Here is a 72,089-nt window from a genome sequence, read left to right as displayed (position 1 = left end):
GATCCTAGATGCACCTATTAATGGAAACGTTCTCTCAAAGTCCCCTCTACCCAGGTCTTTCAACATCCAGATGAGATCCATTCTTATCCATCTGTTTTCCTTTCTGTGGAGGCCTCAGAGGAATCAAACATTCCTCATAAATAAAGTTTTTCCATTCCTAGAACCATTCTTGTAAATCTCCTTTGGGTTCTGCTCAGGGCTAGCATACATTTTCTTAGATAGACATTGGCAAATGTCCTGGAGAGTACGATGAAACGTGGGCTGCTGGAATATGAGATAGCTGCATTACGTTTGTGTCACAGTGCCACCGTACCTTCCACTAGGATGGAGCCATTTTGTCTGTGCTATGTTGACACCAGACTTCTAAATCAAGGCCTCTACTCAGAGTTCTGTTACAGGAGAGCGGAGAAAAGCTGCAAGGGTGAAGACAAAGCCACCTTGAAAACATAATATCATCATAAAACCCCTAGGGATCTCTGATTGAAGGCTACTTAAAGTGATGAAGAATCATCCAAGTAAGCTCCTTCTCTCATTGACAGAAGCATGTGGAGAACCAGGAACGGAGAGTGAAAGGATCAAATGACAATCCAAATAACCAAACCATCCACCTCACACAGCTCAATCCTGCAGATCCCAAAAAGGACCTGAATCATCTGAAAAAACTTAAGACTGAAGGGAATGCAAATCATTGTCAATACCAAGGATCCAGCTAACAAGAAGTGTTGATTCCTTGTTTAAATGTAATATTATTTTTATCCATCTTTTTCCAGTGGTTACACTTCAGAGAATACTTACTTGGTCTAAACCCTCTGGAATATCTTGAGAGGGAGGTGAAAGGTGAATAGAAATGTAACTCTGCTACTTCAAAAGTTGATGCAGAGCTTTAAGATTTCAATGATGACTGCGGAAAAAGCAAATGTTGGAAATCTAAATCAAATGTGTTGGGGTGAGTTCCAATGGTCACCAGCACCTTAAGTTTCTAGATCAGAGCTATCAACACATTGATCTTATGACCCTGATAACTATGTCCATTGATGCATTTCTATTGATCTCATCACACTTGTCCTGCACTCCTCCCTCTTTCTCTACTTGCACCTTTCTCTTTCCTAGTTCTGATAAACAACCTCTATTTACACAAAGACTTTGATCAGCTGAGTTTTCCAGCAGTTTTTAGTCTTTGTTCAAGTCACATTTATTGACACGTGTACAAACACAGTGAGGTACGGGTCCAATAAATAATTCGGGTGTCCAACTCTCTGTCATCAAAAGATTTTAGAATATTTGTGTTAATTGGTTTCTGCCCAAGGTGGTTGGACCTTTAGAGGTGTCAAATCAATTACAATGTGTTTCCACTATGCATCTCAAAGGAACTATTTGTCAACCCAAAAGTATTGAAGTAAACAGTGTCATTGTAAATAACTATTGTAATTGTATTGAATTACCTACACTTGCTTCTGATCTCAAGGGTATAAAAAATGTGATGTAACTTTGGCTTTGTGAGCCTCTACAGAGAGTGACTCCAGAATGACACCTACTTGTTATGCTGAGCGAAGACTTTTGTATCATCAGCTTTAGAATCTTTCTAGTGACTTCAATCACAGTCACAAGGGGAAGTTAATAACCTTTAGATCTTCACAGATGACCAGCCATCATTGAACCTAGATATTTCTCCCTTAATGTCTCCTCCTCTTATAGCCAGTCCAGTCATTTGACAGCCCATGAGTTTCATTATTGTTGGCCGTTCCACCTCAGTTGTAGCTTTAGCAGGAATATGACATTCATTTAGACTCACCTTCTCTCAACTGTGTCACAGATGGTAGAAACACAAATGTTTGCAAAGAGTTGTACAAAAGTCTTCCTAACAGGTGATGTTATCACTTGCCTTATGCAGAGGAAATCCTGACCCAGTAAGGGAGCTGAGGGATGTATGATGTGAGGACAAAGGACTTTTCTAACTGCATTTTGATCATCAAAATCCATTCATCCTGCAGATATTGATTCTCAAAGAACATTCCCACAAAGCCTTCAAAGCAACTTCATTAACCCCTTGTAAATGGAAAGCTTTTGATCAGCTGGCAATCTTTAAAACCCAATTCTGCCACTGTTTCCAAAACTATATTGTTGAAGTATCCCTTTCTTTGAGATGAGACCTTATACCTAGAGATCTCACCCTCTGATTGCCCGACCACATAAAAATAAAAGATCCCCAGTATTACTTTTAAAATGAACAAGGAAGTTAAATCCATCAGCTCTGTTTAATGGTTAATGTTTAATGACTTACATGCCTCATCTACTTCCTCTGACAGCTTATTCCATATATACACACCATGCTGTAGTAATTGCCCCTCAGGACCCTTTTAAATCTCTCCCCTCTCATCTTAAGCCTATGCCATGTAGTTTTTGATTCCCTTTCTCTGAGAAAATGACTGTGTATATTCATCCTACCACAAAGAAATAATATCCCAGCTTGCCCAAACTCATTCTAGAACTCAAGCCCTTTCCAGTTTAATAAAATCTCTCATAAAACAAAGTAACCTCTTTGATTTGGTGCTGGTGAACCACAGCTATGTACAATACTTCTAATTATACCTCTTGAATTACTCTTATTGCAAACTACAGCATGTAATTTCCCTTTAAATGAACTATGTCTAAATCAACTTAATGATCTGCATGTTTCATGATCTTATGAAGGACTTGGTGGACTTAACTCTCAAACAAGCAGGTATGGTACCTCGAAGTGGATGAAGGTTCATTGCATGGCTGCAAGCGAGACGGGGGGGGGGGGGGGTGGAGGGAGGATGTGGTTGCGGGAGGTGTGTGGAGGAGGAATCCAAGCCAGGCTGAAATGCAGAAGATTGATACCTGCTCTATATGCAGTCCTTGGAGAACAAAACTGCAGACCTGACAGCAAGATTGCTGTTTCAGAGGGAAATGAAAGGTTGTTGCATTCTACGTTTGACCGAGACACGGCTTACTCCCAGCTAGCCAGATATGATGACTAGACCTGAAGGCTTCTCGATTCACAGGATGGTCCAAACTGCTAATTCAGAAAAGGCAAAAGATGGAGGAGTGTGTTTCATGATAATCTCTTGGTAGTTGTCCAATATGACAGTTTTGTTGAACTCGTGTTTCCCCAACCTTGAACACCTAACAGTCAAATGCCATCCATTCTATTTACCTCGGGAGTTCTCCTCCATATTTCACATTCTCCTCCCCGGTTTACATACCACCAGTTGACAGATTAGAATCAAGTGCTTGAGATTCTGCATGACGCTGTCTCTAAACAAGAAACGTTCCATCGCAATGCATTTCAAATCATAGTCAGGGGTCATCAACGAGGCTTGTTTAAAGAAAAAGCTGCCCAACTACCATCAGCATATAAGCTGTCGCATCAGAGGCCCCAACACGCTAGACTGCTTACATGCTCCATGCCCAGAGTGCACTTCAGTAAATCTGATAACTTGGCTGTTCTCCTCCAGCTTGAATACAGGCAGAGCTCCGATAAAGAGGTGATTGTGGGAGGCAGAGGAGTGGCTCTGGGATCTTCGAGTCAGTGGTCTGGGCAGTGTTGAAGGACTCACCTGTGGATCTGGATGTTACAGACTTTATTAAACCAGTTGTAGACACGAGTGTCCCCACAAAATTATTCAGCGTCTTCCCCAGTCAGAAGCCCTGAGTGAACGATGATATTTGCAATCTGCTAAGGGCTAGATCAGAGTCATTCAAGTCTGGTGACCAAGAAAGTTACAAGAGGTACAGGTATGATATCTGAAAAACCATCTCACAGACTAAACTTGAATCAGCAAAGGATGCCTGACAGTTGTGACAGGCTTGAATGCCTTCGCCTCTTACTGAGTTAAGTCAAGCAAAGTAGGAGACAACAGGGCTTCGCTTCCAGATGAGCTTTGACTATCAAAACATGGAAGAGCCATCACAAACTCCCACAGCCTCTGATGATCCTGTGATTTCAGTCTCTGTGGACGACATGCCAGCAGCCTTCAGAAAGGTGAACCAATGAAAAGCATATGGCCCAGACAGCATAGCTAGCCATGCACTAAATACCTGTGGTGATCAGTTAGCTGGAGTGTTGACTGATATCTTTAACCCCTCACATTGGCAGTCTGAAGTTTCTACCTGCTTCAAGCAGACTTCACTTATACCAGTGCCCAAGGTAGTAACCTGTTATCATCCACTATCATCCAGTACCACTTACATCCAAAGAGATGAAGTGTTTTGAGAGGTTGGTGATGAAACTTATCAACTCCTGCCTGAGAAGCAACTTGTATCCATTCCAATCTGCCAATCAAAGGACCAGGTCCACAGCAGATGCCATCTCATTGATTCTTCACTTGACCCTAGAACATCAGGACAGCAAAGATGCATACATCAGGATGCTCTTTATCAATTACAGTTTGCCATTCAATATCATCACCCCTTCAATACTAATCAATAAGCATCAAGACCTTGTGCAATTGAATACTCTGTTTCCTCACTTGCAGACCTCAGTCAGTTTGGATTGGCAACAACATCTGCAATCTCCATCAGCACAGGGTGCACCACAAGGCTGTGTGCTTAGTCCTCTGCTCTACTTGCTCTGCATTTATGACTCTGTGGCTAAGCACAGCTCCAATGCCATATTTAAGTTAGCTGATGGCACCACTGTCGTAGACCAAATTCTTGGTGATGACGAATCAGCATAAAGGAGGGAGATTGAAAATCTGACAGAGGTGCCACAACCACAACTTCTTACTCAATGTCAGCAAGACCAAGGAACATTGAGCACATCTACATGAAGCAACATTGATCATCAGGAACCTCCACTAGCTAGGTCATGCTCTCTTCTCACTGCTTCCATCAGGAAGAAGTTACATGACCCTCAAGATTCACACCACCAAGTTCAGGAACAATAACTTCCTCTTAACCATCAAGGTCTTGAAGCAAAGGGGATAACTTCACTTAACATCATTTGGCCCACCTTTCAAATGTTCCTGTAACCTATGGACTTTGCACACTGGTTGAATGCCCGAGTTACTGTGATCATTCATTGATTCTCTTATGGTTATTGGGGTGTATGGGGTGTCCAGGGAGGGGTAGCATTTCTGGCGATGGGGCTTGTCATGTCCACTCCAGGCCAGATCACTCACCTTTGGTCTCTACCGGACACACAGTTCTCACCAGGGGCTGCAGGTAGCTGTTTGTATGTGACAGCAGGCCCACCCTAGTACACTGCTTTGATTAGTGGGTTAAACCTGGTGAGCTATGTTCCCTCTAAGCAGTGCACGTGTGCACGCACACACACGTTTTTCAACCAGAGCACAAAGTAAATTAATGTGCGCACAAAAGATTAGTTACCTAAAATAATGTAGTGATTAATAATTATACTTATTGAAAATAATCTTTTAGCTAAATGTTTCAGTTAACTAGTTAATCGGTTTTTCAAATACCACAATGCACATTACTAATTTACCTCACCTACACCTCTCCTGTTCCGGTTTCTCCAACAGTATCATGGAGGCAGCCATCTTTGGCGGACAGTGTTCATATCATAAACTTCACATTTGCCAATGAACAAGTTAATCCCTAATGTCTAAAATGTCATGATTTTCTAGCTGAAAATACTGTAATAGACAGTTGAGTGATTTCAAATTTTCCATGCAAGAAAAAATTAAATCCAAACTTTGCTCAAATAGTGGCATTTGTCCTTCAAAATGAACAGCTTGCAACCTTGCACAGTTGATGGACATTGGGGGAACCTTTCTTGCGTCTAGTGCGGACTGTGAGCGGGGTTTTAGCCTAATGAATCAACTCAAAAACAAGCTGGAAACTGTTTAGGTGAAAGTCATTTGGATATGTTAACGAGAATCAAAAGCTATCAATTGGATGGAGGTTCTATTAGTCTAGATAGAACTAACAAAGAATGGGTAAATGCCAAAGACAGGAGAGAGAAAAAATAACTCAGTGACTTAAATATGTATGTCATTTTGTTGATATTCTGTGCAGTTTTATGTCAAATATTTTGTAAAGCTACATAAACTGTGCCATATGTGCATTTAGTGCACACATACTTCTGTCACAGGAAGAAAGTTTGCACAACAAACGATTTTTGTGCACTCCGACTACTAAAAATTAGAGGGAACATTGCTTGTGAGGCTAGCCAACAGCCTCATATCCCAGTGTGATAGGGACATGCCTGTCCTAGCATGCAAAGTCAACTCTGACACACTGGGCGGATGAGAAGGCTAGGAAAGCAGTACTGTAATGATCTGTGGAGAGCAAAGGGCATGACAAAGCACCAAATGTATCACGGTCATCCAGTGCAACCAGCAAAGACCCTAGTTTGTGATGCTTCTTCATACAACTAGACCCAGACTTCTGAGGCCGAGAGAATGGGACTGTCCCAGTGCAACGGCTTTTCCACTTTAAAAACTCTCCTGCGCAGGTTTCCCGTCATTGTTGGACACGACAGAAAACCACCTCAATTACAGTTACCATTCTGTTTTGGATTTTTTGAGTATGCCTGCAAGGAAATAAATCTCAGGGCTGTATATGGTGACATATATCTACTTTGATAATACATTTACTTTGAACCAAAACAGGAGGTGGGTGTAGCTTAGGAGATGATAGTGCCTAATGGTGACTCCTTTGCTTGCATCATTGGAAACAGCTCTACTTTCACCTGCAATACCTCTATTTTTTCCTTTCAGGGTTCTTTTGAACACCGTGACCTGGAGTCACACACTGACTGTGGTTCTTTGCAGGAATGGGACCCGCGCTCAGGGCCTTACGACTGGCTGCTATTGGATAAGTTAAGGACGTGGCCTAGAAGACCGGCGTGTCTCTCGGGTTTTGGGATTTCGTGACTGTGGAGGCAGGTGGACTCGAGGTCGGTGCCACCGTGGGAGACGGAAGATCGGAAGCAGCGAGCTGCCGGCTGGCTGTGTGCCCAGAGACCCGAGCTCTTTGGGCACAGAACTCAGAAAAAAAGTGACGCAACAGACTTTTATCATCGTAGATCAGCGACTTGTTTGTTATATCTCCGCTGTTGCTGTGAAACAGGGACGGCATTTTCTTTTTATTAAGGAGAGGGGGGAGGGAGAGAGAGAGATGTCGAATTACAAGGTGAACAAGTAGCCTTTGGGGTACTGCAAGTCTGTGTCTTTATTGATGCTTTGCTGCATGCTTGAGTGCTCAGTGGGAGGGTGTTGATGCTTTTTTGCTGGCAGGGAGGGGGATCGTTGCTTTGCTGCTGCTTACACATGGGGGGATCTGGGGGGACTTTGCGGTTCTATCATCTGTCATTCATTCTTTGGGGCACTCCTCTTTCTTCATGGATGTTTGTGAAGAAAAAGAATTGCAGGATGTATATTATATTCATTTCTCTGAAATTAAGTGTACCTTTGAGCTGTACACAATCATCCAGGTGTAGCCTCACTAATACCATGTACAACCACAACATATATCATCCCAACAACTATACTGTGCCCTGAATGATAAATATCAGCAGCCAAATGCCTTCTCCACCAAGTTCAAGTTCTTGACATTCAACCATACACTTTGTAATGTATAGAGCTATTTCTTTTAGTGCAATGTCCCCCCCGCCCCCGCTTTAGCACTATATATTGATCTGTTGTCTATGCAGGTGTATTGTTTTCTCTCTCTCTGCAATGTGAATACACCAGTGCGTGCTTTTATTTAATCAATATATAGTTGTACAGACACAACAAATTGGCAACAAGTATGCACCTGTATGAACCGACAGTTACGGGAGGAACAGCAAGAGTTAAACTGCACAAGAAGGCCATCACAGATGCTAACAAACGCACGAGTACAGTACCCAGTAACAGTGAAAGATGTCCTAAATTTAAAGTGAAAATAACACGGTGATGGCTTCAGAACGGGAAGTTGACAAATTTGATAGTGCTATTGAAGGCTGTGAGTCGGACATCGAGAGAGTTGAACTGTATTGTGGAGGAACAAAAGAAAGCCTCTACACTTCTTAGCTTAATGGGCCCAGAATGTACAGTCTCTTACACAACTTAGCAAAGCCTGCAAAACCAGCTAGCAAGACATTTGGTGAAATTGCTACAATTTTACAAAATCACTGGAGCTCTCAACTGCTGGTAATAGCTGAGAGATTTAGATTTTACAAAAGGAACCAATGAAACGATGAAAGCATTTCTGAATACATTGCAGAACTGTGCAAACTCTCCCAGTATTGTTACTTCGGAGGTTGACTTTGATATATAAAGGGACAGGTTTGTATGTGGCAGGCATAGGCAAAGTACTCAAAAGAGGCTACTACCCAAAAGAGACACAACCTTAGAATGGGCATTGACCATTCCAATATTGCTAGAGACTGCAGCAAAGGATGCAGCAGAAGTATAGAATAGTATAGAAAGTCAAATAGGGTAGTTTTTAAAATTTAGAGATACAGTGGGAACAGGACCTTCTGTCCCAATGACCTGCACCTCTCAACAACCCTCCTATTTTACCCTACCCTAACCACAGGTCATTTTACAATGACCAACTAACCTGCTAACTGGTGCATCTTTGGACTGTGGGAAGAAACAAGAGCAGGCAGAGGAAACTCATGGGCTCACAGGCAGAATTTACATTTTTCTTTCTACAGAGGACGCCAGAATCGAATTCTGAACTCCGACGTCCCGAGCCGTAATGGTGTCACGTCAAAGATATGGCATGGTCACAAAATAGTATTAACACAAGTCTCTGAGTGGCATGGCCTGAAGACTGACAGGTCAACACGAAGTGTACGTTGCACACCTATTTACAACAGATAATGTTAATGGCACTATTATAATAGAAAATGCAGTAATATAAATATGTGAAACAGCAGCAATAAAAACTGAAAAATGACCAGTAGGATGAGAGAGTGTCAGTGAATTGGTGATTAGGTGGGGGTGGGGGTGTGTTTAGACAGGGTGTATGTGTGTGCTGGGTAGCAGCATGACATTAAGAAGTCTAACAGCCTGAGGAAGAAGCTGTTACCCAGCCTAACAGTTCTGATTCTTATGCTGTGCTACCATCCGCCTGACAGCAGGAGGTCAAAGAGAGACCATCGTGACTAGTTGTGACGTTGCTTTAAAAGAACGATGTAGAACTCCTGGGTCCCTGTGTTTTGCAACACACCTCAGGATCCTATCGTTCACTGTGAACATCATACCCTGGTTTGACTTCTCAAAATGCATCACCTCGCACTTATTATACCAAAACACCATTGAACAACCCTTAGCCAACTTACATAGCTGATCGAGATTCCCCTGTGATTTTTGATAACCTTTTTCATTGTTATCACCCATTTTAAGGTCATCTACAATCTTGCCAACCCCAGCCTTGAACATTTTCATCCATATCATTTACAGTATACAAATGATGAACAACAGTAAGCCCAGCATTGATCTCTATGACACATTTGAAAAGAGAACAACTTTCCACCAGCATCCTTTGTACCCTACTGCCAAACCAATTAAGCATTCAATTAACAACACACACAAAATGCTGGAGGAACTCAGCAGGCAAGGCAGCATCTAAGGAGAAAAAGTACAGTTGATGTTTCAGGCCAAAACGTTATGTGGATTTTCTGGTGTAGTCTGTTTTGTCATATGCTTTTGTGATATCATTCTGGGGGAACACAGTCTCATTTTTTAACTGCATTGCATTTGTGGTTTCTAAATGACAATACACTGAATCTGAAAACGTTTAGCCCTGCCAAGGGTTTTGACCTGAAACGTTGATTGCACTTTTTCCCCCATAGGTGCTGCCTGGCCTGCTGAGTTCCTCCAACATTTAGTGTGCATTGCCCAGATTTCCATCATCTGCAGATTTTCTCCTGTAAGTATTCAATTTCCTGGATCCCATGCAATCAATCTTTCCAAGGCATTGATAGATTGGTAAATTGGCTTATTGGTTTGAGGTAATAACTATGCCATCTGTATGCATTCCACACAGATCATTTCACTACAACAGTGTATTGAGTTAATACTAGGACAAAAAATATAACAAAATGCAGAAGATAGTGCTAGAGTTGCAGAGGCAGTACAGTACCGACAGACAATAAAATACAAGGCCACAATGAGGTAGACTGTGAGGTCAAGAGTACCCAGTCTTAAAACTGGCCTTGAGACTGGTGGTAAATGCTTTCAGGCTTTTCAATCTTCTGCACAGTGAGGAGGGTGGGGAGGTGATCAAGGACAGAATGTCCAGGGTGGGAAGGGTGCTTGATTATGCTGGCCCTGAATATTTATCAAAGCAGCGAGAAGTGTAGCCAGTGTTGTTGGAGGGCAGGCAGGTCATGTACTGAGCTGTGTCTATGATTCTGAGCAGTTTCTTGTGGAGGGGGCAGAGCAGTTGTCTTAGCAATCTGTGATACATCTGGATAAGAAGCTTTCTATGATGCATCAACAAGAATCAATGGGGTGGGGGTCAAAGGGGATCGTACCAAATTTCTTTAGCTCTTGAGGAAGTAGAAGTGCTGGCGTGCTTTCTTTGCCATGACTTCAACACAGCTGGACCAGAACATAATATTGGCAATGTTCACTCTTAGGAACTTAAAGATCTCATCTCCCAAGCTCTGTAGCATTCATCTAAACTGCAGCATCTGCACCACCTTCTTCTTGTAACATTGACCAGTTCTTTTGTTTTACTGACATTGGAAGAAAGGTTGTTTTCATGACACCGCATCACCCCAAGCTCTCTATCTCTTTCCTGTACTCTGACTCATTGTTATTTGAAATTAGCCAGTCATGTGGGATTTAGTCAACTGACTTGTTTTCTACAACACTGACTCAGATTCTACTATTTACTGTGCAGGCCTTATCCTAGTTTAACTGAGCAAAATGCAACACCTCACACTGGTTTGAATTTAATTCCATCTGCCATTCCTTGGGCCACTTCTCTAGTTAATCAAAATCCTGCCCTTATTCTTTTGCACCTGTGGGCAAAATTTGTGCAATAACCCTCCTGGGAAGCATCTTTGAAAGTTGTCTGTTGGCTTTGATTCAAACAACATTAGTGTCATTCAGCACCATATTATCCTATCAAGAGGGGCAACAGCACTACTTTTGGCGTAAAATGGAACAGCAGGCAGGTAACACCGTAGGGATGAGCAGAAGCCTTTTGGGTTGGGACTGGAGGACTGGGTGGCTTCCTGAAGATGTTTCACAGCACAGGTTAGGGAGAAATGAAGCCTGACATCTATGGAGGTACCATAGATGTACAAGTACAAGTAAAGTACAAGAAGTACAAGTAAAATTAAATTGTCAATTTAAATATAAGCTTAAATTCTTGTGGACAAATAAATTAATCTACAATTAACTGAGGTTCACTTTAACTCCACCTGAGCTAGGTGGTTCTGGGAGATTAGCAAGAGGTGCAGGAGCCCCACCTAGTGTTGGGTTGACCAAAAGGCAAGGGTCATGATGAACATGAATGAAAGACTGGTCCACTCAAGTGTAGCTACACTATGTTGCAGAAAAGGAGTGTAGCACAGCGGAAAAGTACAGTGGATGATTGTGGTAGCCAAAAGCAGCAGAGCTGTAGATATAGCACAGATACCAGCTCTTTGTCAACCAAACCAAGTAGGTGAAGGCTGCCTATCAAGTATCCTGCTGTTTTAACAATCTCCAATGAGCCGCTTGTATGATAAAGTACTCTCTCCAGTATCTCTCAGTCTAGTCTGTCATGACCCTTACACTTCATTTGTCTACCTGCACTGCACTTTCTATGCACCTGTAATATTCTATTTTCCTTGTTGTACTGTATCAATGTACTTATGTATGTAACGATCTGTCTGGATGGCATGGAAACAAAAGCCTCTTACTGTATTTTGATATACATTATAATAATGAACCAATTACCAATTTACACTAATCCATTTAATTCTTCTCGGATTTTATTGGCTCTCTCAGATCACAGCAGAGTTGTGGACATGGCTCAGTTGCTGCCTGAAAGGCGTCTGTATGTTCTCCCCATGACTGTGTGAGTTTCCTCCTGGTGCTCTGGTTTCCTCCCATAGTTAAGAGGCATACTGGCTGGTAGGCTAATTGGTCATTGTAGATTGTCCTGTGATTTGGCTAGGGGTAAATCAGGGGTTGCTGCACAGCACGACCCAAAGGGCTGAAAGGCCTAATCTGCGCTGTATCGCAATAAATAAATCAGAAGAGCAGCCTAATAATCAAAGGCCCCCATCTACTCTGGACGTTCTCCCTTCTCCACCCTCCCATCAGGCAGAAGATGCAAAAGATTGAAAACATGATGCACCAGACTGAAGAACAGCTTTTATCCCACTGCTGTAGGGCTAATGAACAGTCCCCTGGTATGATGATGGACTATTGACGTCACAGACAACCTCATTATGGTCTTGCACATTATTGTCTGCCTGCACTGCACTTTTTTCCTATAACGATAACACTTCATTCTGCACCCTATTATTGTTTCCCCCTACTTCAATGTACTGACGTGATAAAATGAGCTGGTTGGATGGGATGCAGAACATCCCATTCTGACCAAACAAACACAGAATAAAGCCATTCTCCCTGTGCTACCTCTTTGATAGAACTGGCCATCAAGTCACCTGCCTATTTACTCTGATAGGTGAAAACTATGCCTTCGATATAAATAGCCTTGCTGTATGGGCTTGTGGATCCAAGCACTTCTCCAAACAGTCTTCTTCTAATGTATTCACTTTTTGGGATGCAAGGCCAACTGTGATGACTGCTGTTGTTCCTTTCTTCCACTTGTGGCACTTCAAGACATTTCTTTAGCACTTGTCTGTTTATTTTTTTAAAATGAGACGAGTTGCTAGCTCAATGCTCAACCCAACACGGATGGACAGCATGCAAGGACCCAGCCAGATTTGAACCCGGGACCACTTGCCCCAAAGTCAGGGATGGATGCCACTACACCACCAGCTGGCTACGTGATGATTAAGGACCAACAACACATTTTCGTGCGGGGTGGGCATCTCATGAGAACATGCATGGGATGGTGTACCTTTACATCTTCTGTCCTCGCCTTTCTTAGCAATAGAGTTCATGGGTTTGTCAGGGGCTGTTGATGTGCCGTTGGTCAGTAAATGCAGCACATTTTATGGTCATTGTGCATAGGAGGTGGAGGGAGTGAATGTGGAAGGTGGGGATGGGGTGTTAGTTACACTTGCTGCTTTGTCCTGGTTGATGTTGAGTTTCTTTAGTACTGCTTGTCTGTCATGATTTTGTTGCAGACAATGCCTATAAAAAAAGTATTCAACCCCCCCCCCCCTTCATCTTGAAAGTCTTCATCTTTTATTCTTTTACAACATCAATTCACAGTGGAGTTAATGTCTTCTTTTGATACTGATTGACAGAAAAGGCTCTTTCGTGTCAAAGTGAAAACAAATTTCTATAAATTGGTCTAAATTTATTATGATTATTGAACACAAAAAATTGACTGTATAATTACTCACCCCCTTCGATTCAGTGTTTAGTGGATGCACGTTTGGCAGCAATTACAGCCTTGAGTCTGTGTGAATAGGTCTCTATCATCTTTGCACAGCTAGACACTGCAATTTTCCCCATTCTTCTTTACAAAACTGTTCAAGCTCTGTCAGATTGTACAGGGATTGTGAGTGAACAGCCCTTTTCAAGTCCAGCCACAAATTCTCAATTGGATGGAGGTCTGGACTCTGACTTGGTCACTCCAGGACAAAACTGTGCTTTATGCTTGGGGTCATTGTCTTGCTGGAAAACAAATCTTCTCCTAAATTGCAGTTCTCTTGCAGACTGCATCAGGTTTTCCTCCAGGATTTCCCTGTATTTTGCTGTATTCATTTTCCTTCACAAGCCTTCCAGGGTCTGCTGTATTCCCACAGTCTGATGCAGTCACCACCACATTTCACAGTAGGGATGGTGATTTTTTGATGATGTCCAGGTGTTTGGCTTACACCAAACATATAGTTTAATCTTGTAGCCAAGAAGCTCAATTTTGTTTTCGTCAGCCCATTGTTCCATCTTCCAGCTGACTTCAGTCTCCCACATGCTTTCTCTTCTGGCAAACTCTAGCCAAAATCCCCCCCCCGCCCCCCCCCCCCCCAATAGTGGCTTTCTCTTTGCCACTCTCCATAAAGCTGTGACTTGTGAAGCACCAGGGCAACAGTTGCTGTATGCTCAGTCCCTCCCATCTCAGCCACTGAAGCTTGTAACTCCTCCAGAGTTGTCATAGGTCTCTTGGTGGCCTCTCTCACTAGTCCCCTTCTTTCACAGTTTTTGAATTGGCCTGCTCTAGGCAGATTTACAGCTGTGCCATAGTCTTTCCATTTCTCGATGATTGACTTAACTGTACTCCAAGGGATATTCAGTGACTTGGAAATTTTCTTGTATCCATCTCCTAACTTGTGCTTTTCAATAACCTTTTTGCAGAGTTGCTTGGAGTGTTCTTTTGTCTTCATGGTGTAGTTTTTGCCAGGATACTGACTCACCAGCAGTCGGACCACCCAGATACAGGTGTATTGTTACTGCAATCAATTCAAACACCAACTGCACACAGGTGATTCTATTTAACTAATTATGTGACTCTGAAACTAATTGGCTGCACCAGTAATGATTTGGTGTGTCACATTAAGGGGGGGGGGGTGAATACTTATGCAATTATTTTGTGTTTTATATTTGTAATTAACTTAGATCACTGCAGAGATTCACTTTAACACAACAGAGTCTTTTTCTTTTGATCAATGTCAAAAAAGCCAGGTTAAATCCACTATGATTCAATGCTGCAAAACAATAAAACATGAAAACCTGCAAGGGGGTGAATACTTTTTATAGGCTTTCTATGTTATATGTTGGAATATCCAGCCTTTGATTTGCTCTTGTTCCTGCGGTATTTACATGGATGGTCCAAGTGAGTTTCTCACCTGTGATGGTAACCAGAACAGTGAGGGTGAGGGATTTAAGTCATGGTAGTGCCACTGAATGTTAAGGAAAGGAGGATGGGCTCCCTCTAGTGAAAAGGTTCATTGTTTGTTAGGTACAGTAACAATGTTTACACACAGACACACACAGTTTCTTACACAGTATTCTCATTCACATGCAACTTTGCACACACTCAGTATACACGCGTTATCACAAATAGACATTTACACATGCACGCACATTCCCACACAATAAACCACCCCTACACACACTCACTTTCTCACACACAGACATATTCTCACTCACATATACACTCTGCCTCCCAAACACACACATGCACAAACAAACTCATATTCTCACACACCTTACCTTACCTGGTCTGATCTATACAGCGTGCGGCTCAAAATCCAAGACGTGACCCCAACAACGGTCAGCAGGTCAATGTGCTTTTGTGTGTTCAAGTATGAGAATCTGTGAGTTTGAGTGTGCGTGAGAGAGAAAGTGCGTGTAGGTGGATGTGAGTGAATGTGTATGTGTGTGAGAATGTGTGACTATATTTGTGTGTGGGTATGTGTGTCGTGCATGCTTGTGTTTACGTGTAGGTTAGACTTCAATGCAGTGCTGCCCACCTGCAGGCTTTAAGAGGTGCCCCCATGTCATAGTTTAAAAGTCCATAAAGCATGCCATGCTTTTTAAAAGCTTTGATACCTACGGGGATATCAACTTTTATATGTTATGTTCTGTACTTCAAATTCAAGCTACTTCATGCTGATTTAGAGGACAGCTCTCTGCCGGCCTCCATGGCCGTCAACGTCAGTTTATTTCAATGATACACTGCTTAATAGTCCACACAATTTGCATTGATGTTTACCCCGAGCTGAATGATCTCCTCCCACTCATTCTCCTTAAATCGTAGAAGCACTTAATCCTAAAAGCACAGACACTGCACCGTAGGGTGATTGAAACTCTGAGAGAGACTCGAGAGTCAGGCAACTAAACTGGGCTTAGTGTCATGTTTTCTTACCTTATTACAATTCTATAGTTAAAACATTGCTCCAGATCTATTCATGCACCCATCATTCTATATATAAACCCACTGAACCACTAGATTAGTTTCCAGACTCTATTGCTCCAGATATCCTTTATTCAATATATAAATCCCTTGAATGCCTCAATTAGGTTTTAGTCTGTATTACTCCCAGGTAACTACTATTCTATAGATAAATTGCTGAAACCTTTCAATGAGGTTCTCGTCTATATCACTCTCACGTAACCATTATTCTATGGAGATAATCTCCGAACACACCCCCTGTTAGATTTCCAGTGATTGTAGAGAAAAAAAGAATTTTTCTTCATACCCCATTTTAAAAATTCTGCCAATACCTTAAATCCACCCAGAGATTTTTTTTACCCTTCAGCCAACCAACTTTTATGTTTCCTAGTTGGTGTTCTCACTTTCTAAACTGCCCTCAGTTCACAGGCTGAGAGGTTCCTGATCAGTAAGGGGGTAGAGCATTATGGGAAGAAGATGAGAGAATGGTGTTGAAAAATGATCATTCATGAATGAATAGAGGAACAGACTCAAAGGGCTGAATAGCCTCATTCTGCAGCTCTCTCTGATAGTGTCATGGTCTCATCCACTCACCCTCCTAGTTCCCCAGCTCTGTTGTCCTTGAAAATAAATACTGATCATCAAGACAATTCCAAAGATTCACAACCCTATAACAGAGGCAATTATTCCTCATTTCAGTAAAAAATGTTGATGCATATCCTAATACTGTAATGCTAACACTTGCCAGGTAGCTGAAGTGTCCAATCTGTCCAATCTTCTAAAACATACATCACTGAAATGTCTTGGGCTGAATATTGAATACAGTCTGTTAAAGGATCTTAAATCCTTAACTGAGGGGAGCTGTGTTAACTACTCTTTCCATGGTTTGAAATTTATATGAAAAGGCGAGATAAATTCTGTGAACTAAAGCTAGATGCTGTTAAGATAAAGGAAGATCCTATCCTAATGCAGGCAAATGGGATTAGTGTGGATGTGGTAGTTGGAAGGGCCATTTTGACTTGAGTAACAGGTAGACACAGTGGTGAGGCAGTTTTTGCAAAACTGGCCTTCATCTGTCAGGGCAGTAAGTATATGAGCTGAGGTTTTAGTGCAGTTTTACAAGACACTGGAGTATTGTGTTCGGTTCACCGTGCTGTAGAAAAGATGTTATTAAATTGGAAAGAGATTTATGAAGATGTTGCCAGGACTTGTGGGACTAAGTTATAGGGAGAGATTGGACAGGCTAGAAATGTATTCCTTGAAGTGCAGGAGATTGAGACATATTATAGAGGTGTCTAAGATCATGAGGGGCATAGATAGAGGGGTATGCACAGAACCTTTTATCCAGGGTTGCAGAATTAATAACTAGACCATAAGATATAGGAGCAGAATTAGGCCATTTGGCCTGTCGAGTCTGCTCCACGGTTTCATTGTGGCTAATCCAAATTTCCTCTCAGCCCCAATCTCTCGCCTTCTCTCCATATCCCTTCAATCTCTGACCAGTCAAGAATTTATCAGCCTCATCTTTAAATATACATAAAGACTTGGCCTCCACAGCTGCATGTGGGAAAGAATTCCACAGATTCACCACTCTCTGGTGAAAAAATCCCTTTTCATCTCTGTCTAAAAAGATGCCCCTCTATTCCAAGGCTGTGTCCTCTGGTTGTCTCCCACCCTAGACAACATCCTCTTTACATGGGCTCTATCAAGGCCTTTCACCGTTCAATATGTTTCAATGAGGTTACCCCTCATTCTTCTGAACCCTAGTGAATACAGGCCCAGAACCATTAAACATTCTTCATATGACAAGTCATTCAATCCTGGAATCATTTTCGTGAACATCCTTCGAACCCTCTCCAGTTTCAACACATCCTTCCTAAAATAAGCAGCCCAAAACTGTTCACAACACTCCAAGTGAGGCTTCACTGGCACTTATAAAGTCTCAACATTACATCCTTGTTTTTATATTCTAATCCTCTTGAAATGAATACTAACATCACATTTGCCTTCCTCACCACAGACTCAACCTGCAAATTAACCTTTAGGGAATCCAAGTCCCTTGGTACCTTAGTTTTTTTTTGCATTTTGTCTCTATTTAGAAAATAGTCAACCCCTTCATTTCTTCTAACAAAGTACATGACCATACTCTGTATTCCATCTGCCATTTTTTTGTCCAATCTCCAAATCTGTCTAAATCCTTCTGTAGTTTCTATACTTCTTCAAAACTACCTGCCCCTCCCCCATCTTCATATGATTTGCAAACTTTGCAACAAAGCTATCAATTTCATCACCCAAATCATTAACATACAGTATAGCATAAAAAGAATCAGACCCACCACAGACCCCTGTGGAACACCACTAGTCACCGGCAGCCAACCAGAAAAGGCTCCATTTATTCCCACTCTTAGCCTCTTGCCAATCAGCCACTGCTTTTCTCATGCTAGAATCTTTCTTGTAATATCACGGGCTACTAGCTTGTTAAGCACCCCATGTGTGACACCTTGTCAAAGGCCTTCTGAAAATCCAAGTACACAACATCAACCAATACTCATTTGTCTATCTTGCTTGTTATTTCTTCAAAGAATTCCAAAACTTTTGTCAGGCAAGGTTTTCTCTTGAGGAAAACATGCTGACTACAGCCTATTTTATCATGCGCCTCCAAGTACCATCAGATCTCATCCTTAACAAATGACTCTAACACCTTCCAACCACTAAGATCAGACTAACTGGCCTACAATTTCCTTTCTTCTGCCTCTCGCCCTTCTTGACGAGTGGAATGATGATTACAATTTTCCAGCCTTCTGGAACCATTCCAAAATCTAGTGATTCTTGAAAGATCATTACTAATGCCTCCATGATCTCTTCAGCCACATCATTCACAACCCTGGGGTGTACACTATCTGGTCCAGGTAACTTATCTACCTTCAAGCCTTTCAGTTTCCAAAGAACCTTCTCTCTAGTTATGGTAACTTCACACACTTCATGCCCCCTGACATCTGGAACTTCCACCATACTGCTGGTGTCTCCCACAGTGAAGACTGATACAAAATACTTATTCATTTCACCTGCCTTTTCCTTCTCCTCCACAACTACCTATCCAGCATCATTTTCCAGTGGTCCAATATCCACTCACACTTCTCTTTTACACTTTATGTATCTGAAGAATCTTTTGGTATCCTCCTTAATATTATTGGCTAGCTTACTTTTGTCTTCCATCTTTATCTTCTTGTTGACTTTTTTAGTTGCCATCTGTTGGTTTTTAAAAGCTTCCCAATCCTCTAACTTCCAACTGATTTCTGCACTATTATATGCCCTCTCTTTGGCTTTCATGTTGGCTTTGACTTCTTGTTAGTTGCTGTTGTGTCATCTTGTCTTTAGAATACTTCTTTCTCTTTGCATGTATATATCCTGTGCCTTCTGAATTGCTTCCAGAAATTCCAGCCATTGCTGCTGTGCCATCATCCCTGCCAGTGTTCTTTTCCAATCAATTTTGGCCAACTCCTCTCTTATGCCTGTATAATTCCCATCACTCCACTATAATACTGATATACCTGACTTTAGTTTCTCTTTCTCAAATGTCAGGGCAAACTCAATCATATTATGATCACTTGCCCCGAGGGTTCTTTTACCTTGAGGTCTCTAATCAATTCCAGTTTATTGTACAACACCCAGTCCAGAATAACTGATCTCCTAGTGGGCTCAACCACAAGTTGCTCTAAAATGCCATCTTGAAGCATACTAGAAATTCCCCCTCTTGGAATCCAGCACCAACCTAATTTTCCCACATATTGAAGTGCTCCATGACACTTGTAACATTGCCCTTTTGGCATGCATTTTCTATCTCCCACTGTAATCTGTAGGCCACATCCTTACTACTATTTGGTGGTCTGTTTACAACTCCCATCAGGGTCCTTTCACCCTTGCAGTTCTTTAGCTCAGTCCACAATGATTCAACACCTCCTGACCATGTGTCATCTTTTTAATGATTTGACTTCATTTTTTACCAACAGAGCAACATCACCCCTCTGCCTTCCTGTCTGTCCTTTCGATACAATTTTCATCCTTGGACAATAAGCTCCCGGCTATAATCCTCCAGCCATGATTCAGTGATGCCTACAACATCACACATGCAAATTTGCAATGGTGCTACAAATTCATCTGCCTTATTCTGAATACTCTGCGCATTAATAGAAACTTGAAGGGCACTTTTTTTTTTACACAAAGGATGGTTTCTATATGGGATGAATTACTGAGAAAAGAATACTACAGTACAGAAAGAGGCCCTTTGGCCCTCTTGTCCATGCTGAACTGATCTTCTGTCTAGTCCTATCTACCTGCATCTGAAATATATCCCCCCCCATACCCTTCCCATTCAGGTACCTATCCAAACATCTCTTAAAAGTTATAACTGCATTCGCATGTGTCAGTTCTGCTGGCAGCTCATTACACCGTCCCCTCGATGAAGAACTTTCCCCTCAGATTCCTGAAAGACTGAACAGAAAGTTAGACCCACCGCAAAAATCACTAATTAGTATGGGTTTGAATCACAATGTGATGGTTAATCTCCGTTCTCCTCTTACCATTTGACGTCCCTCATCAATCAGAGTTGTGTTGCACTCTGAAGCACCAATCAGTCTGCTTTTACAAGTTCAAAATATAATTTTCTGGCTCACAAACTTGCTGTTTTTTTGATTGCCCTACTTCTCTTGGAGGTAGTGGCTGCCGTATTTTGCACATAGTTCAGTTCAAGTTTAATTGGCATTCAACCATACATGACTGCAGCCAAATGAAACAGGGTTACACGGGGTCAAGGCGCAGAACACAGTCCCAACGGTCATACAAGCACAAGGCACGCTTCGCACATGTGAGATACCAGTGACATAGAGACACACAAAAATTAGATAGTGCAAGACCTTAAGTCCATGAGTGTTGCAGCGATCAGCAGTCAAACACAATACAGCTTGTTTTTTGCAGAACGAACACTTGGGTTCAGCACTGACTGCTGCACCATACTGCTGCCAGTGCGACACGCAAACTCCGATGCCTCTCTCCTGGGTGGCGTCCACTTGTGTACCACAACACATACACAAGCACATTTACAGCCACACAACATCCCTCCCGTCCCACTCCCCAAACCCCCTAAGCCATTCTCACAATCACACACACACACCCACACCCCTAAAGACGCAGCAAATTTGAACTTTGCAGCTGTATACCAAACCAGTTTTCATTTCTGCGTTGCGGGGTCTTCATTTTCCACATGGATTACTGGGAATTTGTAAAAATATATAAATATATTCAGGATCTGTCTGCCTGCACTGCACTTTCTCTGTAACGGTAACACCATACTCTGCATTCAGTTAATGCCCACACCTTTCACTAACTCAACATACATAAGTTTTGGAATGACTCTCCATCAGGTTTCATTCTGCCTCAGTACATTTGACAATAATGGACTATTTAGCAATTAAATGCAATATATCTGCCTCCCCTTTAATACCCCCAATAATCAATCCTCCACCGCATTCAGGGGTAGAGAATTGTGGATATTCTCTGCAAGAATTTCCCATACACCCAACATTTAGCCCTTTCCATTTAATCTGCCATTCCATTAAATTATGCAAGTCAAAAATCTATAGATGTTACAAATTCAAAATTAAATAAAATATCGCAGAATATTGGAAATGTAACAAGTCAGGCAGCATCTGGAAACATAGATCAATAGGATTGGATATTGGACTCAATGTCAAAATTCAGTAACTTTGGTACCTTAGTTTTCTATGTTGGTAATGCACACAACTGTCTATCATCCTTCTGTGATACAGAGACATGACAACAGGTCATTGATCTGAAACACTAACTCTGTCTCCCTCTCTGTAGTCTGTGCTCTTATTTCACTTTTCAGCAAGTTCCTCTTTCACTTGCATTTTATTCCTCCTCCTCTTTGCCCATTACATTGCTACTTCTCCCATCTACACTTGGATAACTATCACCTTTCTTGTATCTTGGTGAGGCGAGTCTTCAGGTTTGTTCCTTCTGTCACTCCTACTACTTGTTGTCTTGTAATAAATACGCCCATGAAAGTAATAGCGTATAGATTCTTCTTTAACTGTCTCCATGTAGACTGTGCTTAAACTCTGAATTATATAACACCTTTACAGTGCTGTAATAGTGTCTTCAATCAGTACTGCTATTCGCTCCCTCCTTTCACTGTAAACCCTTCCTAAATACATGACAAGCGGGGATATTGAATCCCCTTGCTTTGATCTCTTTGTCCGATCGAATTGCTCACCTGTGCTGGTCCCTCAGTACAGCTTTCCAGCTGCTGCTCTTTCCCCAAATCCTTTAATGATTTTCCTCTTCAAATATTTATCTAATTTAATCTTAAATGTGGCAATTTATTCAGCTTCAATAGTTACAGTAATATATTCCATATTTTAATCATTTGAAGTGCTCTCTCTGCCTTCAAGATTTTTGCGGTGATTTTTATGTCAATAGCCCACGACCAGAGTAAAGTTAAACATAGCAACTAACAGACGGCTGTGATCTTCTGTAATGGTACAGTCAGCGATCATGCAGAAACATGAAGCTTAGTGTAATTTCTGAAATCATTTCCCCTTGCTCATTGAATCTAACAAAGCCTAGAAATTCTTTCAGTTTCCATGCATTAATGACAAGCTAATGTCAGAAATAATTTTCCAGCCAGTTCAAATGATGTCAGAGTTTATTAATTTTGTTGTTTCTTTTGTGCAGTCCCTGTTGAATGAGTAAATGTGGATTACATTTCAAAAGGCCGTTCGTTGCCTCTATAGAAAACAAAGTAGCAATACTGAGAATAAAATTATTGAAGGCATCTTTCCAGTGGCTTTAGAGGGCAGCTTGAAAAATAGCTCTTCGTTTTAAGGAGGGAGGTCCACTAGCAGGAGCCAATTTTTGGAAGAACTTTGAATATCAGTAACAATTTATTGATATGAAGCTTTGGTTAGGCTGCAGCTGGAGTATAGTACACAGTTCTGGTCATCCCATTACTAGCGAAGTGTGGAGGCTTTGAAGAGACCCACCAGTATGTTGCCTGGATTAGAGAGTGTGAGCTGCATGGAGAGACTGGACAATTTTAGATTGTTAAAGATGAAACTTCGAAGGCTGAAGGGAGACCTGATAGAGGCTGTTAAAACTATGAGAGGTGTAGATAGGGCAGATAGAGTCTCTATCACAGGGTGGAACTATAAAATACTAGAGGGCATAGGTTTAAGAGAGAGGGAAAGTTTAAAGGGCAACTTTTTTTTTTACACACAAATAGGAGGCTGCTGTGGGAGGTGGTGGAAGCAGGTACAGTACTAATGTTTAAGAGGCATTTAGACAGATACATAAACATGCTGGAAATGGGGGGATATGCACCACATGCAAGCAGAAGGGATTAATTCACTTTGACATCGTAGTCGCGCAGACATGGCTGAAAGGCCTGTTCCTATGTTCTTCTCTTTTATTTTCTATGTTCATTCAGTTAGGGAAATCCTACTACCAGGAGTCATTTACTAATCAGAGAAGCTGTTTAGTGGAGGGATTCCTTATTAGAAAACAAGGACATGGTAATAGGAACAGGAGTAGGCCACTTGGCCCCTCAGCCTACCTGATAGTGTGATCATGGCTGATTTACCATTGCCCTAAACTCATCCTCTAGCCCGGGACCCCAGAACCACCAATTCTAAGAACTTACAAAAATGTATCTATCTCGACTTTAAAAACTTCTAAAGATTCAGTCCTCACAATTCTCTGGGGCTGAAAAATTCCAAGATTTGTTATGTTCTGTGAGAAGAAATGTCTGCATACTTCAGTTTTAAGTGATTTTTTTTTGGAAAGTTGAATCTATCTTGCAACCTTATCTTAAAATTATGTCTCTTTGTTTAAGACTCACCCAAGTGAAAACATCTTAACATTTACCTTATCTAGACCCCCTAAGGATTAATAAAATTATCTCTCCTTCCTGGAAAGTCACATGAGGCCTAATTTATTTAACCTCTCTTGGTAGGGTAAATCTCTAATCTCAGGATTAGGCTGCCAAATCCCTTAGACTAGCATCCTTGCTGCGATATCCTTTCTTAAGTAAAGGAACCATATCTATGTCATGTTCCTATTGTGGCCTTACCAACACCAACACCATTGTAACAAAATTACTGTCACTCTAAACTCTACCTCCCTTACAGGGAATTTCAGGAAGTAATTTATGGAGAGAAATAGTCGATATTTTGGGTCAAGACTCTTCATTTGAACTCGATCTCAAGCATCGTCAGGCCATTTCCCTCCATAGATGCTGCTTGACCTGCTGATTTCTTCCATTGCTTTTTGTGTTGATTCAGGTTCCAACATATTCAGTCTCTTGAGTCTCCAACACTCAGGAGACTTGGTAATTAACAACCCCTACCCCTTCTTATTTTCATGTTATTTTGTTCTTTTGATAGGTTTCTCCACTAACTATGATGATGTGATTCATTTTAATACGTGACCCCTGGTGATAATATTCCCCTTATTGAATGGTTCCTGATAATCAATGTTCTTGGAGCGGATTACAAACTTTTTGTGATTCATGCACTAGAACATCTAGAGCATTTTGTGCTTCACTCCCTTGCAGTCTCTTTCCACTTAGGTAATAATCTGCCTTGGCTCCTCGTATCAGAGTACATGACCTCACACTTTCTCACATTAAACTGCATTTGTCAAACTACCCTGCTCCATCAGGCACATCCTGCCACTCTGTGGCTCATGAAGCCTGTGTAGGAATGAGAGACTCTTCTAACCTTTCAATGTGCTTAGAGGAGGATTGAGCTGATTCATCTCCGTTGAGTGTGAAAGACGGGCACGCAGACTTAGGAACAGCTTCTTCTGCGCTGCTAACTGACTCCTCTTCTCAGCAGTTCTGCTATGTTCTCAGACTCTTACGTATATCTTTCTCAGCTATTACATTATTCTCCTTGTATTACTTTAGATTGCACTATAGTCTTGGGTAGTGAAGACAGTTTTTGGTACGCTGGCCTTCATCAGTCAGGCATTGAGAATAGAAGATGGGAGATTATGTTGGCATTGTAATTTTGAATTACGTCCTCAATTTGGCCATCAAAAAGGGAAGATGGAAAGGTGGTGGAAAGAGAGCAGAAAAGACTCAAGTGACTGAGTTTTACTGAGGTGGTTATACCCAAGGTAGAGGCTTCAGATAGATGAATGACCACCAGAAGCAAGTAGTCAGTTCAGGGCTTCTGTGGCCATGAAAGAGATGCTGTGTTGCTTCCCTGGTGCCAGCTTTGAGGATGTTTCAGAGTGACTGCACATCACACTCGAGGAGGAAGACGAGCAGCTATAGCACCTGGCGCACATTGGCACCAATGGCTTAGGTAGAAGAGGTGCTGCACCGTGAGTCCAGGGAGTTAGGAGAGAAACTGAAAAGCAAGACCTCAAAGTTAGAAACATCTGGGCTACTTCCAGTGCCAAGTGCTGCACTGGGACAGAATATAAAGAACAGATTAATAAGTGGCTGTGGAACTCATACAAGGGGCAGAGATTCAGGTTCATGGATCATTGGAACCTCTTCCAGGGGCAGAGTGATTTACACAAGAGGGATGCTTTGCACCTTAACTAGAGGGGAACCAATATTGTTTGAGAGGTTCACGAGGGCTACTCAGCAGATTTTAAACTAGTTTAGTAGGGAAATCGGAACCAAAACACCAGGTCAGAAAGATGAAAGATTGTTCTCATAATCAATAAGAACTGGCATGTGTAAGGTCATAGTGACAAAGGGACAGACAACTTGAAGTGTGAGTATTACGGGCAAGAGGGTGTAGAGCGTGAATTAATCCATGGAACTATAATGTTGTGACCATAACAGAGCTTTGGTTGAGAGACAGATAGCAATGGATGCTTAATGTTCCAGAGTTGCAATGTTTCAGAAAAGATGGAGAATGAGGTAAAAGAGGAGGGAGAATTGCAGCATTAATCAGGGACAGTATCAGAGCTGCACTGAGGGGACATAGTGGAGGGCTCATTCACTGAGTCTATATGCACAAGAAAGATGCAAACATTCTGACCGGATTTTAATACAAGTGCCTCTACAATGTGGAGGATGGCTGAATAGGAAATGTGTGAAAACAACAATGTTATTGTAGTGGGTGACTTCATTTACCCAAAACAGACAGGGACCTTTGTAGTGCAAGAGGTTTACAGAGGGCAGAGTTTGTTAGATCCATCCTAGAAAGCTTCTTAAATCAATAGGTATAGTACTGTGCAAAAATCTTGAACATATATACTGTAGCTAGGGTGCCTGAGAGTTTTGCACAACACTGTGCTCATCAACATGGAGCAGAGAGCGAGTTTGTAAATCTGGATGTTGGGACTGGTGAGGGTGCAGCACTGCAGGAGGGGTGTGTGGAAGGAGGCAAAGAATGAGTGTCAGAGTGGGGGGTGGGGTTGCAGACACACCCAGCCGTGAGTCACCAGGCAATGTAATTTGATTCTAAACAATTGGTTTATCGATCATTACAGAACGTCTCCCTGGAGTTTCCTGCTCTCTTCCCCTTTTATCAATCATGAGATCCCTCCCCCTGCCCCCTTTCCACTCTCAGTCCACCAACAGAGACCCATATCAGGTTTATCATCACTCACATACGTCATGAAATTTGTTTTTCTCCACAGCAGCAGCACGGTGCAATACATAAAAATGTTATAGAACAATGTAAAAGTTGTAGGCATGCTAGTTATACCTATAAGGAGGAAGATCAGGGATGGCAAGGCAAGAGAACCTTAGATAGCAAGAACACTAGTGAATTTAATCAAAAAGAAAAAGTAAACGTGTGCAAGGTTTCAGGAGCTAAAAATGAAATAGAGCTCTAAAGAATCACAAAGAAGCCAGGAAAGAAGAGAATTAGGAAAGTCAGGAGGTGCCACGAAAATTCCTTGGCAAGTAGGATTAAAAAGAATCCCAAGAAATTCTAGAGATATATCAAGAGCAAGAGGATAACTAGGGAACAGGCAGGACCACTCAAAACATCTTTATCTTCTTTAGCCACAGATGAGGTCTCAAAGGACTGGTGTGATACCTTTTGTTTTTCAAGAAGGGAATTACAGATAATCCTGGAAACTCTAGAACCGTTCATATGAAGTCATTGGTAGAGAAGTTACTGGAGTGGATTCCTTATGGTAGGGTCTATTAACTTTTTGAAAAACTTTGCCTAATTAGGTACATTCAGCATTGCTTTGTGCAATGCAAGTTGTGCCTTACTAACATGATTAAGCCTTTCAAGAAGGCAACAAAGGTGATTGGTGTACTGATGAATGGATTTTAATAATGGATTTGACAAGGTGCTCCATGGAAGGTTCATCTGGAAGATTAAGAAGTATGCTGAATTGGACATTTAGATTCAGAATTGGCTTCACCTGAGAGAACAGTGGCTGATGGATTTGAGGTCTATGACTAGTAGTGTTCAATAGGGATCTGTACTGGCATCTCTACTATTTGTGATATATTTAAATGAGCTGGATGAAAACAGAAAACACGAGGAAATCTGCAGATGCTGGAAATTCAAACAACAACACACACAATATGCTGGTGGAACACAGCAGGCCAGGCAGCATCTATAAGGAGAAGCACTATCGATGTTTCGGGCTGAGACCCTTCATCAGGACTAACCGAAAGGGAAGATAGTAAGAGACTTGAAAGTACTGGGGGGAGGGGGAAATGCAAAATGATAGGAGAAGACCGGAGGGGGTGGGATGAAGCCAAGAGCTGGAAAGTTGATTGGTGAAAGTGATACAGAGCTGGAGAAAGGAAAGGATCCTGGGATGGGAGGCCACGGGAGAAACAAAGTGGGGGGGGGGGGGAAGCACCAGAGGGAGATGGAGAACAGGCAAACAACTAAATATGTCAGGGATGGAGTAAAAAGGGGAGGAGGGGCATTAACAGAAGTTAGAGAAGTCAATGTTCATGCCATCAGGTTAGAGGCTACCCAGCCGGTATATAAAGTGTTGTTCCTCCAACCTGAGTTTGGATTCATTTTGACAGTAGAGGAGGCCGTGGATAGACATATCAGAATGGGAATGGGACGTGGAATTAAAACGTGTGGCCACTGGGAGATCCTGGTTTTTCTGGCGGACCGAGCATAGGTGTTCAGCGAAACGGTCTCCCAGTCTGCGTCGGGTGTCACCAATATATAAAAGGCCACACAGGGAGGATCAAATTCTAAATTTGTGTATATTTACAAAATGCAATTAAGTTGGTCAGTAAAACTATTGAAAATCTTTTCTTTGTACTTCTGTCAGTTAAATAAGGGTTCACGTGAATTAACATATCACAGATTTTTGTTTTTATTGCATTTTGGAAAATATCCCAACTTTTCTGGAAATGGAGTTTGTATATGCATAGAGCCAAAAGAGATTGGGGGGGGTGTGGATGTGGGGAGACCTTCTCAATGGATTTTTTGCATCTGTATTTACTCAGAGATGGACACAGAGCAGAGTCTATAGACTGGAGGCAAAAGACCAGTGAGGTCACGGGCTGTAAATGGATTAGAGAAAAGGAGGTGCTTTCCATCTTTAAGCACATTTGGGTGGATAATTCTTCAGGGCCTAACAAGATGTTTTCTCAGACCTTGTGGTGGCTAGTACAGAATTTGCAGGGGCCCTAGCAGAGGTATTTGTAATGTCGTTAGCCATGGGTGTGATGCAGTAGGATTGGAAGGTAGCTAATCTTGTTCCATGTGGTGAATCTGTAGAATTCTTTGCCACAAGCAGCTGTAGAGGCCAAGTATTTATGCATGTTTAGTACAGAGAATGACAGATTCTAGATGTGTCAGGGCATGAAGGGATACAGTTAGAAGGAAGGAGATGGGGTTGAGAGGAAAATTTGATCAGCCATTATGAACTGGGGAACAGACACGATGGGCCAAATGACTAATTCTGCTCCTATATTTTATGGTCTTATGGTCATGGTTTTAGAAAAACTCTAAGAATAGTGAGCCTGACACCAGTAATGGATAGGCTATGGAAAGGTGCTCTAAGGGATCGGATATCCAAGTATTTCACTAAACAGGGCCTGATTAGACATAGTCACCATGGACTTGGGCATGGTAGGTTGTGATCAACCAATCCTATAGAGCTTTTCAATGAGGTTACCAGGAAAACTGATGAAGTAAAGGGCGTGGATGTAGTCTGCATGGACTTTAGCAAGGCCTTTGACAAGATCCCGTATGGGAGATTGATCAAGAATGTTCAGTCACTTGGAATTCAGGATGAAGCATTAATTTGGATTCAACAGTGGCTTCATGGAAGAAGACAGAAAGTGGCAGTAAGTGGTTGCTTCTCGAACTGGAAGCCTGTAACTACTGGTGCACTGCAGGGATTGGTGTTGGGTCCATTGTAGTTTGTCATCTATACCAATGGCCTGGATGATAACATGGTTAACAGGATTAGCAGATTTGCAGATGACACCAAGCTTGGAGATGTAGTGGACAGTGAGGAAGATTATCCAAGCTTGCAATGGGTTCTGGGCCTACTGGAAACATGGGCTTTAAAAAACAAAGGCAGATGGAATTTATTGCAGACAAGTGTGAGGTGTTGCACTTTTGGAAAACAAATCAGGGTAGGACTGACACAGTGAATGGTAGGGGACTGAGAAGTGCAGTAGAACAGAGGGATCTGGGAAAGCATATCCATAATTCCTTGGAAATGACATCACAGGTAGGGTCGTAAAGAGACCTCCTGGCACTTTGGCCTTCATAAATCAAATTACTGAGTACAGGATTTGGGATTTATATTGGAGTTGTATAAAATGTTGGGGCGGCCTAATCTGGAGTATTGTGTGTAGCTCTGGTCACCTAGCTATATGAATAAGATTGAAGGAGTACAGAGAAAGTTTACAAGGATGTTGCCAGGTCTTGAACTCAAGTTATAGTAAAAGGTTGAATAGGTTAGGACTTTATTCCCTGGAATGCAGGAAAAGGAAATTTGACAGAGATATACAAAACTATGAGAGGAATAGATAGGGTAAATGCAAGAGGCCATAGGTTAAAGGTGAAAGTTGATATGTTTAAGGGGAACATGAGTGACAACTTCTTCAATCAGAGGGTGGTGAGAGTGTGGAATAAGCTGATAGAGGAAGTGGTGGTTATGGGTTCAATTTCAATATTTAAGAGAAGTTTAGATAAATCCATGTAGCAAACTGCTAGCAAGTAAAATTTACAATATTTAAGACATTTGAACAAGGACACAAATAGGAAAGAGGGACTTGGCCTAAAACTTGGTCGAGTTGGGTCAAAGGGCCATTTCTGTACATTATAATTGTATGACTCTATAATGAACATGAGAAAGTCTGCAGATGCTGGGAATCCAAAGCAATGCACACAAAATGCTGGAAGAACTCTACTGGTCAGGCAGCATCTATGGAAAAAAGTAAACAGTTGACATTTCAGGCTGAGACCCTTCATTAGGACTGAGAAGGAAGGGGGAAGAAGCCAGAATTTAAAACAAAAAAGGTGGGGGGGGAGGGAAAGGGGCTAACTGGAAGAGGATAGGTGAAGCCAGATGGGTGGGAAAGGTCAAGCGCTGTAAAGAAAGAAGCTGATTAGGAGAGGAGACTGGACAATAGGAGAAAGGGAAGGAGGAAATAATGCAGGGGGAAGTAATAGGCATGTGAGAGGAAGTGAATGAGGGATAGAGGTGGGGGTGGGAAAAGGAAGTGAAAAGTCTGACTGGAGGATAGCAGAAGGGGAGAAATGAAAGTCACCCCTCTTATTGTTATTATATACTTACAAGAGCAGTATCTTTTGTTAAAATGGAATAAAACAGCTGTGCAGTTTAAAAATCCATTTTAAGGACACTGCCCAACCACTCCTGCTCAGCCCTGACAATGTTTTACTGCTAAGAACTGAGACTACGCCACTATACACTTTACTTAAAACAAAATGAAGACAAAGTAAATCTGATCTGTACTAAATCTTCTGGCAAAAATCAAGGAAGAACTGACATGCCTGGGGACCATCACTGCAACCAAACAGATATGATAAGAATTGATGGCTTTGCAATAGAAATCGATAAGAGCTTGCTTCTCAGTTTGAGAATGTGGCAAGGAGCCCCACTGTGAGGCAGGTGTTGAAAAGAAAAGCACAAGGGGTCAGCTTACAGCATTACTTGATAATTTAAAAGAAGACTTCAATATTCAAAAAGGTCAAAGTAAGTTTATTATCAAAGTACATGCTGTACATAGCATCATATACAACCCCGAGATTCATTTTCTTGTGGGAATTCACAGTAAATATATGAAACAATAGACAGATGAATGGGACAGACGGACAACTGATGTGTGAAAATAACATTGTGCAAATACAAAAAAGAAAAAACGTAATAATAATAATAATTGCAATAATAAATAAAAAGCAATAAACATTGAGAACCTGAGATGAAGAGTCCTTAAAAGTGAGTCCATAGGTTGTGGGTACATCTCAGAGCAGGAGTGAGTGAAATTAATGCCCCTGGTTCAGCAGCCTGATGTTTGAGGGGTAATAACTGTTCCTGAACCTGTACCCTCTTCCTAATGGCAGCAGTGAGAAGAGAGTATATCCTGGGTGGTGGAAGTCCTTGATGATGGATGCAGCTTTCCTGTGACATCATTCATGTGCACGTGCTCAGTGGTTGGAAACTGATGGATTGGGCTGAATCCACTACATTTTGTCAGCTTTTCTATTCAAGGGCATTGGTGTCTCTGTAACAAGCTCTGATGCAACTAGTCAATACAATCTCCACCACACATCTGTAGAAGTCTTTCAAAGTTTTAGATGACATGCCGAGTCTTCACAAACTTCAAAGAAAGTAAAGGCCTTGCCATGCTTTCTTCATAATGGCACAATGTGCTCGGCCCAGGACTGACACTCCGAAATGATAACACAGAGGAATTTAATGTTGCTGACACTCTGATGAGGATTGGCTAATGGACCACTGGTTTCAACCTCCTGAAGTTAATAATCAGCTCATTGGTCTTGCTGATATTGAGTGAGAGGTTGTTATTGTGGCACCACTCAGCCAAACTTTCAATCTCCTTTCTATATGTTGATTTATCACCGACTTTGATTTAGCCAATGACAGTGGTGTCATCAGCAAATTTCAATATTGCATTGGAGTTGTGCTCAGCCTCACATTCATAAGTATAAAGTGAGTTCAGCAGAGGGCTAAGCACACAGCCTTGTGGTCCAACTTTGCTGATGTTGATAACGGCAGAGATGTTGTTGCCAATCTGAACTGACTGGGATCTGCAAGTGATGAAATCAAGGATTCAGTTTCACAAGGCCTATATTGAGGCCTAGGTCTTGAAGCCTATTGATCAGTCTTATGGGGACTGATGGTATTGAATGAGAGCTGTAGTTAATAAGAAGAATTCTGATATTGGCACCTTCACTGCCCAGATATTCCAGGGTTGAGTGAAAAGCCAATGAAAGGGCATCTACTGTGACTTACTGTGAGTGCATCCAAGTTGCTTGTCAGGCAGGGGATGACGCATTTAATCACCAACCTCTCAAAGCACTTTATCACAGTGGATACAAGTGCAACTGGATAATAGTCATTGAGGCAGGTTACCATCTTCTTCTTCTTAGGAAATGGTATAATTTAAGCCTGCTTGAAGTAGCTGGGTACCTCAGACAGCTAAAGTGAGGTTAAAGGCGGCAGTGAACACTGCAGCCAATTAATCAGTGTGGGCTGGAGTCTGCCTGCTGGGGATTAGCATCAGAATTCCTGGGACAGTCAGCTGGGGACTCCACATCCTTCTCACTGCCTCTTATATAACTATCACATAGCTTCAGACAGGCACAATATATTAGATGATGGTTGAAATAGTTTTAATGCAGAACCTGCAGAGTGCTTACAGTGTAAATAGTCATTAAGCCTTAATATCACAAACACCATCAAAATGCTAATACTGGACAAGTTCAAGGACCAGAATACAGATCAAGTTATTTAATATTATGTAATATTATTTAAGCAATACAGTACTTACGCGAATGCTGTTACACAGGCTACATACAATGACTGTAATAAACGGGACACCAAAACTCTATAATGCAGGGTATTCACAAGAGCTATAATTTTGATATTGCCTAACGAGAATCATATAACACATGCCACCTGATTCAATGACAGCTTCTATACCACTGTGATCAGACTGGTTTACAATACAGAAGAACTCTTGATATCTTCTCGTAGTCCATTATCTGTCCACCGGCACTGTACTTTCTCTGTAACTGTAACTATATTCTGTTTTTGCTTTTCCCTTTGTACCAGCTTAGTGTACTTGTATATGAAATAATCTCACTGGCATGCAAAACAAAAAAACATTCACTAGACCTAGGTCGTTGTTGAAAATATAAACCAATTACCCCAGGATTTTATACACAGTGAACGGAAGGAATTTATTACAGGGCGCGCTCGGGGACTATAATGCAGGGCCATTTGAAGGATCTACATTTACAGTGCACTTATGGACCATTACATGTGTACTCAAGGAACATAATACAGGGCACACCTAAGGGTGGCTGTACCCAACTACTAAAATAAAGTGTACATCCATGGGTGGCGAGGTGAAAATATGTCTTTACCAAAAGAGGTGCAAGGTGCTTCTTCCCTCTGCTGGACTACAGGACACCCCCCCCCCCCCCCGGGCAAAGTGTAGCACCCACTTAGCCTCCCTAGCCACCCCAATCAGGTTTGCGTGAAGCCGCGGGAGCAGGTAGCCGATGAGCAGCTGGAGCTTATCACAACTCCTGATTAAGTGGCCACTGATGTCAGGCAGACAACCTCTGGATAGTAAGCACAACGTGTACTATAGATGCTGTGGTCAAAGCAACACATACAACACGCTGGAGGAACTCAGCAGGTTGGGCAGTATCCGTGGAAACGAACAGTCAACGTTTCGGGCTGAGACCCTTCATCAGGACTGAAGAATACTCTGTATAGTATTGATTAAGGCTGGGGTAACCCATCTTGTAAAGACATTGCCCAGAAGAAAGCAATAACAAACTAAAATGTGCTAAGAATAATCATGGTTAAAGACCTTGATCACCAATGTGCATTACCACGAGGTCTAAAGATTTATGCAGAACATGTCCAAAGGTTAAATTGATATAAACACGAGCTTTGTAATACAGGGCACCATCAGCAATGTTTACAACACATGATGAGACCAATATCTCCGTTAGATAATCAAGTCTTCTTAAAGTTAGAGAGTCATTGTCATGCATATGGACAGCACTGAAAAAATATCCCTTGGCAATGCTGAACAGAATAGTTAGATACTTTATTGAGCCCAAAGGAAGTTACAGTGTCACAGCAGCATAACGAGTGGACAGATATACGAATATCAGAAGAGAAGGAAGAAAAAAAAATTACCTTAAACTGTCTAACAGGAGGGGGTCATCACTTCCCTGGCTATACACAGCCCATGCTGGTGTTCTACTCAAGTCTGTCATCCAGGTGCTCCCCCAGGAGTTTGCAGGTCCTCACAATCAATAGTAACGGGGATCAGTGCAGGCTCAGTCTTCCTAAAGTCCATCACCATCTCCTTTGTCTTACTGCTGTTGAGCTGCAAATGATTCAGCTTGCACCATTTGACAAGGTCCTCCACTAGGGCCCTGCCTTCATCTTCCAGTACTCCCTTTATAGGCCCAACTGTTGCTGAGTTATCAGAAAATTTCTGCAGTGTTGTATGTAAAGTCCAAGGTATACAGGAAGCGAGCCAATGCAGTCCTCTGTGGGAGTGCAGTGCTGCTTATAGCTAAGTCTAACACACAGTTCTGAAGCCATACAAACTGCGTTCTGCCAGTCAGGTAGTCCATTATCCAGGATACAATGGAAGTGCCAATCTGCATTGAACGGAGCTTTTCCCCCAGCAATGAGGGCTGTATGGTATTGAAGGCATTTGATGAATAAAAAGACATGATCCTCACAGTGGTGCCCTGCTTATCCAAATTGGAGTAGGATTTGTTCAGCAGGTAGATGACAGCATTATCCATTCCAGTGTGCTCCTGCTAAGCAAACTGCAGGAGATCGAGGGCTGATCTGACCAGAGCTGGAGTTAGCCAGGATCCCATTTCCCAGCACTTGCCCATATCTCTCCAAACTCATATCATTCATATACCCGCCCACATAATTCGAAGGTTCATTCTTAAATGCATCTAATGTATCTGTCTCACTGGCTTTCTTTGGCAGCTGGTTTTATACATCTCACCTGCTGTGAGAAAAATGTTGCACCTCCGGTTATTATTTTCACTTCTAAGCTTAAAACTATGTGCTCTAATTTCCAATTCCCCAGTCCAGGATAAAAAGTTGCTCACTTTTTCTATGCCCCTCCTGATCTTGTATATATCAATGAGATCAGCTTCAGTCTCCTACACCTCAAGGAGTAAAGATGCAGCCTGTGTGACCTCTTCCTACAACTCAGTCCCTCAGCTTCCAGCATCATCCTGTGATCTATGGTGCACACAAGGCTCAGAGTGAGGTGCTGAATCAAATCCTATTCTGCAGTAAACCTGGCTAACAAGAATAAGGAGAGACTATTTAATCCTAAAATGTATGTAATGTAAAAATCTATTTTATACCTAATTGCCTTACCATCAGTGCTCTCTCAACAGTACAATCTACCCAGGTGTGAAAAGTGGATTGAGAATTAAATTGGTGAAATTAATGTTGCTGCTTATGATGTAATGAAAACTGATCATCAATATCATAGTATGTACATTGTTTCTGTCATTTAATAAATGGATGATCTGCATTTCTGTAGCCCCCATCACTTTTCCATTTTATAGTCGGTGAAGCCCTTTTGCAGACGCCACTGGGGTGTTGTGCAGAAAGTCTCAAACATCAGCGAAGACCAAATGTTGACCTAGAATATAGATCTCATAACTCTAGGTTGTTGAATACTGCATGATTAAATTTCAGGAGAAAATTGTCAAGGGAAATCGAGAGAGCACCACAGTTTCTGAGACACTCTAATGCAGAGGGAAGCCATGGTACCCTTCCTGTGACTTCTGCTGGTGAGTCAGACAATGAATTCAGAAGCAGCCACACTGAGTGAGGCCTCATTCATTATTGCTGAAAGTGGAACTGTTTGAGCAGTTCCCAGGACAGGGATTCAAATACTGGCAGCCCAGTCTCAAGTAGCTCTACTTTAAGTAAGATACTTGCCTTGACAGCTACCCCAATCGTACTGTGGTGAAGGGTCAAAGTTGAAGTCCCACGTGCACAAGTACACGTATGCACAGGTGCAATGAAAAGCTTACTTGCAGCACCATCACGGGCCCGTAGCATCATATATGCAGAATTCACAAGGAAAAATATAAATTAATGTAAATTATGCACATTTTAAACATGAAAGAACACCATTTGAATAAAATTAAAAATACCATTTTAGAGTTAAGTGATGACAGTGATCAGAGTGCTGATAAACCATAGTGAGTAGGATTATGGAAATCCATTCAGGAACTCAATGGGCCCTGTGTAAGAGTTCATTTGAGAGCATTCCAACATTTCAGGAGGAAGCAAGAGTGATGTTAGCAAATTGTAACGGAATTTATTGTATTTTAGGCCTCCTTTAGTCTCGATAGACCATGGATTTGCGCCTTAGAAAGTTTTTTTTAAAAAATGGAAAACCAGCTGTTGCCCAAGCTGCAAGTCTCCCCTCTCCACGCCACCGATGTTGTCCAAGGGAAGGGCATTAGGACCCACACAGCTTGGCACTGGTGCCGTTGCAGAGCAATGTGTGGTTAAGTGCCTTGCTCAAGGACACACACGCAGCCTCAGCCAAGGCTCGAACTAGCGACCTTCAGAACACTAGACGAATGCCTTAACTGCTTGGCCACGCGCCCACACAAGAATGTATTGAACAGATGAATGTGGCAAAAGTCATATCCTCTTTGTATCTACTGTATATACTATGAAAATAGTATAATTCTGGGAGGACATAAATTCCTTTACCTTACTCCCCTCACAATTAGCTCCAAATGTGTAATCCCATAAAATCCCCTTTTCGTCTTTGTAACCCAGCTGAAGCAGACTGTCAAATTCTCAGATGTGAAATTGTGTTTGACATGCCTGGACTGCAATTTGGAATTATGACTCTGTATTGTTTTACATTAAGCAACTGATAAAGATGTTCGCCAGAAAAAGAAGAAACCAGGTTCTTCAGGCCAAGTGTTTGTGGGTGGGGGGGGGGGGGGTAAGAGGTGGAAGGAAGGGGTGAGACTGGTGGTGGGAACTTTAATCTAAGATTTAAGGGGAAGTTACAACTCCCATCCCTCCCCCAGTTAGGCAGAGATACAAATATAAGAAAACAGATGCCATAAAGATCAAGGACATCTTCTATCCTGCTGTTTTAAGACTGATCATTGTGCTCCAATACAGACTATTCACCTTGCTGAGGTACAGTTGCAACCAGGAGGCATAACGGGCAACTTAACAAAACAGACCAGAGTATGATCATACTATATATTAAAAGTTGATATTGTATGTAACAGAACCAGATAAGGCTGCTCAGAAAAAAATATGATTGCAAACAATATGATATCTGCTATTTAGAGCTGCAGATTCTTTACAGAGTTCAACAAGTCAAGTTTATTGTCATTTAACTAAATACACACATGCATTCTGCCAAACGAGACATTTCTCCAGACCAGGGAGTGCATATAACACACAATAATGTAGGCATGCAAGAATTAAATCTACAGATGGATTATGCATAGATAAACATAAAGTGCATAAATTTAATATTGTAGGCTACGAGTTACCCGGTGACACTTGCTATGTGATGCAGCAGGGAGTTCAGAAGCACAATGATCCGAAGGATGAAGCTGTTTTCCATCCTGACTGTTCCTCTCATCTTGCATTGGAGCTTCCTACTTGATGGTGGAATATCAAGGAGGATGTTGGATCGATGGAAGGAATCCCTGATATTGCTAAGGGTCTAACTTTGTCCAGCAGAATATTGATAATGTTAAGGATCCAGCGCCCCTGATAAATGTGCCCCATGATCCTCTCAGCCATTTTCATAGTCCTTGCTAGGGACCTCCAGTTTGACACTCTGCAGCTCCCATATCAAACGGAGATGCAGCTTGTCAGGATGTTCTCAAAAGTGCTCCTGTAAAATTTCATTCAAGACGGGCATCAATGCCTTCGAATTTTCCAATTTTCAGTAACCCTCCCTGCAGTGGGCTGTTTCCCTTTCTCACCTCCCTTCCAATCCTCCTACAGTCCTGTTTTTGTTTTCTCTCAGCATCCCCCAAGACCCTTTTCACCCATCTTTATACCCCTCTTGGTACCATCCTCAATGTTCACCCATGGGTTTCACCCCTCTCTCGCTCACCCCCTCCCCCCATTACGCTCCTGCTGTTTTCCCTCCAGCAGCTTCAATCTTCACACCCGTCTCCTCCTATTTTGTTCCATTTACTTTTTGAACATTTTTCACTCTTCCCCTGCTTCTACCTGTTGTTCATCTGCCACTGCCTTCTAAGTGCAGCCTTGCTCATCTCCCCTACCTGGAACTATTTCCTTGTCATTTTACACCCCTCCTCACTCCACTAGTCACCTCTGGTTCCTATCACACCCCTTTCCTTCTCCACTCTCAGTCCTGATGGAGGTTTCCACTGCACAGAATGGCTGGCTCTCCTGAGCACAGTGTCTTGCTCTCTCAACACCATCACCCCTTCTATTCTCACCCAAGAGCACTCGTCAGCTATTTACCGGAGCTGCCTTAATTTAATGACTAGTTACACTGGCATCTTCCACTGCCTGACAACTTGTAAGGAACTGCTCAATAGATACCATCATGGCTCCCTTACAACATAGGAAGAGGCCATTCAGCTCACTAAGTCCACAGCCACTCTACCTCTCTCACATCCCTGAAGTTAACTATCTTTCAGGAAGCAGAGAGAGAATCTCAATCAGTGCAAATGAGCTGAATGAAATGAAAGTACATTGAAACTCACACAGCCACTGACAGCAAATGAAGGAGGAAAAAAGTGTTGGATCATCTTTAAACATTACATGGCGAAATCAAATGCTCAAGTGTTAGCCTCTGAACAGTGAAACAGCACATCGTTCTGGGTGCCAAGATCATAATATCTTTGTTTCCTTATGTACTTGTGCCTTCAGCAGGATGCCATCTGTCTTAATTCAGCCAGGCAGAGAAACTAGCAAGCTGAGCTTTTGTCCCTCTTGTTCTTTTCTTCTTGACTGTTTGTTGCTTAGAGACACCTTACAGGTGCTGTTGCTATGGGAACAATCAGTGGTCAGCCTGGCAAACTTCTGCACCTTACAGCCCCTCCTCACACCCTTCAAAAGGAGTCACTGGGACAAGATAAATCTTACATTCCTATCATCTTCCACCAGGTTTCCTCAAATGTCTGTGTCTTCTTAATTATGGTTGTGCTTCTTCCATTTTGGTCACCTTATAATATGAGGAATTTCTGATCTTCGTCTCAGGACACTAGTGATGGAAACCAAGCTCATGGATAGCTTCTATCCAGATATTATCCAGATAGCAAATGCTAGTACCAGAACTGATGAAAACTGTTGTACCTGACCTTATAAACACAAGAAATTCTGCAATTGCTGGAAATCTTGAGCAACACACACTAAGTGTTGGAGGAATTCAACAGGACTGGGTAGCCATACAGGAATTCCACATTTGTGGTGGATAGAGAGAAGGTGCTCAATGAAGTGGACCTCAAACAGGTCTCACCAATGTAGAGCATGCCTTATTGGGAGGACTGTATACTTTAAATGACCCTGATAGATTCGGAGTGAAGTATCATTTCACCTGAAGGACAATTTGGTGATGAGGGATGAAGTGTAAGGGTAGGTGTAGCACTTGTCCCACTTCCAGAGACAAGTTCAGAGATTCTGCAGATGCAGGAAATCTTGACCAATACACATGAAGTGCCAGAGGAACTCAATACACCAGGTAGCACCTATGGAGGGAAATGAATAGTCAACGTTTCGGGCCGAGACCCTTCATCGGGACTTGAAAGAAAGAGGACAAAAGTCAAAATAAAAAAGGTAGGTGGAGGAGCCCAAGCTAGCTGTTGATAGGTGAACTCTGGTGGGAGAAGGTAGGTGGGAATGAAAGGGAATGTGAGAAACTAGGAGCTGATCATTGGAAGAAGCAAAGGGGTGAAGAATTAGAAATCTTCTTAGCGGCCTACCAGCAATTGACATGAGTGTCTTTGTCAGGTGAATAGTTATAATTGCTGCATAATGCATACACGACTCATTTACATGGATAAACAGTGCCTATAAAAAGTATTCACAACCCCCTGGAAGTTTTCATGTTTTACAACATTGAATCACAATGGATTTAATTTGGCTTTTTTGACTCTGATCAACAGAAAAGACTCTTTCATGTCAAAGTGAAAACAAGCCTCTACAAATTAATCTACAAATGTTGTAAATTTAGTACAATTATTAAACACAAAATAATTGATTGCATAATTACTCACCCCGTTCAAGGCAATATTTATTGGAAGCACCTTTGGCAGCAATTACAGCTTTGAGTAGATAGGTCTCTATCAGCTTTGCACATCTGGACACTGCAATGTTTCCCCATTCTTCTTTACAAAACTGCTCAAGATCTAGCAGATTGCATGGAGATTATGAGTGAACAGCCCTTTCCAAGTCCAGCCATAAATTCCCAATTGGACTGAGGTCTTGACTTTGACCTGGCCACTCAGGACATTAACTTTGTTGTTTTTAAGCCATTCTTGTGTAGCTTTGGCTTTATGCTTCGGGTCATTCTGTTGCTGGAAAATAAATCTTCTCCCAAGTTGCAGTTCTCTTGCAGACTGCAGCAGGTTTTCCTCCATGATCTCCCTGTATTTTGCAGCATTTGTTCTCTACCTCTACCTTCACAAGTTTTCCAGGACCTGCACCAGTGAAGCATCTCCACAGCATGATGCAGCCACCACCATGCTTCACGGTAGGGTTGGTGTGTTTTTGATGACGTGCAGCATTGGGCATTTAATCTGATGGCCAAAAAGCTCAATTTTGGTTTCATCAGACCATAAAACCTTCTTCCAGCTGACTTCAGAGTCTCCCATATGCTTTCTGACAAACTTTAGTCAAGATTTCATGCAAAGTTTTTTTATCCCCAAACACTGGCTTTTCCTTTGCCACTCTCCCATAAAGCTGTGACTGGTGAAGCACCCAGGCAGCAGTTGTATGTGTAGTCTCTCCCATCTCAACCACTGAAGCCTGCAACTCCTCCAGAATCATCATAGGTCTCTTACCTAGCCTCCCTCACTAATCCCCTTCTTGTACAATCACTCAGCTTTTGATCTGGCCCACTCTGGGCAGATTTACATCTGTGCCATATTCTTTCAAGTTCTTGATGATTGACTTGACTGTAATCCAAGGAACAGTCAGTGACTTGGAAATGATCTTGTATCCATCTCCTGACTTGTGCTTTTCAATAACCTTTCTGCTGAGTTTCTTGAAGAGTTATTTTGTCTTCATGGTGTAGTTTTTGCCAGGATACGGACTCACCAGCAGTCGAACCTTCCAGCTACAGGTGTATACAATCAATCAAAACACCAGGACTGCACACAGGTGATCTCCATTCAACTACTGAATCAAAACCAATTGGCTGCACCAGTGATGATTTGGTGTGTCACATTAAAGGGGATGAGTACTTATGCAATCAATTATTTTGTGTTTTATATTTGTAATTAATTTAGATCACTTTGTAGAGATTCACTTTGACACAAAAGTCTTTTTCTGTTGATCTGTGTCAAAAAAGCCAAATTAAATCCACTGTGACTAAGTGTTGTAAAACAATAAAACATGAAAACTTCTGAGGGGGTTGAACACTTTATATCCGCACTGTACATATACCACAGTGTTCACTCCTTCAATGGATAGCTGTCTCTTGCAATAACTATCTTTCTGAATCCATCATTTGAGCAAAACCACTGTAAAGTTCCTGTGGGATGGGAGAGTACTTGTTAACTGAGGCTTAGAGGTTACTTGTTAAGTTTAAATCCATAAATTAAACTGACTCTAGCTGCTGATAATCACACGTTCTGATGTATTGACTTGGGATATTTATGTTAATGAGGTGCTTGTGCCTAGAATAGCCCTTTCTGAAATCTTCGGGCTCACAGTGTCATGGCAGGTCAAACCAGTGAATAAGAACAGCAACTACAATAGGGTTGAGTTAGTAGGTTGTTTGTTAATTCAACTAGCTATGGCTTGGGAGATCCCCGTTCTGATAACTACACCAGAAGAAATGGCAAAGTTACCATAATTCCCAGGATTTAGGATACCCTACAAGAGGGATGTGAGAGGAACATTTATTACCATGAGGATTAAGGCATGGAACTTGCTTTTTGTTAGGGTGTTGGAAGCAGAGACATTCATGCTTTCAATAGGAGACTGGACAGGCATTTGAGAGGGAGTAGCTTTGAAGATACTGAGGAAATGAGCAATGCAATTGGACTCATAGATTTCTCTATTGGCACGCGGCAATATCTCTCTCTCCCTCGATGCTGTCAGAGGATGATGCCGAGCAAGGCTTGATCAACATGGATTGTAGGTATGGACTCAAATTCAGGATTATAATATGTTCTTATTTCTAGTTCTAGTCCTGGTTGCTCTTTTTTGTTACTATTTTAGGCGATTTTGAATCTAGAAAGCCTACAGAGGGGGGAGGAGGGGGTTGATGTTTCTCTTTGAATGGGTTGGTTCCATAGTTTCTATAGTCAGAGAAATGTATACAATATACATTCTGAAATGCTTTCTCTTCACAACCATCCACGGAAACAGAGGCATGCCCCAAAGAATGAATGACTGTTAGATGTTAAAGCCCCAAAGTCCCCTCCAGCTCACCCCCCCCCCCCCGCACGTAAGCGGCAGCATTTCTTCCTACACCCACTAGCAAAAAAAAAGCATCGGCACCCACCACTGAGCACTCAAGCATGAGCAAGGCAACAGCAAAGGCAAGGACTTGCGGTACAGTACTATCTCACCCGGTATTCCATATACCACAGGCCCTCTCTCTCCCTAATAAAGAGAAAGAGATGGCTCCGTTTCACAGTGAGAGGGGAGACATAACAAACAACTCTCTGGGATCTGAGGGAATATATCCACTCTAATTTGCTTCAAGCATATTCTCAGGACCTGCAATCTGGATATGGTACCTCTCTACTCTTTTGCATGAGTTGTCTAGATTTTTTAAACTTTCTAATCTCTCTAGCATATTTATCCTCCTCCAGTTCATATGCAAACCATCTCTTTTGTATAGGTCCCACATTCCCTGGAAGGGAGTCAAATGATATGAAAATCAGAAGCCTACCCTCCTGCACCATTTCCACAGCCCTGTGTTAAACTGCATTTTTTTTATTTGTAATCTCACTAGCATGTAGCATAGATAGCAAGATAATCACCCCCAAGGTCCTGTCCTTTAATTTAGCACTTAACTCACTTTTCAGGACCTTGAGCTTGTGGGAGCCTACTACATGAGCCCTGGAAGGACCACTTTTGAAATGTCCTTAACCACAGATGAGATGCCCGAGGACTAGAGGATAGGGAATGTTGTTACATTGTTCAAGAAAAGTTATGAGAATAACCCAAGGAATTATAAGCTGGTATAGGGAGGATAAATACATGCAGATCTTTTCCCCCTGAGGTTGATTGAGACTAGAACGAGACACATAGGTTTATGGTGAAAAATAAGATATTTATGGGGAACTTGCGGGGGGGGGGGCTCTTCTTCACTCAGTGGGAGGTGCAAGTGTGAAATGAACAGTCATCAGAAGTGGTGGATGTGGCTTCCATTGAAACACTTAAGAGAATAACGAATAGGTACTTGGATTAGAGGGGTATGGAGAACGATGGTCCTGGTGTTGGTTGATGGGACTAGGCAGAGAAATAGGTCAGCACAGACTAGATGGGCTGAAAGGCCTGTTTATATGCTGTATTACTCTATGACTCTTTGAACTACCTGACTCACTGAGTTCCTCCATCAGTTTTGTTTCTTCAGTCGAGATTCAAGCAAAACAATCTGCTGGGCTAGGCTAGTTTCAGCAAGGCTCATCTTGTGACCATCACCTCTTTTTGACCATGTCAGACATGTCCTCCCTGTAGCTTTGCCAGTGTACTCACTGTTTTTATTCGCAGAACTAAAAACTCAACCCATATCTGTGCCACTGACCCAATCTGTCAGAATGGTCAATGCCAGGAGATGGCTTTCAACTATTGAAACATCCTAGCTGGAAGCTCCTCAACAATCCACCTCCCACATTATTTTACAGCCCCCATTTGTAGTTCCGGCAGAAGCTTTATGCTCTGAATAGCCCATTAGCAGAAAGAAAGCTATTGAGAGCTTCCGTGCTAGATGATTCAAGAAATGAACATCTGTAACCCTGCAGCAAAACCAAACGATAAAAAGCTACTTATCTGCACATTTACTTCACGCTAAGGGTAACACTAAATTGTTTCTGTACTGCCTCAGTGGATTCTTGCAATATACATTATTCTTCGTGCTAATGTATTTTTGAAATTTGGTCTCTACTGGACAAGCTTTTGGCTCTTTCTCTTTACGGAGCCCTACAGTCTAAACCCTGCACAGAACCAAAAGGATGGCTTCAATGGACAGAATGCAGAGCAGACTCACCAAAATTTTAGTACTTTCCGTCCGTCTGCTGTACCAGCTACAATCTCCCAGTGGACAGCCATTTTAATTCACTTCCTATCCCTATGCTTACATATCTATCCATGGCTTCTTTCATGGCCAATTTGAGGAGAAATGCTGGCTAGAGGAACAGCACCTCAATTCCAGCCTCAGTAATCTCCAACTGACAGAATGAACATCGTGTTCCGGTTAGCAAACCCCTCTGGTCATTTATTTTCCTTGACCACACTGGCCCCCATTATTGTATCCTTTCCCCCTTCACATGCCTCTCCAACTGTCCATCATTCATACATTCTTCCCACTGGTTCCCCTCCTCACCCCTTTCCCTTTATTCCATGGTCCGCTGTCCTCTCCTCTCCAGTTAGATTCCACCTTCTCCACTCCTTTGTTACTTTCTATTGTCTGTCCCAGCTTTTGACATCATTTCTAACCTCCACCCTTTATCTCCCACCCTTTGTCCTCCCTCCCTATCACCCTTCCCTCACATGGATGCACACATCCATCCTCCTCCCTTTCTTCCATCTTTCTACACTGGCCATATCCCTCCTTTCATTCCAGTTTGATGAGGGACTCGACCCAAGATGTCAACTGCTCATTTCCCTCCACTGATGCTGCCTGATCTTCTGAGTTTGTACTGCGCTTGGTGTGTTTTGCCAAAATATTGCCTGGAATGGAGCAGCTCATTTATAAAGAGAGTGACTGGACAGGTTTTCCCTACAGTGAAGGATGCTGTGGAGCCAACCTGACTGAGTTATATAGAATTATGACAACTAGGATAGTTAGTCAGAATCTTTTTCCCTTGGTGGAGGTGTTGAATACAAGTGATAAACTTTTAAGCTGAGTGGCAGAAGGAGATTTGAAGGGGGTTTTTGTTTCACAAGTCTGAAGAAGATAGCACCAGTGATCAACATGACCAAAGGTGACATCCTTCAGACAATTCACAAAACTACCTCTTTTGCTTATTCTTGCAAAACTGATTCTGCTACTATTGGAACGTGTGATTTAAATTTTGATGGCATACTTTCAGACTGATTGAGTGATCTGGCACTTTGCCCTCTCTAGGGGACTTTGGTGTGGTGTGGGATGGAGTGTGTGGCCTGGAGGCCAAGAAGCCTGGAGACGGGACATGAGCCCATGATTAACTCCATTTCTTGCCAATCGTGCTGATTAATGCATCGGGCTGGATTGAAATCAGTGAGGACGAGAGTGGAAGGTGAGCAGGTGTTTAGCACCATCTGCCTGTGTTTGACTGGTCTCTCTCTCTCTCTCCCTTTCTCACTCACTGCTCCTAGAGGAAGCTGCCTGCATTCCCCTGGTCTCTCTCTTCCCCTCTCGCTCACGGCTGCTGGAGGATGGTGCTGGACTTCTGGGACTTGGGCAACGTTTAACCAATGTGATTTGTGTATTGGACTCTGCAGTTCATGTTACATGTGTTTCTGGTTTCTGGCAACTCTTTTTTTTGGTGCTATTTTGTGTGAGTTTGATCGGATGGACTGGCTCCGCAGCCTGAAGACAACGAAGAACGTACAATTAAACTGAACTAAACTGAACATTTCAAACCTTGTGATTTGATGCTTCATATTCCATATTTTTTACTCATTTTTGCTATTTGTGTGATTTGCTCTTTAATTTGCACATTGGGTGTTTGATGTTTTCTTTGAACAGGTTCTTTCTTTCTGTTTCTTTTTTAGCTGTACGTGGGAAGAAGTATCTCAGGGTTGTATGCTGTGTACACACTTTGATAATAAATGTTCTTTATACTTTGTACTTTGTACATCCTGGCTAAAGAGATGGTGAATACAAATACTCTGTCGCCTGCTGACATACCAGAAAACCAGGTATGATTTGTGGAGGGCTATTTCAAGGGCGAAGAGACAATTTCAAATGAGGTTGGAGTCGATACTGGACGTACAACAACTCTGGCAGGGTTTGCAAAACATTACTTCCTACAAAGCGAAACCCAATAGCATGAATGGCAGTGATGCTTCACTACCAGATGAAATCAATGCCTTCTTTGCCCACTTTGAAAGGGAGAATATAACTACAGCTGTGAAGATCCCTGCTGCACCCAGTGACCCTTTAATCTCTTTGTCAGAGGCCAATGTCGGGTTGTCTTTAAAGAGGGTGAGCCCTCACAAAGTGGAAGGCCCAATGAAGTACCTGGTAAGGCTCTGAAAACCTGTGCCAACCAACTGGCAGGGGTATTCAAAGACATTTTCAACCTCTCACTGCTACGTAAGTTCCCGCTTGCTTCAAAGAGGCAACAATTATACCAGTACCTAAGAAGAATAATGTGAGCTGCCTTAATAACTCACCCAGTGGCACTCACAGTACAGTGATGAAAATATTTCAGAGGTTGTCATGACTAGACTGAATTCTTGCCTCAGTAAGGATCTGGACCCACTGCAATTTGCTTACCACTACAATAGGTCAACAGCAGACACTATCTCAATGGTTCTTGTCATGGCCTTAGACCATCTGGACAATACAAACACCAACGTCAGGATACTCTTCATTGACCATAGCTCAGGGTTTAACACCATCATCCCATGGTCCTAATCGATAAACTACAGAACCTGGACCTCTGTACATCCCTCTGCAATTGGATCCTTGACTTCCTATCAAGAAGTCCACAATCTGTGCAGATTGGTGATAACATCTCCACCTCACTGATGATTAATACTGGTGCACCTCAGGGGTGTGTGTTTAGCCCACTGCTCTGCTCTTTCTATATCCATGACTGTGTGGCTAGGTATAGCTCAAATACCATCTATGCTGGTGATACAACCATTGTTGGTAGAATCTCAGATGGAGACAAGAGGGTGTAAAAGAGAGAGATATACCAACTAGTGGAGTAGTGTCACAGCAACAACTTTGCACTCAACATCAGTAAGACGAAAGAACTGATTGTGGTCTTCGGAAGGGTAAGACGGAGGAACACAAACCAATCCTCATAGAGGGATCAGAAGTAGAGAGAGTGAACAGTTTCAAGTTCCTGGGTGTCAAGATCTCTGAGGACCCAACCTGGTCCCAACATATTGATGCAGCTATAAAGAAGGCAAGACAGTGACTATAGTTCATGAGGAGTTTGAAGAGATTTGGTATGTCAACAAATACATTCAAAACCTTCTGTAGGTGTACTGTGGAGAGCATTAGTTTGGTATGGGGGGTGGGGGATTACTCTACAGGAACAAAAGAAGCTGTAGAAGGTTGTAAATTTAGTCGGCTCCATCTTGGGTACTCTCCTACAAAGTACTCAGGACATCTTTAGGAAGCGGTGTCTCCCCAGAAAGGCAGCGTCCATTATTAAGGACCTCCAGCACCCAGGGCATGCCCTTTTCTCAATGTTACCATCAGGCAGGAGGTAGAGAAGCCTGAAGGCACACACTCAGCGATTCAAGGACAGCTTCTTACCTTCTGCCATCCGATTCTTAAATGGACTTTGAACCTGTGAACACTGCCTCACTTTCTTAATATATATTATTTCTGTTCTTGCACAATTTTAATTGTGGCTAAAGAAGGCTGAAAGAAGGCTAATAGGCTAAAGACACATGATTTAATTTCATTTTCATTGGTTCAATTGGCAGAAGAATTTGTCTTGGCCCCCTCTTGTACTATCTCCACACATTCCCTGCCACCAAATCAATGAAACAGCTTCTGCCCCACAGTCGCTTGAGTGGACCTGTTATATGCTAAAGTGTCAACTCTTGATCATTGTGGCCCTTGTACATTACTTGTCCACCTGCATTGCACTTCCTCTGTAAGTGCAACACAATATTAGACAGCATAGTTAGCACAACACTTTACAGTAAAGGAAGTACAAGGTTCAATTCTCACTAGTGCTTTCAGGAGTCTCCCCGTGACAACACGCATTTCCCCCAGGTGCTCTGGTTTCCTCCCACATCCCAAAGACATGCGGGTTGGTAGATTAATTGGTCATTGTAAATTGTCCCATTAGGATTAAACTGGGGGATTGCTGGGTGGTGTGGGTCAAAGGGCCAAAGGACCTCTTCCACGCTGTATCACAACAAATAAATAAATAAGCATGTTCTGCATTCTGATTTTCCTTTTACAACTTCAGTACTTTTACCAGGTCAATGTATGATCCATCAGGATGGCTTGCAAACAAAAGTTTTTCACAGTATCTCAGTACATGTGGTGATAATAAACCAATCTAATTTAATACCAAATGTGTGGAGGTGAGAGGGCAGCAATTGATAATCGCCTTGCAACCAGACACAAATCTTACACGTCATTTCAGTTGAAGTACATTCAAGTTGCTTCATTGTCAATGTAATACAATTTAGAGCTCTTCCTTCTCTGAACTTTCCATCCATCCTTCTGTAAAACTGCCCCTTTGACTAAACCTTCCGACATTTTTTTCTGAGCATCTGCCTCTGTCGCTATTTGCCAATGTTGATGTCGTTGTGCCTTTTTGACAAATGTTTTACTAAATGAATAGCTCCACATGACCGAGGGCTCACTTTGGGTCACACACAGAATCCTGAGAAGGCAGCTGGAGAGTGAAGCCATTCAGCCCACTTTGTCAATGCTGGCTCATTAGCTACAAGCCGATGAGGGATGTCACCTTCTTGAGCCGTTGCCTCTTCTAGATGTTCTCAGTGATGGGGAAACCTTTTCCCATGATGGAGCTGGCTTTCTCTAGTCTCTTGTATTCCTGTGCCTTGAACTTTCCGTACCAGGTTATTATGTGACCAGTCATAATGCTTTCCACAGTAGATCCTTAGAGATACACCAGAGTCTTTGGTGACCTGCTGAACCTCCATAATTTTCTAAGAAAATGAAGATGCTGATATGCCTACTTTACTGCAAGATTGTGAAGGCATTGGAGAGGCTCCAGAAAAGATCTGAGAAAATCATTCTTGGGATGAGTGACTACATTACAAGGATGGATCAAAAAGATTGTTTTCTACAGTGATGGCTGAGGCGAGATCTGAAAGTAATATAGAAACTGGTGAAGGTCTACACAGGGTAGATAATATCAGATTGTTCCCATTGATAAATGTGTTTGGACAGGAGCTCAGAGATATAAACTAAGGAGAAAAAGAATTCATTGCCTTCCTTCCCCATAGCCTTGCAATATTTTTTGCCATATAGTTATCCAATTCTTTCTTTGAAGGCCACAAAAGACCATGCCTCCAACTTGCAGTACTTTCCAGATTTTAAAACAAATAGTGCGTAAAAACAAAAGTCCTCATGTCGCAATTAAAACATTTTCTCCTCAGAGACAATGATTGGGGTGAGAAAGTTAAGTGACTATGTTGACCACTTTCTCTCTACATCCTGTGCTCTTGCACCCCTTTCTCAACAGACCCTTTGCTCCATAATATCTCCCATTCTCCCTAACAAACTGTGTCAACTCAACATTAAACTTCATTTACCTCGTGTCTGCCTAGTCCATCATTTAGTTTATAATCTTTGGCAACTTATCACCATCCTCTTCCCAGTTCAACAATCTATCAAGTTTTGTCTTTAAAATTTAGAAATTGCAAGTAGATCACTAAGAAAAGTCATCAAAGTAGAGGTCTTATCACTGATCCTCAGGGAACATCACTATTACTGTATAATTGGAATCTGGTTTATCATTGTCACATGTATCAAAATCCAAACAAAAACTACCATCCAGGTAGATCATTCCAAAATGTAAGTTTTTCAGGGTAGTACAAAAAAAAAAGGTACTGACAGATTGCAGAATAGAGAGTTACCGTGAAAGTGCAGACAGACAATTAAAGTGTAAGGACTATGATGAGGTAGAGAATGATTAAGATCTCACCTTTAAAATACTTCCTTGGTAACCAGTGGTGTTCCAGAGGGATCGGTTCTGGGACGATTTGTAATTTTTATAAATGACCTGGATGAGGAAGTGGAATATTGGATTAGTAAGTTTGCTGATGACACAAAGGTTGGAGGGGGGATGATGTGGATAGTCTGAAGGGTTGTCAGAAGTTACAGTGGGACATCGATAGGGTGCAGAACTGGGCTGAGAAGCAGCGGATGGATTTCAACCCAGATGAGTGTGATGTGGTTCATTTTAGTAAGTTCAATTTGAAGATAGAATATAAATGGTAAGACTCTTGGCAGTGTGGAGGATCTGAGAGATCTTGGGGTCCATGTCGGTAGGACACTCAAAGCTGCTGCGCAGGTTGACAGTGTTGTTAAAAAGGCGTATGGTGTGTTGGAATTCATCAACCGTGGGAGTGAGTTCAAGAGCCGAGAGGTAATGTTGAACTGAATTGAATGATCGTTATTGTCATTATGCATAGGTACAATGAAACTCTGTTTGGCTTCCTCTCAGGCAATTAAATAAAGCGGTAGATAAAAACAAGACAGTAATAGAAAAACGGTATTAAATAGATAAGCAGCAGAAAATAAGTTGCAGCAGCACCAGAATATCACAGTAATGCACAAAGTGCCGTTAGTGCAAGTATTTGAGTCCTTGCGTGTGCTCACAGTTTCAGTCATTGTTCTGTGGGAGTGGTGTGATGGAGGCCACAGCTCTGGGGTAGAAGCTGTTCTTCAGGCTTTTTGTTCTGGCTTTTAGTGTCCTGAACCTTTTGCTGGATGGCGCGGGTCAAACAGGGAGTGGCCGGGGAGTGTGGTGTCTCTGGTTATGAGTCTGCTGGAATAGATGGTGTCCAGTCCTGGGAACTCCATCCTGACAATTTGCTGGGCCGCCTTCATCACGCGATGCAGGTCTTGTTGCTCAGCGGCTGTGCAGCTGGCATACCACACCGTGACGCTGCTGGGCAGGATGGTTTCAATTGTGCTTCTGTAGAAGTTGAGCAGCAGCTTTTGTGGTAGTTTGGCCTGTTTCAGCTTTCTGGGGAGGAAGAAGAGTCTTCGTTGTACCTTTCTTATGTAACACTTGCCCAACAGGGAAGTCTAGGGGAAGTCTATATGTCTAGGGGAAAAAAGTCTAGCCTCTCGTCAGCCCCACCTCCGGTACACGCAGGTGCTGTGGGAATCACGTTTATGCCGCGTCGCACACACAATATCAAACTCACACCAGATACCGTTATGGAATATACTTTAAAGATTTTACTAAAACTAAATGAGTACTAACAATACAGTATATATGAAGGAAAAGAAAATAAAGTAAAAGGTGCCAAAATTATCAGAGTTCAGTCAGCTTAGTGCACATCGTTGGAGCTCAAGCATCGAACCATTCGACCCTCGTCACTTTCCTCCGACCTCCACGTCCTTGCACCTGGGACCACCCGGGTGGTCAACTGAGCAGTGCAGTACACGTCCACCTTCCTCGGCATCTTCTTCCCGACTCACTGAAAAGACTGCAAAAGCCCCCCCGTTCCAGACCCACAAGACAAAATAACATTCCCCCATTGGTTAACAAATGAATACAATCCTGTTATCAGCAATTGCAAAGCTAAACAACTGCGAGAGAAAACACTTATAACAAAGAAGCATTCCTTCTCATAACAAAACGAAGAAGCCATTTTGATTAACATACGCAGTACATTGTACACTTACAAGCAGCGAGATGTTGGTGGTCCATGTCAGCTGCTTTGACAACATAACTCCAAGGAACTTCAGGTTTTCTACACTTTCCACTAATATGGAGGGGGGTGTGTACTCTGTCCTTTGATCTCCTGAAGTCAATGATCATCTCTTTTGTTTTAGAAGTATTAAGGATCAGGTCGTTGTCCTTACACCACTCCGTCAGATGATCCACCTCGAGCCTATAGGCTGTTTCATCCTCGTCCGAGATCGGGCCAACCTCTGTGGTATCGTCCACAAACTTAATTATGGAGTTGTAGGTGTAGATGGGTGTGCAGTCATGTGTGAAGAGTCTGTAGAACATAGGGCTCAGCACACAGCCCTGTGGGGTGCCTGTGTTTAAGATGAGGGTGGTGGAGGTGCGCTTACCAACTCTGACTTGCTGTGGTCGGTCTGTGAGAAAGTCCATGACCCACGAGCACAGGGAGGAACCAAGGCCAAGAGCTATATAAGACTTTGGTCAGACCCCACTTGGAGTACTGTGTTCAGTTCTGGTCACCTCACAATAGGAAGAATGTGGATACTATACAGAGAGTGCAGAGGAGATTTACAAATATGTTGCCTGCATTGGAGGGTGTACCTTATGAGAATAGGTTGAGTGTAATTGGCCTTTTCTCCTTGGAGCGACAGAGGCTGGGAGGTGACCTGTTAGAGGTATACAAGATGATGAGGGGCATTGATCGTGCAGATAGCCCAATGCTTTTTCCCAGGGCTGAAATGGCTAATATGAGGGGGCAAAGTTTTAAGGTGCTTGGAAATAGGTATTGAAGGGATGTCAGGGGTAAGTTTTTCACACAGAGAGTGATGGGTGGGTGGTATGCACTGCCAGTGGCAATGGAGCAAAATGGATACAATGGGGTCTTTTAAGAGCCTCTTTGGTAGGTACACAAAGCTTAGAAAAATAGAGGGCTATGCACTAGGGAAATTCTGGGCAGTCTCTAGAGTAGGTTACATGGTCGGCACAACATTGTGGGGTGAAGGGCCTGTAATGTGTTGTAAATTGCTATGTTCTATACAAGAGGTGCATTCAAGAGGCTGATAACAGCAGAATATAAGTCTCCTTGAGCCCGGTGCCTCAAGCTTTGATATCTTCTGCCTGAAGGAAAGGGCGGAGGAGAAGAGGGGATAACCGGAGCCTTTGATTATGTTGGCAACTTTACCGAGGCAGACAGCCATGTAGACTTTTCAGTGCCTCGCTAAGATAGACCATGGAGGGGTGACTGCTTTTGTAATGAACAGAGTCAGGTCCAAAGCTCTCTGCAATTTCTTGCAGTCTTGTGGCAGAGCAGTTTCTATACCAAGTGTGGTGTGTCTGGATGGGAGGCTTCCTATGGAACACCAATAAACGTTGGTGAGTGTGAACAGGAACCTTGCTACAATGGCTACACACAGCAAACAAAGATATAGTATAGAAACAGAGAAACATAGAAAACCTACATCACATTACAGGCCCGTTGGCCCACAAAGTGGTGCCGCACGTGCCCCAACCTTACTAGGCTTACCCATAGCCCTCTATTTTTAGTATGTTAATCATTGTGGAGAGCACTGGGGACATCCTGAGGTTTTACGGTAAACAGAAAGAACTGAATAACTTCTGTCCGAATTTTGAATTTTCCCCACTCCAATGAAATACCTTTCACCTTCTCTTGCACTAATCCCTGCAAGTGTGAAACAATTATAGAAGGCACCAAAATATGCAGCGTTGTGTCAACAGCCAGAAGAGATCGCTCCGGGAGCAGCTGTCGGTTGATAATTCATTTAAATGGTGCTGATGAGGCGTGCTTCCTGCTCCTGCCTAACACGGTGCAGCATCACAATGCTTGGTACTGGGTTAGCACACAGAGGGCTGAGGAATCGGACCAAGGACAAATTGAAATCCTACCATAGTATAGTAATAGAATAATATCTATTTACCTAACACCAAAGAATGAGGCCATTCAGCCTTTGAGACTCTGCCTGTTCTCGAGTAATCAATCAATCCTACTCTCCCAATTATTTTCCTGTAGCCTACTCTCTCTTACAAGAAGAGTTTATTGTTTTTTCTGCAGCGGTACAGCGCAAGACTTAATATTGCTATAGGTTTCAAAATAATCAAATAGTACAAAAAATGAATTATGAGGTAGTGTTAATGGGTTCACGGACTGCACAGAAATCTGATTGCAGAGCGGAAGAAACTGCTCCTCAAACATTCAGTTTGTTGTACCTCCTCCCTGATGGTGGTAATCAAAGAAGGCATATCCTGGATGGTGAGGGTTATTACTAATTGATGCCCCTTCTCGAGGCACCACCTCTTGAAGATGTCCTCAATCGAGGGAGGATTGTGCGCATGAAGGAATTAGCTGAGTCTGCAACCCTCTGCAGCCTGTAACAATCCCTTCATACCTGGCTGTGTTACAATCAGTCTGAATGGTTTCTATTGTACTGTATATCTGTATGTAACTCTTGCTTCAGCTGGTGACTTAATATAGGACGTGAGAAGAAACCTAGCTTGTCACAGAGACAAGGTACATGTTTTGTCCAATGGAAAGCTGTAGCTGGGGGAATATAAAGTCTTCAGTCAACACCTCAGATAATCTGGAAAGAAACTAGTTCACTCCTCATACACAAAGAAAATGATAAGCAATTAACTGCAATTTCATTGTCTATTATCAGCTACTTTAACATTTTGAATATACACTCAGTAGCCATTTTATTAGGTACACCTGTACACTATTGCAAATATCTAATACATAAAGGCATGCAGACACGGTCAAGAGCCTCAGTTGTTGTTCAGATCAAACATCAGAATGGGGAAGAAAAGTGATTGAAGTGACTTTGACTGTGGGATGATTGTTGGTGCCAGATGGGGTGGTTTGAGTATCTCAGAAGCTGCTGATCTCCTGGGATTTTCATGCACAACAGTCCCCAGAGCTTATGGAGACTGGTGTGAGATGCAAAAACTATGCAGTGAGCAGCAGTTATGTGGGTAATGTTAATGAGAGAGGTCAGAGGAGAAATGGCCAGATTCATTCAAGCCAAGAGGAGGGTGACAGTAACTCAAGTAAACTTCGCATTACAACAGTGGTGTGCAGAAAAATATCTCTGAATGCACATGTTGAACCTTGAAGTGGATGGGTTACAGCGGCAGACGGCCATGAACATACACTCAGTGGCCACTCTATTGGGCACAGAAGATACCTAATAAAATGGCCACCGAGTGTAATCAAGTAATTTTGCAAAATTACATATTTACAATGGTAGCATAGCCTAACTAACAGAACCCCTTTGAATATTCAGTACTTGTGGTTTGTGCAACATCTTCTGAGCACAGCCTGCAGACACCCAAAATATATCTCTTTTGTTACAGTGTTGAGTGTGGCTCTCTGAATATACAACTAGCTAAAATATTAAGCAGCAAAGCCAACCTGTCCTGGGCCACACATTAAGAGGCAGGAGTACGCGTTTAGCAATGCATTAATACAGGAGATGAACACTTAGACCATTTAATTTGAGCATACATTTATTGCCTTCCCCTGTGTAGTTTCAAAGGCACAGATTCAGAATGTCTCACGTCCAATTACTGGTTTCAATAGCCTTAATGTATCAGTTGAAGTTAAATTCTGAGTAGGTTTTATCCTCTTTTAATTAATAGCTGGTGTCTAAAATTTCATAACTCTGGAATAATCCTGAACAGAGCATATTCTGTTGATCCAGAGCCCAGGATCAAACCCAGGTCACTGAGGTAATGAGGCAGCTGCACAACCACAATCAATGTTTAATTTTTAAAAAACAAGTGTCCCTAATGGCAACAGCAATGCTGCTAGGCGGCAAAGCAAAAAAATCAACGGTCGAAGCCCGTCACAACTATAAATGACTGCAGGCATATTTTTGGAGAAATACAGATTGTATGATGATTTTAAAGAACTATACAAGAATATTAACTAGAGCAAATCTCTTCCTTTCCATGGACAGTGCAGAGGGATCAAAACTAAAATGAATGCAAAAGGTAGAGAGAGATACAACAGGAAAAGATTCCATTTATTTATCTTGTTAGTTAGTTACTTGTTTAATATCTATCTATTTATTTGTTTGTTTATTTATTGAGATACAAGGCTGCCCTTCGAGCCATGGCACCCGTCTTAAACTGAACCTAATCACGGGACAATTTACAATGACCAATTAACCTACATGGAAGGAAACCCACGCAGTCACAGGGAGAAGTATCATCTCCTTACAGGCAGAGGTGGGAATTGAACCTGGGTTGCTGGTACTGTAAACCACTGTGTTAACCACTGTGCAGCCCATTACAGGGAGAGTTTTCTTAATGTGGATCTCACCACTGTGTGGGTTGGGTGGAATGAAGAGAATCAGTGGCTTCGAAAGGGAAATGGATTGTTACTCCAGGAACAAAATGATTTCTAAAGTCATTGAGAAAGAATGGCAAATGGGGTCTGGCTTTGGATTTTCTTTATTGATTTGTTTTCGGCTTTTGAGTGCCACTTTTTGCCCTTTTCTCATGACTCTTGAGAAGGTGGCGTGCAGTCCTCCTGATGAACGTATTCTCACAGGGCAAGGGGCAACAGAATTTACACCTGACGATGATGAAGGAAGTGCAAAATAGTTTTAAGTGAGGACAGTGTGTGACTTGGGAGGGGAACCTGTAGGTTGTGGGTTTAGGAGGTGCTTTTGTTCTACCTGGGTGAGTAACTGAAGTGTATGTTATAGGTGGTACATATTGCAGCCAGACAGACCAGGAGCTGCACTCATTCAGACAAACAGGGAGTATACCATCACACTTCTGGCTTGTGCCTTATAGATAGGGGACAGCTTTGAAGTGTCATTAAGTGAGTCACACACCACAGGATACTCAGCCTTCAACTTGCTCTCGTAGAGATGATATTTATGAGATTGGTCCCTGTAAGTGTCTGGTAAATGATGATGCACAATCTGTTGATGGTGACATTCTTGATGATGTTAATGCTACTGCAAAACAAGAGTTGGTGGCTAGAGTTCTCTCTTGTTGAAGATGATCATTGCCCAGAACATTTGTCATCCATGCTTGAATGTTGTCCAAATCCACTGGCAGACAGGCATGAGCTGCTTCATTTGCTGAGGGACTGAACAGCAGACATTTCCACTTCTTACCATATGTTAGAAGGGAAGTCATTTATGAGGCAGATAATGATATTTGGACTAAGGCAAGGCCGTGAGGAGCTCCTTTAGCAATCCCAGCAAGATCCTCATAAAGGGCAGCAAGATAGCATAGCGGTTAGCTTTACAGTACATGCAAACTGGGTTCAATTCCTGCAGCTGTCTGTAAGGGGTTTGCATGTTCTCCCTATGACCAAACAGGTTTCCTACAGGTGCTCCGATTTCATTCCATGGTCTAAAGTTGTAGCGGTTGGTAGGTTAATTGATCATTGTAAATTGTCCAGTGATTAGGCCGGGATTAAATTGGGCGATTACTGGGTAGCACGGCTCAAAGGGCTGGAAGGGCCTATTCAATACTGTATCTCGATAAATAAACAAGTTAATTAAAATTTGTTTCCACTGCCACTCCTGGCAGCCTGTTCCAGGTACCCACCACGCTAATTGTAAAATACTTGCCCCACTTATCTCCTTTAAATGTCCCCTCTCACCTTAAAAAGCAGATCCTAAGGTATTTGACATCTCTTCACAGGGGAAAAGATTCAGTCTACCCTATCTATTCCTCTCCTGATTCTAAAATCTCTGACATTCCAGAGTGTGTCCAACCTCTCCGTATAGCTCACGCCCTCTAATCGAGGTAGCGTCCCGTTGAAACTCTCCTACGCTCTTTCCAAAGGCTCCAAATCCTTTCTGCAGTGAGATGACCAAACCTGCACCCTATACTCCAGATGTGGCCTAACCAGATTTGTATATAGCTTTTAACATTGACTGTTAAAACACTTAAGCATGGGCCAACAGGTGACAAATAATATTTATGCAATATTTACAAAGGACCTGCCTTTTAAATTCAATGGTATAAATACTGAGAAAGCCCCCAAAACATTCACTCCCTCTTCTCACCTGTGCACCTTAGCTGCAGTATGTTTCATCTACACTATTCAATGCAGTTTCTCAACACTGACGGCACCTCCCAAGCCCATATTAGAGAACAGATCATTTTGAAAAATTAGACTATCACTTGAAAATGTCTTGGCATAACAGTCTATGCCCCGGAGCTGATAAATGGAGTTAGTATAGATAGGTAGCAAAGCCAAATTGGGGCCTGCCTCCTTATGAATGTCTGTATGACCCTGTGACACTGATTTCTCCTGCAAGAGGAAGGACATTCTTGCTGAGAAAGGATATTCTTGCTATTGAGGGAGTGCAGCGTAGGTTCACAAGGTTAATTCCCAGAATGGCGGGACTGTCATATGTTGAAAGGTTGGAGTGACTGGGCTTGTATACACTGGAATTTAGAAGGATGAGAGGGGATCTGATTGAGACATATAAGATTATTAAGGGATTGGACACACTGGAGGCAGGAAGCATGTTCCCACTGATGGGTGAGTCCAGAACTAGAGGCCACAGTTTAAGAATAAGGGGTAGGCCATTTAGAACAGAGATGCGGAAAAACTTTTTCACCCAGAGAGTGGTGTATATGTGGAATGCTCTGCCCCAGAAAGCAGTGGAGGCCAAGTCTCTGGATGCATTCAAGAGAGAGTTGGATAGAGCTCTTATAGATGGCGGGGTCAAGGGATATGGGGAGAGGGCAGAAACGGGGTACTGATTGTGTATGATCAGCCATGATCACAGTGAATGGCAGTGCTGGCTAGAAGGGCCGAATGGCCTACTCCTGCACCTACTGTCTATTGTCTACTGTCTATTAAGTTGCACTGCATGCTTACTTGGAAATACATTGTTGGCCCTTCATCATTGCTGGGACTAAATCCCTCCTCAACAGCACTTTGGCAGTACTTCCACTAATCGGTTCTTACCTTCTCAAAGGCAATTAGGATTAGGCAGTAAATACCCCACTCGCCAACAACGCCAGGAGTAAGTAAAGAAGGAGGAGACTTAAGATAGAGAATTCTAACTTTAAACTTAGAGACAGACAAAACTGCAGATGCTGGAATCTGGAGCAACCAACACCAAGCTGGAGAAACTCAGCATCTGGTCAGGATGAAGGAACTTGACCCAAAACGTCAACTGTTCATTTTCCTCCACAGTTGCCGCCAACCTTTTAAGTTCCTCCAGCATCCTATTTGCAGCCTTAGACGTTGCAGCCTAGATTTAGTACACAATGTTTTAATTGCAGGTGGCTTTCAGCAAACTGATGGACTTAAGCTGTGTCAACCAACTTTAAGCTGTGCAAAGAAGTTTTAAGCCACATCGAACACAGACTCTAAGCAATGCAGTTAAGGAGTACAGATGATGCTAAGCAATACATACTTGTTATAAATACTCCAGGCTTGGTTTACATAGCACTAACAGATTTTAGGTAGTGAACACCGGCTATCAAATCAGACTTGCTTTAAACTGAGCAAACACTCCAGCTGGCATTGAGCAGGGCAGCTGTTCTTCATACAGCACTGTCGCTTTCTGCAAGTACAGACTGCTGGAAGCAGTACAGACTGGTTATAACGGCCACAAGTACTGTAAGTGGTGCAATATGCCTTTTAGCAGTTCAAAGTTCAAAAGTTAAACTTATTACATCTATAGAAGCAGTGTGGACTGGCTTAAGATGTCACGAAATTTGGAGGTGTTAATAGTGAAAGAAGTTATTGTAGACTACAGGTGGATCTTCGTCAGTTTGGGAAGTGGGCTGTGGAGGAGCATGTTCAATGGAGATAAGTATGAGCTGATGTATTTTGGAAAGTCAAGTCGGCATAGGACCTATACTATGAATGGCAGGGCACTAAGGAACAGAGGGACTTAGAGACACAAGTGTATAGTCCATTGAAAGCAAAATTACAGTTAACACAGGCAAAATACTGGAGGAACTCAACAGATCAGGCAGCATCTATGGAAATGAGTAAACAGGCCGAGATCCCTCTTCAGGACTGGAAAGGAAGGGGGAAAGACACCAGAGGAAAAGGTGTGGGGAGGAGAATGAAGACCAGATAGAAGATAATAGGAGAAGCCAGGTGAGTGGGAAAGAAAAAAGACTGGAGAAGAAGCAATCTGATAGGAGAGGAGAGTGGACCATTGGAGAAAGGGAAGGACGAGAGGCACCAGGGGCAAGAGATGGGCAGATGAGGAGATGAGGTAAGGGGCCAGAGTGGAGAATAGAAGAAGAGGGGAGGGGTGGGAAAAGCAAATAACCGCAGGGTGAAATCGATGTTCATGCCATCAGGTTGGAGGCTATCTATTATGGAATCTGAGGTGTTGCTCCTTCACCCTGAGAGTGTCCTCATAATGGCAAAAGAGGGGGCCATGGACCAACATGTCGGAATGGGAATGGGGATAGGAATTAAAATGATTGGCCACCAGGAAATACAACTTTTGATGGATGGACCAGAGGTGCTCGACAAAACGGTGTCCCAATGTACACCTGGTCTCACCAATGTAGAGGAGGCCTGATTTGGAGCACCGGATACAATAGATAATCCCAACAGATTCATAGGTGAAGGTTTGCCCTACCTGGAAGGATTGTTTGGTGTTCTGAATGAAGGTAAGGGAGGAGGTGAATGGGCAGGTGTGGCATTTCAACATAGTATTGAATATAGGAGTTGTATTTTTATAAGTCATTGATGAGGCTTGTGTAGTTTTGCTCACCCTGTTATGGGAAAGATGTGGTTAAACGGGAAAGATGTAGTTAAACTGGAAAGAGTGCAGATAGGATTTATGCCAGGATTAGATGGCCATAAAGGTTGGTCAGGCTATGTCTTTATTCCTAGGAATGAAATATAACCTTATAAAAATGTTTAAAATTATGATACCCATAGATAAAGTGACACTATTTGGAATTTTGCTATATCGAACTAAAAAAACACATTTAATTTAACACATTAATGTCTATTTTATGAACATGATCTAGAGACACAACATCTTGGCTAGCTGCAGATCTTTTTAAAACCATCAATAACATTTAAAACCTCACCTGAAGTAAAATCCTTTAAAAGATTATCATTATTGGCGTGAAACAGTTCCAGGCTAACTTTGTTAATATCAGCTTTATTACTAATATTGGAAAACAAGATTTAAAATGCTTCTCCATTTGACCTACCCCAATGGGAAAATCCCACCTGATAACTGGTAGTTGGTTTATCATTGTCACATGTACTAAGATACAGTGGAAAGCTTTGTCTGCATGCCATCCAGGCAGATCTGTTCAAACCAAGTACATTGAGGTAGTCATCATCATTATGTGCCATGAGGGATGATATAGGCGATCATGATCATTCTTGGCAGATTTTCCTCCAGAAGACCATTGGCTTCTTCCGGGCAGTGTCTTTACAAGACGAGTAACCCCAGACATTATCAATAATCTTCAGAGATTGTCTGCCTGGTGTTTTGGTTGAATAACCAGGACTTGTGATATGCACCAGCTGCCCACATGACAATCCACCACCTGCTCCCATGGCGTCATGTGACCCTGATCGCTGGGGAGGGGAGCAGGGTTATGTAGACACTACAGCTTGTGCAAGGGCTGCCTACAGGCTAGCACAGGGAAAGAGAGCCTTGCACCTCCTTTGGTGGAGATGTATCTCCACCCTGCCACCCAATTGAGATAGTACATTGGAAAACAATAACAGAAGGCAGAATATATGCTTTTAGAGAAAGTGCAGAGCACATAGACAAATAAGGTGAAAGGGCCATGATGAGGTAGATTGAGACATTAAGAATTCACCTTTATCATATAAGAGGTCCATTCCAAAGTCATAACAGCAGGATGGAAACTATCTTTGAGCCAGGTGGGACATGTTTCAAGTCTTTGTATCTTCTTTCCTAAGAGGGAGGAGAGAAGAGAGAATCACAGAGCTGGGAAGAGTCCTTTATTATGATAGCTGAATTTGTAGGTGGTGGGAAACATAGGCAGAATCAATGGAAGAGAGGCATGATACCTTAAGACCATTAGACTGTAACATATAGGAGCAGAAATTAGGTTATTTGGTCCATTGAATCTATTCTATCATTTCACATCATGGCTGATGTATTTTCCCTCTTAACTCCAATCTCTTGTCTTCTCACCATGTCTCTTTATGTCCTGATCAATCAATCTCTGTCTTAAGTATACATAAAGACTTGGCCTCCACAGCTGCCTGTGGCAATGAACTCCACAGATTCACCACTCTCTGGCTAAAGAAATTTCATCTCATCTCTATTCAAAAAGGATGCCCCTCTATTCTCAGGCTGAGTCCTTCAGTCCTACATTCTCCTACCATAGGAAGAATCCTCTGCACATCCACTCTATCAAGGTCTTTCAAGGGGTTCAATTAGGTCACCCCTCAGTCTTCTGAATTGCAGTGAATACAGGCCCAGAGTCAGCAAATGCTCTTCATATGAGAAGCTGTTCAATCCTGGAATCAATTTTGTCAACCTCCTTTGACCCCTCTCCAGTGTCAGCACATCCTTTCTAAGACAAAGGGCCCCATACTGCTCATCTGTATGCATCTTGGATCACTGCAGCATTTTTGATTTACGAACAGTTGTCAGGAGCGAAACCCTGCCATAAGCTAGGAGGATCTGCAGATGGCTCCATGCATTGCATCTGGCAAAAGCACACCAACCTGCCTTTAACAGTGCAAGCTGGGGGTAATCTGGGCCGCCTAACGCTAAGCGGCTCAAAGTTGTTTTAAGTAGTGCAAAGTGGCTTTGAATGGAGAAATCATTGCTGACTGGCGCAAGCATCTGTGCAGATGATCTTAAGTAGTGTAAACTGCTATAAGCAGAGCAAGTTGGTTGCTGGAAGTGCAGACAATGACAGCAGATGGCTGCGTGCATCTCCAACTGGCTTCAGTACAAAATAGTGTAAATTGCCTTCAATCAGTGCATGTGGCTTTATACTGTGCAGAGTGACTATTAAGTGTACAGATGACGGTGACAGTGCTTTGTACCAGGTGCTTTGGGCAGTGAAATGCAGACTTATCCAGTGCAGTTTAGCTGTAAGCAACACAAAGAGTGGAAACTCTTTTTACATACTGTAGACAAACCATAAACAGTGTCAACTGGCGTTAATGTACAGTAGTTGCCTTGAAGCCACACTAACCATGCGATGGCAGCACAGTAGCATAGTGGTTAGCACAACACTTGACAGTACTGGTGACCTGGGTTCAATACCCACCGCTGTCTGTATGGAGTTTGCACATTCTCACCATGACCGCGTGGGTTTCCTCCAAGTGCACCGGGATCCTTTGGCATTCCAAAGATGCAGCGATGAAAAGTGGATTTGAACGGAGAAATCATTGCAGACTGGTTCAACTATCAATGCAGATGATCTTATGTAGTATAAACTGCTATTAGCAGAGCAAGTTGGTTGCTTGGTTAATTGGTTACTGTAGATTGTCCCGTGATTAAACTAGGGTGAAGAGCCAAAAAGGGTCATTCCACACTGTAGCTCAATTAAAAAAACGGCTTCAGGCAGTGCCATCTAATAATTAGAATCAGAAACAAAATCAGGTCTAATAACACTGACATATGTCATGGAATTTGTTGTTTTGCAAAAGCAGTACAGTGCAGAATAGTAGAATTACTATGTTGCTAAAATAAACCATGCCAATGATGAATAACGAGGCTGGCGGACCATTCAAAATCCGATGGCAGAGGGAAAGAAGCTGTTCCTGAAGTATTGAATGTACTTCTTCAGGCCCTTGTGCTTCCTCTCCCATGACAGCATTGCGAAAAGGGCATTGTCATATGGTGAAGGTCCTTAATAGATGCTGCCTTCCTCAGGCACAGCTTCTTGAAAATGTCTTTGATGGCTTTGAGCAATACAGTGGCTTTAAGCGGTGGTATGCCTTTAAGCTCAAGCAGCAAGTCTTTAGGCAGTGCAAACTCGTTACAAACCAGATTGGCATTAAATAGTACAGGTTGGCTATAAGCAAGAAATATGGTTTAGGCATTGCATAAGCTGCTGGAAGCAGAAGTGACTGACTTCAATATGTGAAAATAGACTTTAGGCCATACAGATGCTTTTTTTTTAAGGAGTGTGCATTATTAATTGTACAGATACCTTTAAACAGTGCAAACAGACTTAAATCAGTTCTGTCTAGCTTTAAGCTTTCTCCCTGGCTTTACATACTGCTGACTGCTCAGCAGCTGTACTGATGGCTTAGACTGTGCATTGTTGTTTTAGCACTGCAGAGTGACTTTTAGAGAGTCAGACTGGTTTCGATCAGTGCCAACTGTCTTTAAGCCGTTCAGACAACTTTAAACAATGCACACTGACTACTAGCAATGGAGATGGCTTTAAACAGTATAGAGGGCTCTACAGATTGCAAACTTTCTTTAAGCAATGCAAAACGTAATCTCTCTCAAGACTGGCTACAAAGCATAGACATGATCTAGAAGACTTTCAGGAAGATTCACTGGAGTGATGGAGAAGGACAACTTGAGTGGATTAGGCCTGTCTGCTCTTGATCTAAGAAGGATGAGAGGTGATCTTTACTCGGAGGGAGGAGAATCTTTGAGATTTTCTGCGCCAGAGAGATGGGGAGGCTCAATTGTTTGAACAGGCAGGTCAATTTCTGGATTTAAGTGAATCACAGGATATGTGAACTGTACAGGAACATGACATGGGGGTAAATATCTGCTGTGATTTTGATAAGGGGCTGAGCAGACTCAAGGGGCCAAGTAGCCTACTCCTGCTCCTAATATTATGTAATCATTACAGGTGGCTTGAAGCAGTGCAGGTCGATTTAATCTGCGGTGGTTGGCGTTACCCCATACAAATTGGCACTCCGAAGTGCAAAGTGTCTTTATGCAGTGCAGACTGCCGTAAAGCATAGCAGACGGCTTTAATGCACAGAAACAAGCAATCGAGCAATAGGCCATACACATAAAAGCTTTAGCAGTGCAGATTGGCTTTAGGAAGCCCACACTGCAGAACTGCATAACACCAGTGCAATGTGGCTGTTGTCGAGTTTTGAGAAATGGCATTTGCCTTTTATCTGTGGCTATGCAGACCAGTGCTAATTAATGCCGACAGGTTACAGTGCAGATTGGATTTAGCAGTGCAGAGTTTCTGTAAACAGTGGGCACTTGACTTAAGTATAGTGAAATGGCTTTAAACAGCTTGGAGTTGGAATAACACAATAGACAATTTTAGGCAATGCAGACTGGTGTTAATGATTACAGATGGATCTACACAATAGAAATGGCATTGAGCTGTGGAATTTGGCTTTAACTAGCGTAACAGTCTCACCACAGCTGATAACACACTAGGCTTGTTAGCTCACTCTAGTAACACCCACGTGGATCAGTATTGTGCGGCTACCAGTGAGAAGGTCACCTTCAATAAGCAGCACCTGTCTAAGGTCAGTATGATTCGGGCTCAGTTTTATTGAGGAAATGAAATTTGAGGTGAAAGCTATTTCAATGCTGCCAGGTTATCATTCACCAGGAAATAACAGACCTTAAACCGGCATAAAATTAAAGTGGAAGTATATTTACAGATATTTCAACTTTAATGAACAGTGAATAGAAAAAGAAAAGAGAAAGGACTCATTATAGCTAAACCAGTCTAAACGTGCACATAAACATTGAAGCTCGTTTCTGAAGTAGTTGAGTGTATCGCTTTATTTACTCACAGTGCGGAACTCATGTCACCAGCCACAGTTCAAAGCTTCCCTCAAAGAAACTTACGAACACATTGGCTAACTCAGAAGTATTGGCACTTCCTGCTTGGAATCATTCATCTGCACAAAGCACTTCTTGCAACAGGGTCTCCCCTTTGGGAAGGATTCTGCAACCGTCTTCCCTTGTGCTCTTCTCCGCACTTCCTTTCTCTTCCAACTCCTGCCAACAAAAGACCCAAAACCAGCCCCACTGTCCCTCAGGAATCTGGTCCCACTCAGCTCTCTCGAATGCATGTTCCAAGACAAACCCAATTAGCTGACACAACATTCCTAAGCTGAGCAAATGGCCCCTTATCTTTGCAGAAGCCAAAATACTGAACTGTGAATCTTAACAGAACACATTGCATTTTACAGGAAAGCTGTAGAAAATAAGCACTTAATAGCACAACAGTGGTAATACAATAAAACATGTTCTTAACAAGGGTATTACACTAGTCCATTCCGACTTTAGATCATGTGGACTGTTGGTCTTGGGGTTCAATGCCCAGAGATCCTTCAAAATTGCTGGGTCAGCTGATAGGGTTTGTAGGTTTTTGCAAAAAAAACAAGGTGGCGGCGGTTTATGTTTCAGAAAAACCATAACAACTCATTTATCGTACTCCAAATACTGAACTCAAAGCGCAGCAAAAAAAACTTTACGTAATTATGTCATCACATCAGACCAGCCTCTTAAAATGAACTCCAAATCAATGTCAGAGGCTGTGATTTGTTTCCACCAATTACATTGCCCTACACAGAATTCACTAAAACAGCCATTGTAAGCCTGTCTGAAGCTTGGGTCCTATATTCCATGGGTGGAGGACAGCAGAGGCCTGTGGCTCATCCAGAGGTGTTTTGACATGTTCATGGTCATGTCATGATAGCAAGGGCATGGTAGCAGAATCCTGCAAATCTTGGTGGGCCATTTAAAGGCAATCTACCAAAATACATTCAGATTTACCCCTCTTATCCATGTTAAAAGTCTCTTCTCCCTATTCCAAAACATGGAATGGGCCATGGTAGGATGATGTTTATGACGTAAGAGGATGTTTATGTGCATCATGGTGAATGAAAACAATCAAGACAGAATGTAGGTCAACAGGAACCGTAAAGTGCAATACGCCATGATGGGATAGAGGAACTGAATAAATTGAATAATTGATAAAGGAATTGAATTTACTGAGGAGGGTGGACCAGACAGTCGTACCATCAGGAATAAGATCACCTGGCACATGTAATGGCTGCCCGTATACCAACTCAGTTGTAGATGACTGCATATCCTCTTTTGGAGCTGTTCTGAGCCCCAGCAGGAGGTGACCATGGCAGCACTCATCTCTCAGGGGAGCCCTCAAAGCACCCTTTAAAGAGCAGTGAAACCACTCATACAAGCCATTGGACCGCAGATGATCTGCTGTGGTGTGACGTAGCCTAACACTGAGATTCTGGGCCGTCACAGCCAAGAGATCTGCTATGAGTTGGGGACCGCAGTCAGTGTAAATATCAGATGGGGTGCCAAAATGAGGAAACCGAGTGCTGATGAACTCCTGACCCGTGCCTGCGGCTGATGTTCATGCTAGAACATTAAGAAACCCCAGCTTCCCCAAACTTAGCCAACCACAGGCCGTGCCTGCTGTTCAGAAAGCCTGGACCTCTGGCTTAGTAGCTCAGTTCACTGCCATGCTGGCATAGTCAACTCCTATGTGTACAGACTCAATGACTGGCTATGAAAAGCAATCAGCCACGGCGTCATTTTTCCCCTTGATATGTTGTATATCAGTTATGAACTCTGATATGTGGGCATTGCTGCTGTGCAGACCAGCAGTCTGATATTTTGGCTATCATGTAGATAAGGGAGTTTGAGCTCAATGAATGCTGTGAAGTGGCAGCCATCTAGAAGGAAACAAAGATGGTAGACAGCCACATAGAGAACGAAAAGTTCACAGTCAAACATCTGAAGTGTCAGTAGCAATGGCTATAGTTTGTCGAGGAGCAGATGCGCCAGTTGGGTCATGTTGGAAAGAGCCCTGGTCACATCCACTTACCAATCAAGTACGTAATTAGGGGCCTTTAAGCCCCCTATACAGGGAGAGCATAAGCTCAGCAGCTCACAGAATGAAGCGGAGATAGAAATTCACCATGCCTGAAGACTCCTGTAGTGTTTTTATAGTGAAGAGTGGTGGGAAATCCATAATAGTGGCTACTTTTAGTGGGAGGGGTTTCACAGCTTTTGCAGAGAGGCTATGGCTGAGAATGTCAATGGTTAACAACCCAAGCTGGCATTTAGCAGGGTTAATAATCAACCCGTGTTGGAATAAGCATTTGCAAAATGTGCGGAGATGATATGCGAGTTTGGATTTAGATGCACAGGTGACAAGTACGTTATCCAGGTAAACGAAAAGAAAATCTATGTCTTTTAATGCAGAGTCCTTCAGCCGCTGGAAGGTCTGTGCTGCATTTTTCAGCCCAAACGGCATGAGCAGAAAAGGAGGCCAAACAAGGTTATTCCAGCTGTCTTGGGAATGTTCTCTAATTACACAAACACCTGATAGCAGCCCATAGCTAGATCAACTTTGGAAAAAATTAATTTTCCAGCTAAACATGCTGAAAAGTCTTCAATGTGTGGGACCAGCAGGGTATTGACCAAGAGGTGGTGACGTCATTAAGGGATCGGTAATCACTACATGGGCGGCAACCACCAATGGACTTAGGGACCATATGGAGGGATGAAGCCCAGAGTCTACTCGACCAGTGTACAGTACCAAGTATTTCAATGTTGGCAAGCTCAGCCTTTGTGGTTGCCAGCTTTTCTGAGTCCAGTCTACAGGCACAGGCATGGACTGACAGGCCAACTGTGGATATATGGTGCTTTGTCACTGCAGTGGAGAATATAGGCTTGGTGAAGCTTGGGAATTCACCCAGCAATCGAATAACATCACGTGCGGTGGTGCATGCGCTTGACAGATCCACTGTGGGAACTTGCTGGGGGAGCTGGGTAATGACCCAAAGTCCTTTACATCCACAAGCCAGCAGTTATTAAGATCGACTGATAGTCCTTGGGCATTCAGGGAATCTGCAGCGAGCAGAGGTCTAAACGTTTTAACCAGGGTGAAGTCTCATGTGTACTGTTGCCCACTGAAGCAGAGTGTCACCCATCATGTCCCGTAAGTCTGGATCTTGCTACCATTGCTGGCCTACAGCGAGGTTTCACCGCTCATTGCTTTCTGATCAATAGGTGATGCTGGCAGCACAGTTAATTGATCACCCGTGTCACATAGGAAGTATTGGCCCGAAAGGGTGTCCGCAATGAACAGTAGGTGACCCTGGCAGGTGGAACCCATAGTATTCACAGACCTCTGATGTACTAATATGCTGGCACTGTCAAACCTACAAGGCAGTGGGCACTTCGTACCAAAGCAAGCATGGTAAAAGCACAGGCCCAGTGTCATCTGTTTCACACGTGTGGACATCCTATATTGGAGGCCTTGAGGACCGAGGTTATTGATGCAGAGAAAGGAGGAGGAATGACATGTAGTTGCCTGACTGAGTGTAGACTATCAGCCATTTTAACAAACTCAATGTAGTCCTTCATGGGAGCACCTCCAAGGCCTATGTGCACGTGATCAGGCATTTGCTGCAAGAAAAGTTCTTTAACAATAAAACAAGGATGGCGATTTCCTAGGAGAGACAGTATGTGGTCCATTAGCTCCGACGGTTTTGCATCAGTAAGGCTGGGCAAGGAGAGCAACTGTTTGGCACATTCAGATTCCTATTGTCCAAAAGTCTGTAAAAAATGAGTTTTCAGTATTTCCCATGCTCAGGCATTGCTTCTAGTTGACTCACCATTCTTGCAGCTGTGCAGTTACTGATCGGTGCTACCACATAGAAATATTTGGTGCTGTCAGTGGAGATTTCTTGCTGTGTAAATTGGGATGGCTTGTGCAAACCAAGCAACAGCTCCCAAAACTCTGGCAGTTTCAACGTGACTGTGTTGGTCAAGATGTTGGATAACTCTGAAATCGTCCTAGAGCATCAGGGTCACCAATGTAGGTTTTCACAACTAAAAATGGCAGAAGCTTTTTATGTTTAAAGAAAACCATAGAAACTAATTCATTGTACTCCAAATACTGAATGCAAAAATGTGTTAAAAAACTTTACATGATTGCGTTGATGTCAAAGCAGTCTTTTAAAGTGAACCCCAACTCAATATCAGTGGTTGTGAAGTATGTATGTTTTCACCTGTACATTACCCTACAGGCGGATAAGAAAGAGTATAGTGAATTAGCCTTCAGTCATTGGGGATTGAGTAATGTTGGAGATCTACAAAAGTCTGGTTAGACCAGACGTGGAGTTCTGTATTCAGTGCTGGTTGCTTCATTATAGGAAGGATGTAGAAGCATTAGAGAAAATATAGAGGAGATTTACCAGGATACTGGCCAGATTAGAGATTGTATTTTATAAAGGAAGGTTGAGTGATTTGGGGCATTTTTCTTTGGAGAAAATGAGGATAAGAGCTGACTTGATTGAGGCGTATAAGATTATTAGAAGCATAGATAGAATCTTTAGCTACCACCTTTATTCCCAGGATGGCATTAGCCAATACCAAAGACATCCATTTAAGGAAAGCTTAGAGGGATATATTTATGTGCCCATCTAAAAGCCTTGTGAACAACGCTATCATGTCTGCTTCCACCCCCACCCATTGAAGTAAATTCAAGGCACGTAACGATCTCTGTGTGTAAAAAAAAATCTTGTCCCCAACAACAATCCTCTCTAAAATTTGCCCCTTCACCTTAAAGCTGTGCCCTTCAGTAGTCAACATTCCCAACCCATGAGAAATATTTTGGTTTTATCCCTATTTATGGCTCTCACAATTTTATAAGCTTCCTCATCACTATATTCATCAGTTTCTGCTTTTAGTTTAGATTTCCAGCATCTATATTGCTTTATGTGACTACGAACTCCACTGCCCACTGATGTTTGGAATCTGAGGCAGAATGGGAAAGCTTATGGGTTTTGGGAAGGGAAGATGGCAACTTATTTCCAATGGATGAAGAACCCAGCAGCAGTGCATATCAATCCATTGATTCTGAAGATGAATTCTTGGCTTCACCAGAGTCAAAATGATACACCAAAAGAACTATTTAGCATTATGGTGATTTGATCTGTGTTAGATATAGCTCCTTGAGAATTTTGACATTAAGAAATAGGACATGTTGGAACTATTGAAAAGCACTTTTATAGACAAGTCCCCGGGTCTGGAGAGGATATGCCCCGGTTACTATGGGAAGTAAAGGAAGAGATTGTTGTGCTTTTGGTGATAATCTTTGGGCCTTAACTGGTCACAGGAGCAGTACCAGAAGATTGGGGGCTGGCAAACGTTATTCCTTTGTTCAAGAAAGGAAATAGTGGTAACTGTGAATTATAGGCCAGTGAATGGTGAGCAAATTGGAGAACATTCTTAGGCATAAGATTTACAAGTAGCTGGAGAAGCATAGTCAGATTAGGGATAGTCAGCATGGCTTTGTGAGGTACTGGTCATGCCTTATGAGCCTGATGGAATTCTTTGAGGATGTGCTGAAGGACATTCAAGAAGGTGGAGCAGTGAATGTGATGTATTTGGATATTAATAAGGCATTTGAATAGGTTCACCAAGGAAGGCTCATTCAGAAAGTCAAGAGGTATGTCATCCAGGGAAATTTGGCTGTGGGGATACAGAATTGGCCTGCCCATAGAAGACAGAGTGTGATAGTAGATAGAATGTATTTTGCCTGGACGTCAGTGACCAGTGGTGTTCTGCAGGAATATGTTCTGGGTCTCTTGCTCTTTGTGAAAGTGGAAGGGTGGGTTAGTAATTTTGCATTACTGTTATGGGTAGTGTAGGAGGTTGTTGTAGGTTACAGTGGGACATTGATAGGATGCAGAGCTGTGCTGAGAAAGGCAGATGGAGTTCAATCCAGAAAAGTGTGAAATGATTCATTTTGAAAAGTTGACTTTGAAGGCAGAATACAGCAACAATGGCACGATTCTTAGCAGTGTGGAAGGACAGAGGGATGCTGGTGTCCGCATCCATAGATTCCTTCAAGTTGCCTTGCAAGTTGATAGTGTTGTTAAGAAGGCATATGTGTGTTGGCCTTTATTCACCATGGGATTGAGTTCAAGAGTCATGCCTTAATGTTGCA

This window comes from Hypanus sabinus, chromosome 10, assembly GCF_030144855.1.
Source record: "Hypanus sabinus isolate sHypSab1 chromosome 10, sHypSab1.hap1, whole genome shotgun sequence".
Taxonomy (NCBI): Eukaryota; Metazoa; Chordata; class Chondrichthyes; order Myliobatiformes; family Dasyatidae; genus Hypanus; species Hypanus sabinus.
The sequence above is the reverse complement of the archived record's forward strand: the minus strand, read 5'-3'. Positions refer to the sequence as shown.